At 39.5% G+C, this 71,143-nt stretch overlaps 5 protein-coding genes and 1 pseudogene across 7 annotated transcripts; all 6 read right to left on the bottom strand.

Annotated features, from left to right (window-relative positions):
• Positions 1-1,336: 1,336 nt before the first annotated feature.
• On the bottom strand, positions 1,337-8,479 carry LOC143878716 (tetraspanin-8 pseudogene; annotated as a pseudogene). Its single transcript, XR_013251086.1, has 2 exons — positions 8,081-8,479; positions 1,337-1,876 (listed from the first exon to the last, which is right to left on the bottom strand). The product of XR_013251086.1 is annotated as a tetraspanin-8 pseudogene (transcript).
• A 2,871-nt stretch (positions 8,480-11,350) lies between these two features.
• LOC143878341 (tetraspanin-8-like) lies at positions 11,351-14,790 on the bottom strand. Its single transcript, XM_077380639.1, has 2 exons — positions 14,262-14,790; positions 11,351-11,785 (listed from the first exon to the last, which is right to left on the bottom strand). Exons 1-2 carry the CDS (start codon positions 14,760-14,762, stop codon positions 11,483-11,485), a joined length of 804 nt encoding a protein of 267 aa, XP_077236754.1. The 5' UTR covers positions 14,763-14,790; the 3' UTR covers positions 11,351-11,482.
• Positions 14,791-18,484: 3,694 nt separating this feature from the next.
• LOC143878340 (tetraspanin-8-like) lies at positions 18,485-23,430 on the bottom strand. Its single transcript, XM_077380638.1, has 2 exons — positions 21,839-23,430; positions 18,485-19,045 (listed from the first exon to the last, which is right to left on the bottom strand). Exons 1-2 carry the CDS (start codon positions 22,325-22,327, stop codon positions 18,785-18,787), a joined length of 750 nt encoding a protein of 249 aa, XP_077236753.1. The 5' UTR covers positions 22,328-23,430; the 3' UTR covers positions 18,485-18,784.
• A 3,009-nt stretch (positions 23,431-26,439) lies between these two features.
• Positions 26,440-35,212, bottom strand: LOC143879632 (tetraspanin-8-like). Its single transcript, XM_077382114.1, has 2 exons — positions 34,619-35,212; positions 26,440-26,969 (listed from the first exon to the last, which is right to left on the bottom strand). The coding sequence occupies exons 1-2, from the start codon at positions 35,117-35,119 to the stop codon at positions 26,661-26,663; spliced, it is 810 nt and encodes a 269-aa protein (XP_077238229.1). The 5' UTR covers positions 35,120-35,212; the 3' UTR covers positions 26,440-26,660.
• An 11,048-nt stretch (positions 35,213-46,260) lies between these two features.
• On the bottom strand, positions 46,261-54,368 carry LOC143879631 (cytochrome c oxidase subunit 6b-2-like). The gene is made up of 4 exons (XM_077382113.1): positions 54,222-54,368; positions 51,261-51,349; positions 50,856-50,934; positions 46,261-46,496 (listed from the first exon to the last, which is right to left on the bottom strand). The coding sequence occupies exons 1-4, from the start codon at positions 54,228-54,230 to the stop codon at positions 46,443-46,445; spliced, it is 231 nt and encodes a 76-aa protein (XP_077238228.1). The 5' UTR covers positions 54,231-54,368; the 3' UTR covers positions 46,261-46,442.
• Positions 54,369-58,678: 4,310 nt separating this feature from the next.
• Positions 58,679-67,924, bottom strand: LOC143879630 (protein FLX-like 4). 2 transcript variants are annotated; one of them, XM_077382111.1, is made up of 4 exons: positions 67,769-67,924; positions 59,878-60,508; positions 59,408-59,547; positions 58,679-59,294 (listed from the first exon to the last, which is right to left on the bottom strand). In XM_077382111.1, the coding sequence occupies exons 2-4, from the start codon at positions 60,426-60,428 to the stop codon at positions 59,047-59,049; spliced, it is 939 nt and encodes a 312-aa protein (XP_077238226.1). In that variant the 5' UTR covers positions 60,429-60,508; positions 67,769-67,924; the 3' UTR covers positions 58,679-59,046. The 2 variants fall into 2 exon arrangements, with proteins under 2 accessions (XP_077238226.1, XP_077238227.1); XM_077382112.1 differs by having other exon boundaries at positions 59,878-60,513; positions 67,769-67,871.
• Between the last annotated feature and the right edge of the window lie 3,219 nt (positions 67,925-71,143).

Raw genomic sequence — 71,143 nt, 5'->3', positions numbered from 1 at the left:
TCCCATTTATGTTGATTAAGATGGGCTGGGGTAGCTCAAGTAAAATCCAATCTCAATGCTTAGGTCAATAGAATCTTAAGACTTGGCCTTGGTAGGTCAGGGAAGAATCATATATCACTGGTTTTTTCTTGAGGGACCATTTGGATACACGGATTTTAGAATCTTGGATTTCCTTAAAATTGTAGATGGGAGACGAGAGAAGAAAGAGACCAGCCGTCGTTTTCTGATTTCTTACCCTTCTTTTCGACAGCAAGAGGGCAGGAGATCGTCCCATGTTTCCAGGTTTTAGAAATCTTAAGATGGGGGAGAGATTTCTAAAACCTGGATTTCTTACTTGATATCCAACAGCTTGATCATGAACCATTTTACACTGTTTTCAAACTAAAACCAGGATTCTAATCTCTCTCTCTCTCTCTCACACACACACACAGGCAGGTAAACTGGAATTGAACCTGGGACCTCAAGGTTAAGATACAAAGCTCAAACAATTACAAAGCCTCAACCAATGAGTTAAGATACAAAGCTCAAACAATTACAAAGCCTCAACCAGTGGGCTACAGTCTCTCTCTCTCTCTCTCGATAAATTGAAAAGGAGTGATGCTATGGATACGATGGTGTGACCGAGCAGGGGAACCCATCAAATCTCTGCTCGCCACGTGATGTGTTTCATTCATTTTGAAAATCAGAAGGGTACTTCTAATAATCACCCTATTTTATCGGCAAAAGTAGATAGAACGATCAGGTTCTTCGGTTACTCTTTTCCATGCGTCATAATGTGGTAGGTTATAGAGCCGGTTCAATATCATTTTTCGTTGAAATATGCATGAGAACTGCTGATCTAATCTCACACATATGGACTTAAACGGGATGCATACCCTTCATTTAATAGGCCTTGTCACGGAGTTAGATGACCATAAAACAAAACTTATCAGATGATGCAACTGCTTTAACTTTTGATCAATATCGTAGTTTGCAAATAGCTTACGTGGAATTAATGAAGCCAACTGAGCCTGGGCCTACAAAGGAGTAGATGATGTCGGCCGAAGAATTCCTAAAGATGCCTCCAATACCTACCTTGCTTGGGTTGCCAAGAGCAATTTTATGACGTTTCTAGGAGGAGTTTCTGTCTCGTTGCCACTTTAGATTTGGGAACACCTCATCTGAATTATAGCCCAATTGACCAAGATTGTTGATATAGACCATAGAGATAGACCAGATACCAAGGATTAGAGCTAGCAGAGCTGCACCGCATTCCGTGACATTTTCAAAAGATCCTAACCAACCAACCACTTAGCTGAAACTGAAGGGAAGGCCTTGTGAACAATCACATGCTGAGTTCACGAGAAACACACTACATTAGAGCAATCTATAGCATCAATATAATATCTCTAACACTGTATGTAACTAATCCAAAGGATGATAGGTAGGTCCACTACAAAAATCATAAAAAGGAAACATCCCCAAATAAAAGTAAAAGAAATCCCGTGGCCAGAAGGAGATTGAGCATCAATGCAAAAGAGAAATAAGAAAACAAGAAATCATCCCTCTCTCTCTCTCTCTAAGTGTATTTCCTCTTCCATATAGAGAAGGCATTGTCTTCTCTGTCGTTCCTGAAAGGACAGCATTCGAATACGATAAGGCAGATGGTGCTGATGAAGATCAAAATGGCAGTATTCTTCCAGTCTGTCCTCTTGAGATTGAGATTGGCTAAGAAGCCCGCCTTGCACGTCTGGCAGTTGTAGCAAAGGGTGTTTTTATCATTGTCCCATGTGTTGCAATCTGCATCAGATAATGTGGTATTGGTCCCAGATTTTTGCCACACAGTTGCATTCACATAGGTGAAATCACAACTTGTAGGTGGCCTACAGCAACCAGACTGCCAAATGAGAAACCCAAAACATGAGATTGGAAATTTGAATAGGAAGCTCTTCTTAATTTTTTTCAAACTGCCAGAATAGGGAGGAAGTGATAATAACACAAAGGCAGAGAGATAATTAGAACAGGCATTCAATTTCGTAATGAAAAAAGATAGTCAAATGCAGATATCTATAAGATCTCAGCAATTGAGGAATAATCCCCAAAGCTCAATGTTTAATGAAAATCCAAACGCTGAGGATCCATAAAAGATCCAGAAAGTATAACAGTGGAGAATCAGAATTTCACAAGCTTTCTAAGAATTAAAGAAGAACCGTACAGGAAAAAATCTTCCAGAAAAAGAAGCGGTCTTGGATTCGCTAAGATACTGCCATGAAATTTATGACTAAATTCAAGAAATTTCAGAACTGAATTTTTTTTAATTAAAAAAAAACACTTGAAATATGCAGATATCTGAAGAATTGAAAACCTTCAGCAAGGGGAAGGAATTCATGCAATTTAATAAAAAAAAATACAGCAAAAACCAAACCCCCCAGTATCTAAAAGGGCGGCCCAGTGCACGAGGCTCCTGCCATTGCAGGGTCTGGGGAGGGCTAGATGTACGCAGCCTTACCCCGCTTTGCAAAGAGGCTGTAAACCCCGGTATCTAAAAAACTAGACTAAAACACACGAAACCCTATGGGCAAAAATAAAAAAAGAAATTCAGAGAATAACCAATAAAGGAAGAAGTAGATGTTAACTTACCACGTTCTCCAAAAGCTTAAGCTGTTAGAGAAAGGTGTTTTTAATCTTTTATACTTAACACTCCCCCCTCACGTGTGGGCCCTCTTTCTTGGGTCGGCCTACACGTGGCACATGTGGCCCCACTTTTGGGTTTGACCATTCCATGTGGAATTTTGCTATCTGGGAGGTTTGAACTCAGGACCTTTGCTCTGATACCATGTTAACTTACCACGTTCTCCAAAAGCTTAAGCTGTTAGAGAAAGGCGTTTTTAATCTTTTATACTTAACAGTAGAAACTTTACTAAATTCATAGAAAAACCAAGACAAGAAGTAGAAACTTGACTAAATTATGCAGCCTTAGGAAAAAGAACAAAAAGGCAAGTAAATTCTCATGCCTAAGAGAGAATTTATTTAATCAAACTATGCCTTGCCTCTCTTGGGAACAGCTCCTACTTTTATTGTACTCTTTCCTAGTAGGGAAAGACTCCATAGAATCCACCTGATAACTACAAACAGTGGATAACAACTGATTCCAACAAGACATCCCAACCCTAACAACTTCAAAGATAAAACCCTATCTAACCATGTGCCTACATACCCCACATGCTAGCAATGCAACCACAATTATCTTATTCTCTTGGCATGTTTATCATTTGAGTGTTCTATACAAACACTCCGTGTTCTTAATGCAATTCATCTAAGATTAGTGAAATTTTAAGAATTATCAGCTAGGAACATAACAGAGAACATGACCTTGGATAGGAGAGAATGGCAGAAAATGATCCATGTAGACGAACCCATCTAGTGTCAGGATTAGACTTAGTCAATTTGAGCCGGGTAGATTCTTTTACCTTCTTCATGAAAATTTTCTATAGGATTCATTAGCCGACCCCAACTAGTTTGGGACAAAAAGGTTTAGTTGAGTTGAGTTGAGAATACTATTTCAAAATTCAAGTAAATAAAAAATAGAGATTTCAAATCATCTTCATGTATATATTTCAAAATTTAAGTACATCAAAAAGTAGTAATTTCTAACCATCTTCATTTACGTGCCCTCCTTCACCTTGCCTTCTAAAGATGTCTCTGTGCTTGCTCCAATGAAGTACTTTGAAAAATTTGATGCAAGGAAGTTGATGATGGTGGGGTTGATGCGGTAACAGGAGTAGGTTGGGAGCCATGGGAGCGGTTTCTATCACTTCGAGTGTCATAGGAGCGGTTTCCTTCCTGAGGGTAACTTTGGATGCAATGTAAATGCCGGAATCAGTGTTTAAAAATACAGATGCGGATCAAAATGAGACCAACAAAAATCCTTGTCGACTCGACGCGGCCAAGTACTTGGTTGACGCGGTCATCACTTGGGAGAGTCAAACGAATTTTTATTGACTCTGTCGAGCAAAACATGGTGGTAAAACTCAAAACACGGCCAAGGGAAAAGGGAGTCGACTTGGAGGAGTCAACGATGACGCGAGGGAGTTTTAAAAGTATGGATGGAATAGGTAGAGTTCAGGAAGGAAATAGGAATTGAAAATCCGTGGGACTTACCTGTGGTACCCACTGTTTGTTTACGGGTAAAAGGGGGATGAGGAGAAGTAAAAAACGATAAAAAGTAAAAAGTAAAACATATTCTTAAATGAAATTCTAGTGTCCTCGTCCCCTTTTTTACAATTGGCTACAATAGCGCCTCATCTTCTTCCTTGTTTGGGCAGAGAGGCTAGGCGGAAGGGGATAGACTGGGCAACAGGGCTGAGTGGAAGGGGTTGGACTGGGCGGTGGAAGGTTTGATGGAAGGGGCTTGACTGGGTGATGGAAGGGACTCGGCTGGGCTGTGGAAGGGGCTGGACTCGGCGGTGGAAGGGAATGATTGTACGGTAGAGAGAGAGAGAGTGTCACTAACCTGTCGTTTACTGCAAAATTCCTTAGTTTTTTAAGAAAAGTTTGGGGATGCAACGGGGATGCCACATCACCCTACACACCCCCGACAATCCTCAAGCAAAATCCAACATGGTGCACAAAAATCCATAGAATATCCGCAAGCATGCCCAGTTTTGTGGCATCCAAACAGACCCCAAGGGGCGTCAAATCGCGGTTCTAGCATGGGAGTGGCACCCACTAATGCTTCTAAGTGTGCATTCATGATGAAAGTGGAGAAAACATTGCCATAGGAACCCCATCTTCTCCATTGACCGGGAACAATGTGCCTCTTGCCCTGTTCTCCAGCCCGAGTGATAAACTAATTTGTAGTCATAGCCCATCAGCTTGGTTAGCGTTTTTTTTTTGGGCTAAAGTAGTGATTCTTTGATCAAGAAGGCATTGGAGGCTGAGGTGGTCAGTTTTGATCTTAAAATGTCATCCACATAGACATGGTCGCCATTTGGTCACCACATACATCATCCCCAACATTTCTATTTCGTATGTGGAGGGTCCCAAGTTCTCTGTTGAAGCATTGCTAATGAAAACAATGGGTCATCCATCTTGCATTAATACTCCACTGATTCCTATGTCAGATGTGCCACACTCCACCACAAACTCCTTTGAGAAATTGGGAAATGTCAAGATGGGTGTTGTTGCCATAGCATTTTTTCATAGCATGGCTGCCAATGGTTAGATGCTTTTGCAGTAATCCCACTCAAACCATTTGTAGCAACAAGTGAAACCCAAAAGGCCAACACAGGGCCTTCAAGGTTTAGGGTCGTGGCCCACGTAGCATGCTCTCCACCTTGGCTAGATCAATCCCACAAGCTGATATGATGTGCCCAAGGTATTCTAGCTCTTGTTGTCCAAAATTGCACTTACTCTTAACATATAGACGGTGACTCAGTGCGTGCTTGATATCTCAAAAATAAGCTTCAAGGGCTACAAATGCTTATACCAACTCCTACCGTATACAAAAATATCGTCAAAAGATATAACAATAAATTTTCATATGTAACGGTGAAATACCTAATTCATCAAGCATTGGTTGATGGGGCATGGGCATTTGTCAACTCCAAGGGCATGACAAGGAACTCAGAATGACCCTTGTGAGTTCTGAAAGCTATTTTGTGAATTTCTGAAGGGTGCATCCAAATTTGGAGATAGCACTCAGGTCCAGTTTAGAGATGACCTGTGCACCATGGAACTCATCGAGCAACTTGTCCACGATCGGATGCACGTAGTTAGCATCTCACAAACAATTCATTCGATTTCATTCTTTTGGATGTGGGGATGATGATAGCACCTGATATTAGTTGGTTGGCTCCCTGGTTTAAAATATTAAATAATATCCAGTGATCATGTGCTCTTCGAGGGGTTATCCATTTTTTTTCAGCAAAGACATGAGAGAACGCCAACAATAGTTCGGTAAGATCAGGTACGATATCTTCCTCCCTTGGCTCAGCTCGTAGAGTGAACAATTGTGTCATTGTCCCGCGAAGTAGTTTCTTCCGTAATACATTATACATTTTTCAATATGGGTAAACACAAAGAAAAACTCGCAACAATACTCATCCCTTCGGGCCATCTCCATTGTTCCACAAAATATCAATCTTGGTATACTGGATTTGCATTGTCCACTTAAACGTTGAAGCACCTCCCTTGGAGAAACAGAATGATTCCGCCTGGTCGTTATTTGCACGGGTAACCTTGGTAACTAGTTGCTCATATTCGAGATTCATGGTTGTTATCAACAGTCGTAGCTTCGGCATTGCTTATGGCTGTTTGTCAGAGCTTTTTTGAAAGTGCTTGCTAGCCTCCTCAATGTGTCCTGCCTCCCGAGCTCTAATTCTTTCCGCCATGGGCACCCTTCCCATAAGACATTGGCTCTAATACAAGATGATTCATCCCAAGGAAGAAGAACACAAATGCAAGTAGATTCTTACATATGGGAAAACCTCACTTCATTTAATCAAAATATTTCATGCCTCTCCTGAGTCCTGACAATATCTCCAATTTTATTGGAATCTTTCCTACTAGCTAATGACTCTTCTTAGAATCCCATCTGATAGATACTAACATTGGATAATAACTGATTCCAGTAAGATATCCCAATATTTTCAAAAGAAAATAGCTTTTGAAAATGGGATTTTTCAAAGTGTGTTGTAGAAAGCTTGTGGGAAGACTAACGGTTGAGTCCTAAGTATTAGAAGAGTGTAAAGGGTTTATAAGGATACCTCCAGTCACGACAAAATGTTTTAAAACTGATGTCTTTTCTGACTTGCAAAATCCGACGGTGTTCGGGTCTGTTTATTTGTGCATAATGTCAACATACATCAGTATATTGATTGGGCTTCAATGTATCTTGGAGCCAAATTCGCAAAACCAAGTGCACATCAATGCATCAGTTGGTGGAAGCAAACCTTGTCTTAAGGAAAGCAACTGAAGTAACACGCCTTGAAGCAATGTTCTTTCTTCTCGTCATCAAATCTAGCATCCTCCATTTATTTTCGCCAACAAGCCCAACCCTAACATCTTCCCATGTGAGTCTGTCTCTTTAATTCAGCTATACGTCGCACTAGCAAATCGTTTGGGTTGTTTTGTCCTTTAGCTTGAAGCGGACAGTCTGTCGACCCTGAGAGTCGTTTGCGTTTTGCATGCATTGACCAATCGCAGGTCGTTCATGTTATGCACGTGTCGACGTTCACATTTTGCAAGTGTCGACATCCCTACATTTGCGTCGCGTTTGCACCTAAAAAGTCATTCCCGTCTGTGTAAAGGAAAAGGATCCCAAGGAAGAAGTGTCGTAACCCTCTTCTTCTCAATCGCTTTGTTAAGGTATAAAAAGATAAATAATGCCTTTCTCCAACAGCTTAAACTTTTGGAGAAGTTGGTAAGTTAACATGGTATCAAAGCCAAAGGTCTCGAGTTCAAACCTCCTGGATAGCAAAAATCCACATGCGATGATCGGCCCAAAGTGGGACCACATGTGCCACGTGTTTGCCAAGCGGGCCACACGTGCGGGGGAGTGTTAAAGTATAAAAAGATAAATAACGCCTTTCTCCAACAGCTTAAGCTTTTGGAGAAGTTGGTAAGTTAACACGCCTGAAATCCAATCTAAGGACATAAACGTTTTGGTCATCGAAAACCTCAAATTGAGTTTCCAATTTCTTGCCTCGAGAGGGGCTGGCACGCCTGCGCAATAATCACACACTCCACTCCATGCACACAGTTCCATCAACCAACTGAGCCGGAGCAGCTTTTAGACCGAACAATCAGGAACCAAGAGAAAATTCAAAGCCCTTAGAATTTGATAAACGGCATAATAATTAAAAATATAAACATGAAACCCACATCCCAAAAGTCAGGACCAAGAAATATCAAACAAAATCTAGAAAAGCAAGAACATCCCACTAATCAAATCATCAAGGCAAAAAGAAAATAAAAGATTAAAAAGAAAATTTTTAAAATCCCAACAACATTCCCTGTTACAAATTACAGGACCAAAAAAAAAAAAGAGAGAGAAAGGAAGAAGAAGCAAGAAGATAGGTTTACCAAAGATGATGTTCACCTGAATGGGAGATAGGTTTTCCACATAAAATTGAGCCTCCGTCAGATTTAAATCTTCAAGATTCTGGCAGAATTTGCTGAATTTGTTATTCTTCAGACAACTACTGATACTCCTCCAGTTCTTGTCACTACCCACCCTATTCTGCAACCAATTCGAATAATCTCCCAAACGGTATTCTTTAAAGCCTCTTCCTGAGACTACAACAACTACCTCTCCTGCCCCCTCATTGGTAATAACAAAGGCGAAGATGGTGAAGAAGAAGAGCAACCCAAAGAGGAGAAACACAAGAAGGGTACAAACCCTGATGAGCCAAGATAGACGGAAGGAAGTCTCAAAGAGGCCCGCGAAATAAGCCACTATGAGAAAACAGCAGAGGCGCTGAAGGGTCTGTCGAGAATTTCATCGCAGTCGGCAATCGGCCAAATCCTCAAAAGAGTGCCTGCCAAAGTGCGGATGAACCAGGGGGCTGTGAAGAGTTTGAGATTTTTACCCGGGCTAAAGATCTTCATTAGACCAGAGAGAGAGAGAGAGAGAGAGAGAGAGAGAGGGAATAGAATAGAAAAGGAGGGAGGAGGGATTCTGATTTCTGAATAGAGAGAGCAGGAAAGAGAGGAGTAAGAACGGACAGAAGAGCGCCAAATGAGTGTTTTTCGGTTTCAAAAGGGGTTTTTTCAGAAATGAGTACCCCACTATGAAATATTTGTAAATAGGGAATCCTACTTTTCTCTTTTGCAATATTTGCAAATAGGGTACCCACTATGCAATATTTGCAAATTGCGCCATGCTACCGAAACAGTGGCCCCACATGGGTTCCACTTTATGGGTGGGTTGGGAGAAGAAGTGGGTCCCACCTATCAAAACATCAAAATGATGGTTGATGGATCCCAACATGCTATAACAAGTTAACAACCCCCCACCACACACACACCGAAAAAAAGAGAAGCAAATTCTTGACTCCACGCTTGTTGGTACTAATGTCCTCTCAATTACCTTTAATCATAATTTTAGGCAATGTTTGGCTGCCATGAAAATTTATTCCATGGAATTTAAGTTTATAAAGTAGGGAGAGATGGCTAGGGAGGGCGGAAGGAGGAGAGACTAGAGAGGCCATGAATGAGGAGAGGGTGAGAAAAGACTGAAAACAAGGAAAATAAAATTTTAATCAAAATACAATTTATTTTTTCCTTTCTTTTTAGCCCTTTTCAACCCTCTCCTCATCTCGAGTCTCTTCATATCCCACACTCTCTAGTCCTCTCTCACCACTTGATATGAACTAATATTCCATGAAAAGAAAATTCATGGTTGCCAAACATTACCTTAATGGTTACACCGCCTTCCTTATTTGGGATCATGATAAGAAATATTGAATTAGGCCCTTGCTTAGCAGAGCTGATAAAAAAATAATTCATGGCAATGCCTTAATGGTTACACCACTTTCTTTATTTGGGATCATTATAAGAAATATTGAATTTGGCCCTTGCTTAGCTGAGCTCAACATGGAATTCTTCAAAAAGCATTAAAAGTTACTATTGCCTCCTAACATTCAAATTTAGACTTTCTCATCTGTTACTATTGAGGACTCTTCAACTCTGCATACTCTAATTATTTCCTATAGAATAACATATTTTTCACTACCACCAATTTCTACAGCAATGTCAATTCCACTACTTGATCTTTAATTTCAAGCACTTGAAGCTTCCTAAAGAGTTTATGATACCTGTTATCCTTGTGCTTCGAAGAGATCAAATTCTCAATTAAATTTGCAAATTTCAACGTTTTCAAGAAAGTATAATCAAATGTAAAGGGAAGCGGCCCTCTAGAAATGCAATATGACAGCAAATTTAGAAAGATTAGGCTCTCTATCTTGTCCGCTGGAAATAAGCCTCCTTAGTCCTAATACAAGAAATTGATCCAATAAAAAAGATCATGGGGTTTTATAGGATGTTGGAGCAAGTAAACGACTCGCAACCCATCAACAAGCCCATGAGTTTCTTTCACCCCAATTGCCTCTAGATTTCCAAAACAAAATACTCTTCTTCCATCTACTAAGTAGTGACCAATTCCACCCCAATTGCCTCTAGATTTCCAAAACAAAATACTCTTCTTCCATCTACTAAGTAGTGACCAATTCCACCCCAATTGCCTTCATAAAAATTTTTTGATAACAATGTTAATTAGAATAAAGGATCACAAGTGCACTTTGGGAGATAAGATTGCCCCACATGCAGTGAGACATTAGATGCTCCTGATTTGGCAAAGGAGTAGATGATATCGTCCAAAGAATTCCTAAAGATGCCTCCAGTACCTACCTAGTTTGTGGTGCCAAGAGAGCAACTTTATGACATTTCTAATAGGGGCTTCTATCTATCTTGCTACCTGGATTTGGGAACACCTCATTTAAATTCTAACCCAAACGACAAAGATTTTTTTTTTTTTTTTTAATTTGATAAAATATATTTATACTATGAGAATTAGATTGGGGACTAGAGGTCCCAACTTGTATTTACATAGTATAATTGGTCAAATGACGAAGATTGTTGATAGAGACAATAGAGATAGACCAGACATCAAGGATCTTTTTGGGAAGATCCTCAACAAACCAACTAGTCGACTGAAAAAGAAGGAAATGCCCTCTCTCTGAGTTAATAAATTCAAATTTAAAAATGTATTAGAGCAATCTATAGCATCAATATAATATCTCTAACACTGTATGTGATGGGGTGTAAAAATCCCAGCCTCTCACAGGCCACCACCTGTCCTGGAGTAGGTGAGCTCCAGCCTCTCACAGGCCACCACCTGTCCAGGAGTAGGTGAGCACCAGCCTCTCACAGGCCGCCACCTGTTCCAGAGTAGGTGAGCTGCAGCCTCTCACAGGCCGCCACCTGTTCCAGAGTAGGTGAGCTGCAGCCTCTCACAGGCCGCCACCTGTCCTGGACACCTCACCAGATTTTCCCTATAAATAGGGGATCAAAGCTCAGACCAATGGGTAATGAAAAATCCCTTCTCTCCCTAAAAACTCTTAGACATCTCCCCTTCACTCCTGCTCATACTGACTTGAGTGTCGAAGGGCCTGTCCGGAGTAAAACCCGGTCTGGTCTTCTGACCTCGCTTGCCTTGTGCAGGACTCGTTCTCGACCACCTCTCTCCTCGTTCACTCCGGTCCCTCAGGACTCAGCTCCCCTAGTCATCCAGCTCAGCTCTCACGCCACTGATGTACCTGTTACCGATTTTAGGTCTAACAGTATGCAACTAATCCAAAGGATGATAGGTCCACCATACAAAAAACCATGAAAAGTAAAAATACCCAAATAACAAAGTAAAAGAAAACCCGTGGCCAGAAGGAGATAGAGCATCAATGCAAAAGGAAAATAACATGCCAAAAAATCATCCCTTCCCCCCTCTCTAAGCATCTGTGGAAGGCATTGTCTTCTCTGTGTTCCTGAAAGCAGAGCATACCATGGAGCAGTACATGACAAGGAACCCGATGATGAAGAAGTAGAAAATGGCATCCATCTTCCAGTATCTCTTGAGCTTGGCTAAGACGCCCGCCTTGCACGACTGGCAGTTGTAGCAAAGGGTGTTTTTATCATTGTCCCATGTGTTGCAATCTGCATCAGAGAATGTCGTATTGGCCGCAGGTTTTTGCCACACAGTTGCATTCACATAAGTGAAACCACAACTTGTAGGTGGCTTACAGCAACCAGACTGCCAAAAGAGAGAGACCCAAAAAATGAGATTGGAAATTTGAATAGGAAGCTCTTCTTATTTTTATTTTTTTTAATGAAACTGCCAGAATAGGAAGTGATAATAACACAAAAGCAGAGTGATAATTAGAACAGGCTTTTTCAATTTCTTAATGAGAAAGAGAGTGAAATGCAGATATCTAATAGATCTCAGCAATTGAGGAATGATCCTCAAAAAACTCAATGCTTAATGAAAACCCAAATGCTGAGGATCCGTAAGTGTAGCAGTGGAGAATCACAATTTCACAAGCTTTCTTAGAATTAAAGAAGAACCGTACAACAAAAATCTTCCAGAAAATTGTTTGGTATTGGACTCGCTAAGATACTTTGTGAAACAGCCAATTACTCCAAAAGCATAAAAGTAACAAAAATTCATGTGTACTGCCAAACCCACGTGATTAAATAATACCAACTCTAACAGCTTAAACTTTTGGAGTAATTGGTTGTTTCACATAATATCAAATCTATTGCCTCGCGGCTGGTCTTGAGTTCAAAACCCAGCAAACTCCTTGATATCAAAAAAGGAGGGGCCACATGTGAGGGGAAGGTATTTAAGTATAAATGAATAAATAACACCTACTCTAACAGCTTAACCTTTTGGAGCAACTGGTTGTTTCACATGCTTCAATGAAATTTATGACCACATTGGAGAAAATCAAGGGATTACCATCTCTCAAAGACAGCCCGAGAAACAAAAAAACTACACAATCACTGAAGGTCAGAATTATTAGTAATGAAATTTGAAAAAAGCATCATTATTAGAACCAAGAAAAACAAAAGAATCTTAACATCAAGAGATGGTAGCCAATATCAGCGCTCCAATGTTTTTATATTCAAGCTCAAGTTTCTTGTCTTTTAGGATTTAAAGGGCTGTCAAAAGGTTATTACAGTTCCTAAAAAGCTCTCACAAGTCCTTTAAATACTAAAAGACAAGAAACTTGAGTGCCAACATCAAAGCAATGGAGAGCTGATATCATTTCCAAAAAAAAAAAACCGCTTGAAATATGCAAATATCTGGAGAATTGAAAACCTTCAGCAAGGAGAAGGAATTCATGCAAATAATTAAAAAAATCCAGCAAAAACCAAACCCCGGTATCTAAAAAGCAAAAGACAAAAACACACGAAACCCCATGGGCAGAAATAAACAAGAAATTGAGAGAAAACCCAAGACAAGAAGGACATGCGCATAGTCTATCAAGGTTTGGAGTTGGTGGTGAGAGATAGCCTTAATAATGTGATGGTAGAAGGAGTTTCATTGAATGTCATCCGTTGGTTCAATGAATCTCAGAAACGTCTAAGGTTTTATGAGATGTTTGATTGGGTGAGATCTTGTGTGTTTGTGTTTCAGCATGTTTGGCGCTCTGCTAATCAGGTGGCGGATAGTCTATAGCAAGAGATAACGTCTTCAAGGAATCCTTAGCACTTTATAACTCGCTCCGCCTTGAGTTCTTCTCTAATTTTAAGTTTCTGCTAGTTATTTATATCTTCTCTTCTTTTTCAGTGTATCGACCATCTTCTTGGTCTCCTTAGTTTTAATAAAATTGGCTACCATTTTTATTTAAAAGACAAGAAGAAGTAGAAACTTTACTAAATGCAGAGAATAACCAAGACAAATAGTAGTAGAAACTTTACAAAATGATGCAGCCAAAGGAAAAATAACAGAAAGGCAAGTAAAATCTCATGCCTAAGAGAGAATTTATTTAATCAAAATATGCCTCGCCTCTCTTGGGAATAGCTCCTACTTTATTGGACTATTTCCCAGTAGTGAAAGACTCCATAGAATCTACCTGATAACTAACAAAACTGGATAACAACTGATTCCAACAAGACACCCCAACCCTAACAACTTAACAACTTCAAAGATAAAACCCTATATAACCATGTCATAAAACCCTATATAACCATGTGCCTACGTCTACATGCAAGCAAGGCAACCACATACCCCACATATGGTAGGCATCACCCCTAACCCTTCAACCATGTGCCCATAAAAAAAAGGTCGGAAATGTGGAAACGTTCAACCAACGGCATAATTTAAAAAATAAACAGGAAACCCACATCCCAAAAGTCCCAAAAGTCAGGGCAAAGAAATAGCATACAAAAATTTAGAACATCCCATTAATCTAATCATCAAGCCATAAAGAAAATGAAACATTAAAAAGTACAATAAAACATCCCAACAAGATTCCCTGTTTCAGAGAAACATTACTGGACCAAAAAAAAAAAAAAAAACTGAGAAAGGAAGAATAACAATAAGATTTCCTTAAGGCAGAATTTAGGCCCTGTTTTGATTGAAAGAAGAAAAAAATTATTTCCACAGTTCAGAGAGAAATGGGTGAAAAAAGGTGAAAAGTTTAGAAATATTTTACCTTTCCAAAAATTTCTAGAAAATTAGTGCAGAGGAAAGGAGAAAAGAAAAAACCAAAGATGAATTTTACCTGAATGGGAGATAGTTTTTTCTCATAAAATTGGGCCTGCGTGAGGTTTGAATGTTGGAGAGTGTGGCAGACCTTGTTATACTTCAAACAACTACTGATCCTCCTACAGTTCTTAGTATCACTCACCCTCTTTTGAAGCCAATTCGAATAATCCCTCAAACGGCACTCTTTATAGCCTCGTCCTGAGACAACCTGTCCGGCCCCCTTGTTGGTAATAACAAGCGCGAAGATGCAGAAGCAGAAGACCAACACAAGGAGAAGAAAGATGACGAGGGAAGAAACACAGAAGATGCAAGGTTCACGAAAGTAAACCCCATAAACGGTGGCAATCCACATCATCAAGATAAAGAAGAGGACGAATACTGGACTATCGAAAATTTGGTCGCAGCTGTTTCTTGGGCTCGTAGTACTCAACCAAATCAGCACTGCCACAATCGTAATGAAGACAAGGAATGCGATGAATTTGAGAATGCCAATGACAATGTTACTCAGCCGAGACATCTTCACTCAACCACAGAGAGAGAGAGAGAGAGAGAGAGAGAGAGAGAGAGGACAGAGAGAACAGAGTAGAAAAGAAGGGAGTCCGAGACGAAACACAAAGAAAGAGTATAGCAACAGACTTACAGACAACTTAAATGAATTTAGTAATGCGGTTGAAAACGCTAATTGAAATTAGCAATAGATTAAAAAAATGCTAATTGAAATTAGCAACTAAAACAGAAATAATAGCAGCCATCTTCCTCTTTCCAAAAACGCGTATCCACAATTGCATACACACTTGTTCAAAACGATTTGATTTCGTCATTTTGGTAAGCCCGTATATTCCAGTACTTATGACCCACGCAGAGGATAATCCAAACCCTCCATTTGATGGGCCACCACGTAAACAGGTTGTGCCCAAAAAATCATCTCCATAAGGCTAGAATCATCGTATGAAAATGATTTTCTGGGCTCAAATGGACGGTTTGAATCATCCTATGGTGTGGGGTGTTAAATTTTAAAGTGTATTTTTTTGGGTAGCTTTATTTTATTTTTATTTTGAGTGTTGTAGTGAGGGCAAATATGTACTTTTGTGTCTATGGGCATGTTGGTCTTTTTGCCTAGCTTGCACATGTGTGAGCCACACATGTTTGCTCCATCTTTTCCCACTACCTACCTATTTCAAATTCAAACCTTTACTTGGAACTCCAAACCCACTACTTCCCTAAGCATTTAAGACACAACTTTCCCATACCCACTACCACTTACCTAAGCTATCTTCTCTTTACTTTTCTTGACCAAGCCTAACTCTCATTACTTCACTTTAGAGATTCTCCACTACCTAGCTCCATTGAAGCTCTCTTGTGTGCAAGCTTGGTTTTGAAGCTTTCTTCTTTTTTGTTCTTATTCTTGTCTTGTATTGTGTTCTTCCATCATATATATTGGATTACATCTTGTGGTGATTGTTCTTATTCTCTTTTGGTTATTGTTCTTGGGCTAGTGTAAACTTTGGTTTCACCATTTGAGAAGAGAATTGTCCGGTGTTGTGAAATCCGTCTTTCTCTGGCTGTGTTGTAGACTTGTAGTTCATTTTGAAAAAATATATATTGGACTATACGCCCTAACACGCGGATGAACCAGAGGACTGTGGTGAAGTTGAGATTTTTACCCGGGCAAAAGATCTTCATTAGACCAGACAGAGAGAGACAGAAGGGGAAAAAACTGAGTAGAAAAAGAGGGATTCTGAATAGAGCAGGAAATAGAAGAGTGAGAACGGAGAGAAGAGCAAAGCCGAGAAGTTACACGGACTTAGCAGTGCGGCAGATGAGTTTTTCGGTTTCAAAAGCGGTTTTTTAAAAAATGAGTACCTCACTATGCAATATTTGCAAATGGGGTACCTATGCTGTACTTTGCTATTTTGCAATATTTGCAAATAGGGTACCCGACTGTGCAATATTTGCAAATTGGAGGGGCTTGGAATTTATTAAATCACTAATAGGTGTTGCCTTCGGCAACCCTCTAGATGATCACTTGCGCCACTGTTTTAGGGTACAGAAGAGAATTCTAGGGCTGGGTTTTTTCAAGTTGACGCGTTGTAGAAAAAAACAAATCTTTTTTTTGAAAAAAAAACAAATCTTCACACCAAAAATCTCTAAATTTATGTAATCAAGCTATAAATTTAAGAAGGAAACTATATTTCCACATCACAAACATGATCACCTATTCACCTCAATGAAAACAATTATATCATTATATTGAAAAATAATTTGGTATGTTATTCAAGAGATAATTAAAAATGTCATAGTACACCTACATAAGTCAGGTCGGGTTTCGAGTTTTTTTTTCTTAAATCCGACCCCACCAAGATTGAGCCGGGTTTTTAAACTAAAACACGACCCTACCCAAGACTCATGATTTCTAAACCCGACCCATGCTATTTTCAGGTCAGGTCGATGCGGGTCTGGTAAAACCCGACCCAAGTTGCACTCCTAACTATGGCCATGTTATCTCCTCTTTCATCATGGATGTACGCTTACAAGCATGATTTTCCCTTAGGGGTGCCGCTCCCGCTCAGAACCGGAATTTGACCCTCCTTAGGAAGGAAACAAGCTATTTTGGATCTACAAAGAAATCTGGGACCGACGACTAATAAAGCTGAATAATCATGTTGTTCTCAAGTTCTAATCCAATCGTCCAACTCGGTGTGGGAGGATTTGCAACATACTGCTTGAATATTTCCACATTTCCGACCTTGAGGCCATGGTTGTTTTGAAGGGTGAGGGGTGATGCGTACAATCAGTGTTTAAAAACTCCTTGACACGACAAGGAACTCGCTGAGTCGGCAAGGATTTTTCTTGGTCGCGTTCCGCTTTTTGCCCTGTAGAGTCAATAAAAACTCCTCCGACTCTCCCAAGTTATGACCGAGTTGACCGTGCCAACTGCATTCTTGACCACGTCCGCACCGAGCTGACAAGGATTTTTCTTATCTGCGTTCTGTGTCATATCTGCATTTTTAAACACTGCGTACCATATGTGGGGTATGTGGCTGCATTGCTTGCATGTAGACATACGCACATGGTTAGATAGGATTTTATCTAATCACTTGCGCCACTTTTTTAGAGGTACAGAATGAAAAAATATGGGAGTCCTTAAAATTAGTTCATATCACTTCTTCCCTCCCTAGTCCCTACATTTGCCATCTTCTACCCCTCATTTCTTACTTTACTGATAATTTTAGTATGTTTTTCAAATCCAAGCTTTCCTCTCAAGAAGTACGCACTCGTGCCCCTTAAAACGTGAACAATGGGCCCTTATAACGTGAACAGTGGGCAACTTTAATGCTTTTTGAAGTCAAATCATGTTACGAGGGGGGTTGAAAATACCATCGCCCTTGACAAAATAATCGGTTTAAACTTTAGGCAATGTTTGGCTGCCATGAAAACTTATTCCATGGAATTTAAGTTTATAAAGTGGGGAGAAAGGGCTGGGGCGGGGGGGATACTAGAGAGGCAATGAATGAGGAGAGGGTTAGAAAAGAATGAAAACAAGGATACGCATGCGCCCCCCTTTTAACGTGATTTGACGTCAAAAAGCGTTAAAGTTGCACACTGTTCACATCAAGGGAAGCGCATGCGTAATGCCGGGGTGAAAATATCATCTCCCTAAGAAAAAAAACTAATCAAAAATACAATTTATTTTTTCCTTATTTTGTAGCCCCTTTTAACCCTCTCCTCATCTCAAGTCTCTTCATATCCCACCCGCGCTAGTCCTCTCTCACCACTTGATATGAACTGGTTACACCATCTTCCTTATCTGGGATCCTTATAAGAAGGGATTTGCTAGAAACCACGGCAGAAAGAATTTCGTGGATGGGCCGTTGCATGTGAGAGCAGCCACCTCACATGAATTTAATGACTAAGACAAAATCTGAGCCAGTGTGGCTGCTCTCACATGCAACAGCCCATCTGTGAACTGCCTTCTGGGATGGTCGCTAGCAAATCCTAAAGAGGGGTTTAGGAACTGCCTTCCAGTACGTACCTACCTTGCTTGGGTTGCCAAGAGAGCAATTTTATGACGTTTCTAAGAGGGGTTTCTATCTTGCTACCACTTTAGATTAGAGAACACCTCAACTAAATTCTAGCCCAAATGACCAAGATTGTTGATATAAACCACAGAGATGGACCAGATGTCAATGATCTTTTTCAAAAGATCCTTGACAACCAACCAGTCGATTGAAAGAGAAGTGAAGGCCCACTCTCTCTGAGTGGATAAATTCACATTAAAAATTATATTATAGCAATAGATAACATCAATATAATATCTCGAACACTGTATGTAACTAATCCAAAGGATGAAAGGCCCACTATACAAAAAACCATGAAAAGTAAACTACCCAAATAACAAAGTAGAAGAAACCCCGTTGCCAGAAGGAAATTGAACATCAGTTCAAAAGAGAAATAACATGGCAAGAAATCATCCCCCCCTCCTCTCTCTAATCATCCATCTAGGGAAGGCACTGTCTTCTCTGTGTTCCTGAAAACACATCATTCGATGATGCAGAATATGATATGGAGGCAGATGATGATGATGAAGTAGCCAATGGCATCCCTCTTATAGTCTTGCCTCTTGAAATTGGCCAAAATGCCTGCCTTGCACGACTGGCAGTTGTAGCAAAGGGTGTTTTTATCGTTGCCCCATGTGTTGCAATCTGCATCAGAGAATGTCGTATTGGCTCCAGGTTTTTGCCACACATTTGCATTCACATAGGTGAAACCACAACTTGTAGGTGGCTTACAGCAACCAGACTGTGCCAAAAGAGAGACCCAAAAAATGAGATTGGAAATTTGAATAGGAAGCTCTTCTTAATTTTTTTTATGAAACTGCCAGAATAGGAAGTGATTATAACACAAAAGCAGAGTGATAACTAGAACAGGCTTTTTCAATTTCGTAATGAGAAAGAGAGTCAAATGCAGATATCTAATAGATCTCAGCAATTGAGGAATGGCCCTCAAAACTCAATGCTTAATGAAAACCCAAATGCTGAGGATCCCTAAAAGATACAGGAAGTATAGCAGTGGAGAATCAGAATTTCACAAGCTTTCTTAGAATTAAAGAAAAACCATACAGAAAAAATCTTCGAGTAAAGGAAGTGGACTTGAACTCGCTAAGATGCTTAGTGAAACAACCAATTACTCGAAAAGCTTAAAAGTATAAATGATTAAATAACACCAACTCTAACAGCTTGAGTTTTCGGAGTAATTGGTGGTTTCACATGGTATCTGAGCTATTGCCTTGCGGCAGGTCTTGGGTTCAAAACCCAGCAACTCCTTGATATTAAAAATCCACGTGTGCGGCCAAACCGAAAAAAGAGGGGCCACATGTGAGGGGAGGTTTTGAAGTATAAATGATTAAACAACACCTACAGTAACAACTTAAGCTTTTGAAGTAATTGGTTGTTTCACATGTTTCCATGAAATTTATGGCCAATTGGAGAAAATCACTGGATTACCATCTCTCGAAGAAAGCCCGAGAAAAAAAAATTACACAATCACTGAAGTTCAGAATAATTAGTAATGAAATGTGAAAAATGCATCAGCGTCATAACTAAGAAAAACAAAAGAATCCTAATTTCAAGAATTTTCAGAACTCAATTTAAAAAAAAAAAAAACACTTGAAGTATGCTTATACTGTTGTGGGGACCACCCCCATAAAGTTGGCCCCACCTCACTCACGTCTCAAAAAAAAAAAAAAAAACTCGTGAGAGAGGGTTTCAACTAGTGAAAACAAAAAAAAGAAAAAAAAACGAAGAAAGAGAGAGGGACAAATAGAAATAAGAGAACATGTTTTTTCTCTTAGCCATCTAGGGTTTACTTTGGGTAAATTTTAAAGGGGTTTTTTGAAAGCCCTAATCTCCATTGAAGCTTGAAATCTTTGCTTGGGCAAGAAAGAAGAGGGAAAAAGAAGCCAAAACATAGGGTTTTGGAGTGGTTCTTGGAGAAGAAGAAGATCTCTCATGCTGGGAAAACATTATCTTGCAAGGGGTTTTTGAGGTAACCCATATTTCCTCCAAGATTTTATTGTTTATCTTTTATTCTTGGTGTATGCCTCAAGTTTTTGGAAAAACTTAAGAAGAAAGACTTTGTATTTCTCTTTTCATAGTGGATTTCTTTCGGAATTTGTCCCGTGGTTTTTCCCTTCACATCGGAGGGTTTTCCAAGTTAAAATCGTGTGTTCTTGATTTGTATGGTGGATTGCTATTTCTGCACTTTGTGTTTTCTTGTTCGTGGCTATTTTCTTGATTCGCAGATAAAAGGAAAAATTTATCCGTCACGGTGTATCCGTGTTTTCCCCAACAGTTACCTGGAGAATTGAATACCTTCAGCAAGGGGAAGGAATTCGTGCAATATGATAATAAAAAATCCAACAAAAACTAAACCCTAGTATCTAAAAACTATAGAAAAAAACACACAAAACCCCCATAGGCAGAAATAAACAAGAAATTCAGAGAATAACCAAGACAAGAAGAAGTAGAAACTTTACTAAATTCAGAGAATAACCCAGACAAGTAGTTATAGAAACTTTACTAAATGATGCAGCCCTAGGAAAACAACCAGAAAGGCAAGTAAATTCTCATGCCTAAGAGAGAATTTATTTAATCAAAATATGTCTTACCTCTCCTGGGAACAGGTCCTACTTTATTGAACTCTTTCCTAGTAGGGAAAGAATCCATAAAATCTACCTGATATGTGATAACAACTGATTCCATCAAGACATCCCAAAACCTTAACAACTTAAACAACTTCAAAGATAAAATCCTATCTAACCATGTGCCTATGTCTACATGCAAGCCATGCAGCCACATACCCCACATATCGTACGCATCACACCTAGGTGATAAATTATCCTGTAGTCAAGCTTGGTTATCTTGGAGACAACATGGCCATAGTAACCCCATCTTCTCCGCTGAATAGGAACAATGAGCCTGTTGCCCTGTTATTCAGCGTTCTAAAATCCGCGTAGCCTCTTAGGTTTTCACAAAAACCCAATACCCAAAGTTTCTAATTTTGCCTATTTGCCTTCCCACCCAAGAAACCCATGGTCAAATTAGAAATAGGAAACCGGTGGTGGGGGGAAATAAGGCAACCTTCTCAACAGATGGCTTAATTTAAAAAAAAAAATAAACACGAAAAACCCACACCCCAAAATTCAGTGCAAAGAAATATCATACAAAATCTAGAAAAGCAAGAACATCCCACTAATCTAATCATCAAGCCATAGAGAAAATAAAACAGTAAAAAAGAGTAAAAATTCCCAACAAGATTACCTGTTTCAGATTACAGGACCAAAAAAAAAGAGAAAGGAAGAATAAGCAAGAAGATTTCCCCTAAGCCAGAATTTAATTCCCTGTTTTGATTGCAGGAAAAACATTTGTTCTTGGGAAACTTTTTCTTTCCACAATAGAGAGAGAGAGAGAGAGAGAGAGAGACGAGTGAAAAAAAGGGTGAAAAGTATAGAAGTATTTTCCCTTTCCAAAATTTTCTACAAAATTACTGCAGAGGAAAGGAGAAAAGAAAAAAAAAATCAAACATCAAATTTACCTGAATGGGAGATAGGTTTTTCTCATAAAATTGGGCCTGCGTGAGGTTTGAATCTTGGAGACTGTGGCATACCTTGTTATCCTTCAAACAACTACTGATCATCTTCCAGTTGTTAGTATTACTCACTCTGTTTTGGAGCAAATTGGAATAATCCCCCAAACGATACTCTTTATAGCCTCGTCCTGACACAACCTCTCCGGCCCCATTGTTGGTAATAACAAACGCAAAGAGGGAGAACCACAAGAACAACACAAAGAGGTGATACGTGATGATGAAAGAAACGAAGAAGAGGGAAGGTACATCACAGCAACACCCAATAAGGGAGGTCATAGACATCACCCAGATAAAGACGCAGAGGAGCGTGATTGGTCTTTCGAGAATTTTCTCGCAGTGAGTACTTGGCCTCATAATCTCCCAAATCCCCCCTGCCATAATCGCAATGCAGAGAAGGATTGCAATGAATTTGAGAATGTTACTCAGCCCAGACATCTTCACTGAACCACACAGGAGAAAAACAGAGAGTCTGAGACGAAACACAAAGAAAGAGTATAGCAACAGACAACTTAAAATGGATTTTTTTCAGTTTGAAAAGTCGTTTTTGCAACAAAAAAAAAATCCCACTCTGCAGTATTGGCAAAAATATGATGGGATCACGCTCAGAGTAAAAACTTCTTTTCTTATTTCATTGAAACTATATTTAAGGTAATTCTCCAATTACAATAGATAAAAAAGAAATGCTGATTAAAATTAGCAGCTAAAACAGAAATAATTGCAGCTATCTCCCTCTTTCCAAAAACGCGCATCCACAATTGCATACACTCTCTTCAAAACGATCGTTTCCCGGATTTATTGCTATTAACTTCCTTACCCCAATCGTATCCCCCCACACTTTGGATCGCTAGAATCCGGCATGGGAATCGGTATTTGATACCAATCTAATCTAGGCGATTCACATGTTTGGTGGTTGAACTTGAATTTGCCAACTGGAATGGGAAAACAAATTTTGACTCCCGGCGGAATAAAGGGGGGAATTTTAGGCGCTTTTTTATACCCGCCTAAGGGGGTGGGGGTGGTATTCTGATTCCCGGAAAGGAGCCAAAAAAATATGCCCAAATCTTGACTCAATTTTAGATCTAACAATCCTCACAGGTTCTTCTCTCCACATATCGTCCACCAAATCATAAGAAATAGGTATGCAGCTCTCTCTCTCTCTCTCTCTCTCTCTCTCTCTCTCTCTCTCTCTCCCTGTTTTTTGGGCGATTCCCATAGATGGGTCTCTCTCTTTGTCTCTCTGTGTTGCTGAAACCAGCGCACTCTCTGATTCTTTGTTGAAACCCATCTCTCTCTCTAGCAGTATAAACCGTTTACTTTTAAAGCATTTGGAGCTAACGGTTGCACCTCCCCCACCATATAACCTAACGGTATCTGTTGGGGGAGTATCACTGCCCTTTGTTTTTCTTCTTTTTTAAATTTCTATGTCTCACTATCCATCACCCACTCCCAACTTTCTTCTCCTTTTTCTCTGCCTGTCTTGTACTCTTTTTCACGGCATTTTCTTGATTTTTTTTGGGAAATGAAATCAGCACAACCATGTTTTTATTTATAGTACTAAAAGACTAGATGCAATGTGAAAATATAGCATGGTTGTGCCTATATAATTTTCCCTGTTTTTTTGTAGAATATAATCATCTCAATTATGTGTGTTTTTTTTTTTTTTTTGCTTATATCGTTTCCCACCCTTTTCATAGTATTTCTGATGCATGCCAAATTTTATTTGATTTATTTAAAATTGTGGTTGTTTCAAGGAATCGAGGAATCATGGCTGATGTTATTTTTCTGATTTTTCTCCTTGTTCCTTATCTTTTGAGTTATGCTATTATCCATGTAACTGTAAAACGTAGGCTGTCGTTGCTCTATTTAAAGGGCATGTTTATCATTAATAAAAGAAGAGAATTTACAGGAAAATAGAGACTTTGTTTCTAGGAGAGTAATGGCTCCTCTCGAACCGAGCCGTAAGGAGGTCCCGGTTGCCTCGAATCAACCATCATCTTTCCTATTCTTCCTTTTTATTTTATTTATTTATGTTACGACCGATTGGGCACGTAACAATTTCCACTCCCCTTTTGTTTGTCTATTTTTGTAAAAATGATATCTTTTTCTTTCAATAAATAGAAAACCAAACGAAGGTAAATAATTAGTTATTTTGTGAGAAAGAAAAATAAAAGTGGTTTCAATGTAGAAAAGGGATGGTAAATATAATTTCCCATTTTATACATAGGCTACTGATATTTGCACTACTATGTAGCTTTAGTAATATAGATATATGTTTGGTTTTATATTTTATTAGAAAAAAAACAAGTATTATTGATTGAAATAATTATTGAAAATTTGATTCCATTCCGGCTTTGGTCTGGACAGTACCAAACACTAGAATGGGAATAACGATTGATTCCCTAGATAAATTCCATTGCTTACAAACACTAATTGGAATCATTATCTGTTTACAGGGGGAATTGGAATTGGATTGGAATGTGATACTGTTACCGATTCTTGATTCCGGCAATCCGTTTTCTTAGGAATTCCCTGAGAAAAGTACCTTAAGTGAGCCCATGTGGCTGCACTCTCATCCAACAGACGGCATGCAAAATGCCTTCTGGTCCCTAGCAAGTTGCAAATAGGGTAACCTTAATTTTAAATTTTAAAAGGGGTGGCATTTTGATCTTTCCACACACACCCTTGATTTTTAGAATTCTTATATACTTATGACCCATGTCATAGGATGATCCAAACCGTCCATTTTATGGGCCAACGCGTAAATAGGTTGTGCCCAAAAAAAAATCATTTCAATAGGATGATCCTTGCCTTATTTGGTTCATGGAAATGATTTTTCGGGCACAACCTATTTATGCGGTGGCCCATCAAATGGACTGTTTGGCTCATCCTCTGGCTTGGGCTGTGTAGTACATTTTGAAAAAATATTGGACTATACAGGTTTACACCTTATAAAAACTCTAGTTTTTTAATAAGCTCATCATTCCCCTGTTTTTACTTTTCCTTGGCATAGTGTATTCTTTTGTCACTTGACCACATTTCTTCTTCGCTTGCGAGATTAGGGGTGTAAACGGGTCGAATTAGGGGATTCTTCTACTCTGCAGAGTCTAATTATCTCTTATAAATAACATATTTCTTCACTACCACCCATTTCTAGAACAATGTCAATTCCACTACCAGATCTTAATTTCAAGCACTTAAACTTCCTAAAGTATTTATTTGCAAATTTCAATGTTTTCAAGAACAATGTTATGTGCATATAATTATGGTGTATATGGGTAGTTATAATCTGATTATTATCTAGTTGTGGGAATGTGTTTTTAGTGTTATGGGTGTTAGTTATGGTGTATGTGTTCAGGGTAGTGGGTGTTAGTTGTTGATGGTGTGGGGAAGTGGATGGGTGATGTGTAACTACTTTGTGTTAGTATTCAAGTAGTTGTATTATAATGAAATGAGGAAGAAGATGAATTTTAAAACAGCAAAGGCAACTTTGTTTTGGAGGGTCGTGACTCCTCTCGAATCGAGCCATTAGGAGGTCTGATTGTCTCGAATCAATCATTCCCTTCTCTATTTCTCTTTTATTTAGTTGATTTGTGTTACGGCCGATTAGACATGTAACAGTTTATCAAATGTAAACGTAAGTGGCCCTCTAATCAAGCATGCCTATAAGTTGTTTTTACCCCAATTGCCTCTAGATTTTTCTAACGAGAGGCCAAAACAAAATACTGTGCCTCTATCTACTAAGAAGTGTCCAATTCCATCCCAATATTTTTCTCCAAATTTTGTTCTGAAATTGATAACAATTTTATCATTCTTAAAATATTACCAGTGCACTTTCGGAGATAAAAGACTAAAGATCACCCCATATGCATAGGCAGTGAGACATGATTAGATGCTCTTGTATGGTTAGGCGATCGGCCATATCTTTAGCGCTTCTAAGAAAGAGAAAAAATGAAAAGACACTGCATCCACGGCACTTTAATCTCGTCCATGAGATTGGCAAGTCCCCCGTCACGTATCACTTTACCCAAGATATTATGCTAGAGTAATCACTTTCCACTTCCAAATTGCCCTCCGTCTTTGTGATGAAAATGATCAATTCCTTGTTAAAAAGCACAAACCTCAGCTTCTTTGGAATCGGTGATGCCAAATAGGCCCACAAAGGAGTAGATGGTGTCATCAAAAGAAATCCTAAAGATGCCTCCCAACACCTATACATTGCTTAGGTTGCCAAGAGAGCAGTTCTAGGACGTTACTAGGAAGGATTTCTGTCTCGCTACCCCTTTTAGCTTTGGAACACCTCATCTGCATTCTAGCCCAAATGACCAAGACTGTTGATATAGGCCACAGAGATAGACTAGATATCAAGGATCTTTTTCAAAATATAGTTGCCAACCAACCACTCAACTGAAAAAGAAAAGGCCTAGCAAAACGGACCAAGATTGTTGATATAGACTATAGAGATAGACTAGATATCAAGGATCAATTTTACACACACGCACGCACGCGCCTGCGTGCGCGCACACACCCACACAACACACAATATAATATCTCTAAAAAAACATATTAGACCAATTTATAGCATTAATATAATATCTAACACCATATGCAACTAAGCAACATATTCGACCAATCTATAGCATCAACATAATATCTCCAGAGTCTGATAAGTCCACTATACAAAAATCATAAAAACCAGTGGCCAGAAAGAGCTTGAGCATTAGTGCAAAAGACAAATAAGATGACAAGAAATCATCGATCCCTCCTTTCTCTAAGCATGTCCCCCCTTCCATCTAGGGAAGGCATTGTCTTCTTTGTTGTTCCTGAAGGCACAGCACCCGATGGAGTAGACAATGATAAGGAAGATGATGTTGACGATGGCATCCATCTTCCAGTCTTTCTTGAGATTAGCTAAGACGCCTGCCTTGCACGACTGGCAGTTGAAGCAAAGGGTGTTTTTATCGTTGTCCCATTTGTTGCAATCTGCATTAGAGAATGTTGTATTTGCCGCAGGTTTTTGCCACACAGTTGCATTCACGTAGGTGAAACCACAAATTGTAGGTGGCTTACAGCAACCCGACTACCAAAAGAGAAATACCCATAACAATGAGATTGGAAATTTGAATAGAAAACTCTTCTGGTTTTTCAAACTGCCAGAATAGGGGGAAATTGATAATAACACGAGCACAGTGATAATTTGAATAGGTTTTCAATCTTGTAATGAGACACAGACCACAAAATGCACAAACCTATTTAGATCTCAGTAAATGAGGAATGATCCTCAAAACCCAATGCTTAATGAAAACCCAGATGCACCATTAAGAAAAAGAAAACCCAGATGCCGAGGTCCCGTAAAAGATCCAAAAAGCATAGCTGTGGAGAATCACAATTTCACAAGCTTTCTTAGAATTAAAGAAGAACCAGATGGCAAAAATCTTCAGAGATTGGTGCGATCATGGACTCACTAAGATACTCCCATGAAATTGATGACTTAATTGGAGAAAATCCACGGGTTACCATCTCTCAAAGAGAGCCCGAGAGAAAACAAATTACATAATCGCCGACATTGAGAATTATTAGTAATGAAATGTCAAAAAATGCAACATCATCAGAACAAAGAAAAACTAAAAAGAAACCTAATTTCAAGAAATTTCAGAACTCAATTTTTTTTAAAAACACTTGAAATATGCAAATATATGAAGAATTGAATAACATTCAGCAAGGGATGATGGAATTCATGCGATTTAAAAAGAAATTCAGAGAATAATCAAGACAAGTAGTAGAAACTTTACTAACCGATGCGATCCTGGGGAGAACAGAAATGCAAGTAAATTCTAACGTCTACGGGAAATTCTAACGTCTACAGGAAAACATCACTTCATTTGATCAAAATACGGCATGCCTCTCCTGACAACATCTCCTGTTTTATTCTAATCTTTCCTAGCAGCTAAAGATTCTCCTTAGAATACTACCCGTTAGCTACTAACATTGGATAACTGATACCGGTAAGACATCCCAATATTTTCAAAATAAAATAGTGTTTTGATAATGGGATTTTTCAAAGTGAGTTGTAGAAAGCTTGTGGGAAGACTAAAAGTTTAGTCCCACGTGAAAAAAAAATTAGACGAGTGGAGAGGGGTTTATTAGGATACCTCCACTCACGACATTTGTGTTTTAAAACTCATGTCTTTTTCTGACTTGCAAAATCAGAACACCTTCGGATCTGTTTTTATTTGTGCAAATTGTGCATAATGTCAACACACATCAGTATATTGATTGGGCTTCATTGTATCTTTGCGGCAAATTCACGAAAACCTGGTGCACATCTATGCGCCAATTAGTGGAGGCAAACATTGTCTTGAGGAAAGCAATTGAAGTAACATGCCTTGAAGAACTGCTCTTTCATTTCTCGATCAAATCTACCATCCTCGATCTATTTTCCCCAAAAATCCCAACCCTAACAGCTTAACAACTTCGAAAAACACAACTTAAAGATAAACCCTATCTAACCATGCGCGCCCACATGCCCCTAATACATACCTAGATGGGTTCCACTTAGTGAAATAGATTAATTAGATATTTTAGTGAATAAGATCATATCTTGATATATTTAGTAGTTAGGTTAGATTAGGATAGTCTCTAATTAGCAATTTCTATTCTTATAATAAGATCTTTCTAGATCTTTCTATGTTTAATTTGGAGTGCTTTATATAAGCACATGCTATTGTAATGGAAATGAATGAAGAAACTAGTTTGAGAAATTGTGTCTTGTGCACATAGGAGGACTGATCCTTCCCTCGAAGTGGATCAAGAGGTTGATCTTCCCTCTAAGAAGATCAATCGTGTTGCGAACCGATTCAGGTTCGTAACAATTGGTATCAGAGCGGTCGATCCTATGTCATGGCCGTGTCTTCGGAGTTTTGGGAATTGATACGTGAAGATTTGCAGGAGATTAAAGCACTTGTTTTGGACATGATGGAAGGACATCGACGGTTTGCGAAAGACTTGAACAAAATCGGCACAACGATCGGAGAGGCTTGCACAATGAAAAGGAAACGGCAAAACAGAAAAAGAGGAGAAAAGAACAACAGAGAAAAAATCAGGTAGAAGAAAAGGCGAAGAAGCCACAAAAGAAAGTCGCTTTTGATTTTCAGTGTCGTCGAGTTCAACGAGTTCGTCTCCGGAAAATCCGCTATCCCTCTCAACATGTCCAACGCCATCGAGAAGATCCTCATCCAAGACTAGGGCTGCAACTCGGGTCGGGTTTTGGAGAACCCAACCCTACCCGAGAAATATCTCGGGTCGGGTCGGGTCGGGTTTTTTTTCGGAAAACCCACGATTCCCAAACCCGGCCCTACCCATGATAAATCTCGGGTCGGGTCGGGTTTTTTCACGTTGACGCAATTTTTTAAGGAAAATTCTTGTTTGGCAAGGCAACTCAACTCATAGAAGTAGAAATTACACTCACAGTGTACTTGAATCAAACAATGATGTAATTACACTCACATTACACTTGAATCAAACAATGTTGTAATCAAACAATGTTGTAATTACAATCAAACAATGCTTAATCAAACACTTGAATCAACTCAACTCATAGCAGCAGAAATTACACTCACATACAATAACAGTGGGTGCGTGGGTTTTCACTTTTAACTTTTAACTAACAATAAAAAAAATGTACATACCATAACTTATGTAACTCGGGTCGGGTCGGGTCAAGCCCCTTCAAACCCGGCTCGACCCGAGATTCATGCGGGCTTTTGAATGCCCAACCCGGCTCGACCCGAAACCCATGAAACCTGAACCCAACCCAAGCTATTTTCGAGTCGGGTCGATGCGGGTCGGGTAAAACCCGGCTCGAGTTGCAGCCCTATCCAAGACCATTCGCGCATCCAAATCTCAATTATTTCCAAAAAGCATGGCAAAAGAGCTTTGATGAACGACATGATGAGATTCATTTGAAGATGAAGCTGTCACGGCCCTTGATGACAACATGTGAAACAATGACTAATTACAAGACGAAGGGAGGAAGAAAGGGACACAAGATCTCATTTTTCTCCAACTAGTGCTTAATCTTCAACCTTGAGGACAAGGTTGATTTCAAGGCGGTGGAATGTTACGTACCTAGATGGGTCCCACTTAGTGGAATAGATTAATTAGATATTTTAGTGAATAAGATCATATCTTGATATATTTAGTAGTTAGGTTAGATTAGGATAGTCTCTAATTAGCTATTTCTATTCGTATAATAAGACCTTTCTAGATCTTTCTATGTTTATTTTGGAGTGCTTTATATAAGCACATGCTATTGTAATGGAAATGAATGAAGAAACTAGTATGAGAAATTGTGTCTTGTGCACATAGGAGAATTGATCCTTCCCTCGAAGTGGATCAAGAGGCTGATCTTCCCTCTAAGAAGATCAATTGCGTTGCGAACCGATTCGGGTTCGTAACAGCCCACATATGGTATGCACCACTAAAAGTGAAGAACGAGATCGTGAAATCAATCAGAAAATTCATGAATAAATTTAGTATAAATTCAAAATCCTGATAGTGAAACTCTAGATCCAGAAAGCTGAAAAACCTGATCGTGAAATATTTCATTGCTCATGAATTTGGAGTGGACCGTTCACCAAATCTTGAAATCATAAATCAAGAAATTACTACCAAATTGAACAGAAGAGTCTAATTTGAGCATTCTAAAACAAATTCTCTTAAAAATCAAAACCCTAATTTCACAAACATATAGAAACTGAACAGAAGCCCATGTTGTGAGATTTATTACACTTCCTAAGGAATGTATCAGCGTTTCAAAACGCAGATGCAGGTCAAAACGTAGTAAAAGAAAATCCTAGTTGACTAGGCACGACATGGTCGAGTACTCAATTGACGCGGCAGAGCACTTGGTTGACGCGGTCATAACTCGGGAGAGCTAAAGGTGTTTTTATTGACTCGGTTGGGCAAAATGCGGAATGCAGCCAAAGGAGAAGGGAGTCGAATCGGGGAAGTCCACAATGACGCGGGGGAGTTCTAAAACTATGGATTATACATCCTAGGAAAGAAAAATCCAGTACGTCAAAGTTCAACAAACTTAAGGATGAATAACTGATTTTGCAAAATTTATCAGAAATCCAGATAAAATTCAAAGCCCTAAGAAGTTGAGGGATGACATAATAAAAAATCTAAACACGAAACCCACATCGCAAAAGTCAGGATCAAGAAATATCATACAAAATCTAAAAAAGAGAACATCTCACTAATCTAATCACCAAGCCATAAAGAAAATAAAACTCTTGGGAAAGTTGCCTTATTTCCCACGGTCGGTAGTGGGAGACAACAATAGAAACATATTTTTTAGGCTTTTTAGAAAACCTATGAATAAAGTCTTACTCTTGAACAAAACGGTAAGTGGCGTCACGAGGAGGGTTGGGCGAGAGAGAGGGGGGGGTGTTTCATCTTGGGGATTTTCCTCTTGGGTTTTTCGCAGGTCTTCTCAAATACAGTCTTGGTTGAAAGGGCAAGGAAAGGGTTGCAGGTTTGTGGGTTTAGGTTAATTCCATTGTACTCCTTGTATATTGTTTATCTCATTGAAGAAGATCGTGTTCTCGCATGCAGAGCCAGGCATCTTGAATGAACCAAGTAAAATCTTGGTGTTCACCTTGTGGCTTGTTTTTATTTTTCTAGTTTTTTGTTTACTTGTGCACAACCGGATTGGATTTGCCCGACGGATTTTCTCAACTAGTCATATATGAGCTCAGGTTGGAGCAATCGTCGTTGGCCTGCAGTTGGAGTGATTGTGGGTGGTGTGATTGGATCACAGTTACAGTGATCGTCAAAGGGTAGAAAGAGTATCTGATAAATTCTCGTTTGAGGTGGAGCCCTACAATGAGAACTGTGGAGTGTCTGAAATGGCAGTAAAATCGAGTCCTACCTAGTTCAACATCGGGAAGTACGACGGAAAGGGCAGTTCCACCCTTTGGCAGATGAGAGTGAAGGATATCCTTGTTCAACAGGACCTCGCTAAGGCGTTAAAATGAAAGGATGGGAAGCCGGAGGAGATGACAGATGCCAAGTGAGAAGACATGGAGTTGATGGCGTCAACACAATTCGACAATGTCTACCCAATAATGTTTTATTTACCGTTATAGAATAAGAATCAACACTTAAGTTGGAAAATCTTTACATGTCCAAAAGCTTAGTCAACCGATTGTATATGAAGTGGAAATTGAACAGGCTGAAAATGCATAAAGGCGAAGATCTTCTAAAACACATTACTGTGTTCAACTGACTTGTGGAACGGCTCTACAAGGTTGATGAAAAGTTGGAGAAGTCGCGTCGGATTTGTATGAAAACTTGGTGACGACTTTATTATATGGCAAGGATACGGTGAAGTTAGAAGAAGTCGTGTCGACACTCTTATCAAATGAGATGCGGAAGAAACATGTTCTTGATGGGAGTCAAGAGCATGGGCTGATTGCTCATAAAGGGAATTAGGTAGAGGGAATAAGGGCACTCCTCGATGGTCTGAGACTGTGCAGCATTTGTCCTGAAAAATATCATTGTTGAGGCTGACAAAAAGATTCTTCTAGAGATGACCAAAGGGAAAGGCAAGATTTCATGATCTATCAAATACATTTGGCCAAATGATTCTAAGCTTCTTAGCCATACTTCAACAACTACCCAACATCAATTCCGAGAGGGCAACACAGTGCGGACACCCTTGCAAACTCATGTTTCTATTCCAAGGAAAATCAGTTCTATAAAGAATGGTTAGAAATGCCGCTCGAAGCCAGCGGTGCTGCAAGATGCGACGCTCTCGGTTTCCCTAATCTTCACCCTAGCTCCTGATGCCCGCATGGGCGCTTCTTTGCTTGGGGTTCTTCCACGATTGTTCTATATTTAGGTTAAGGGTATACGCTCCCTTGTTCCCTTTTATATATTCATAAATTTTGAGGTCCACCCGGAGCCGCAACCCTTTCTGAGATAAAAATAACAATTAAGGCTGTCTGACAGGGGATCAGGAAAATACAGGTTAAGATCCAGGGTCAGCAGAAAGGGCGTGCAATGATACCGTTGCAAGGAATACGACCACATCAAGCGGGATTGTCCAAAGCGAGCTAACCAGTCAAACATCGATTGTACAAATACGGTGGTGCCGTAACGAATGAGCAGAATGAAGAGGTTGTAGACGTTCTCTCAGTCTCCACAAGTAGTCACACTTCTCTTCATGATGAGTGGATTCAAGATTCAGGGCGCTATGTTCATGTATACTCTATGAAGGAATATTTTGATACGTTCCAGGAGAAAATGGAAGGTGTAGTGTCCTTGGGTTATGGGTCTACTTTTGACGTCACAAAAGTTGAAATGGTGAATATCAATATGTTCGATGGAGTAATTTGTACTTTGGGTGGTGTGCCATATGTCCTAAAGATATGGAAGAATCTAAAGTCGCTTGGCTCTACGAGTTGCAGGTATTCATATGCAGGTGGAGTCATGAAAATCACACGCAGATGTATCGTTCTGATGAAAGGAGAGAAGTGTGGAGGATTATATGTCTTGTTGGGACACGGTGGCTGGTGTTCCAAAGATCATGATGGCTAATTGGAGACAGAGATGTAGCATGTGCACGCATAGGGCCTCTTTCGCAATTGGTGCAAAGATGGGTTTGCATGTTGTAGGCGATGGTGAGAAGATGATGGTACCTACGTCGGGGAGGATGGATCGAGATCTCTATCCACGGTTGAATAGGTGAGTCAACAGGTTGGCAGCTACAGATGCGCATTGGCTGTGTTGATCGAGTCGAGGAGTGAGAACCAAGTTGATTCGATGGTGTGTAGCTGATATTTCAGAAGGCTAATAGTGGTTTGCGGTGACAGAGTATCAGTAGCGACATCAACAGAAAATCTTCAAGTGGCTAGGAAATAAGCCAAAGTGGAAATTGTTGGGAAAGTTGCCTTATTTTCCACAGTTGGTAGTGAGAGTCAGAAATAGAAACATGATTTTTAGGCTTTTTAGAAAACCCAAGCAAAAAGTCTACTCTTGAACGAAACAGTAAGTGGCATCAAGAGGAGACTTGCGTTTGAGAGAGAGAGAGAGAGAGAGAGAGAAGAAGAAGGGTGTTTCTTCTTTGTGGGATTTGGTTAAATCCATTGTAATCCATGTATATTGTTTATCTCTTAGTGGAAGATTGTGTTCTCACTAGTGAACGTAGGCATCTTGTCCGAATAGGGGTGCAACTCGGGTCGGGTTTGGTCGGGTTGAGGCCAACACGTACCCGACTCGAGTTCCAACCCGACGAGCCCTTTTTTTCAATCCGCCCGAGTTCAACCCGAATTTTTAAGCTTACTAAAATAAAAATGATAAAAAAAATGTCAGGTTTCACTTGGGGTGGGTTGCCAAGCCCTCAACCCGAACCCGAGAGATACCCCCGACCCGAGTTGCACCTGTGTCGGAATCATGTAAAATCTCGGTGTTCATCTTTGTCGTTTGTTTTTATTTTCTACTTTATCGTTTACTTGTGCACGATCGGATCGGATTTGCGTAGTGGATTTTCTCAACAAAAACATTAAAATGTAAAATAAATAAATCTCACCAAGATTCCCAGTTTCAGTCTACACAAGAGAGAGAGAGAGAGTGTGTGTGTGTGTGAGAGAGAGAGAGAGAGAGGGCCATAAGCCAGAATTTAAGAAGGAAAGGTGAAAAGAAAAAACCAAAGACCATTTTTACCTGAATGGGAGATAATTTTTTCTCATAAAATTGAGCCTGCGGCAGGTTTGAATCCTCAAGGCTCTCACAGGCCTTGCCATCCTTCAAACAACTACTGATAGTCCTCCAGTCCTTACCATCACTCACCCTCTTTTGCAGCCAATTCGAATAATCCCCCAAACGATACTCTTTATAGCCTCGTCCTGACACAACCTCTCCAGCCCCCTTGTTAGAAACAACAAAGGTGAAGATGGTGGAGCAAAAGAGCAACACAATGAGGAGAAACATGAAGAGAAGATAAACCCAAAGGAGCCAAGTTACACGGCAGCAAGCCCCAATAAGGCCAGCTAGAGATACCAACAAGAGAAAGGCCCCAAGTACTATTAAGGGTCCGTCAAGAATTTTCTCACAGTCGGTACTTGCCCTCGTACTCAGCCAAATCCCACCTCCCAAAATTGGGATTGAGAAGAGAAATGTGATGAAGTTGAGAATGCCTATTAGATTGTTACTCAGACGAAACATCTTTGCTGGAATAGACAGTCAGAATTGGAGGAAAAAATAGAGACTAGAAAAAGAGGGATTCTCAGAGGGAAGAATAGAGGGAAGAGTAAAGAACCAACGTTAAATACATGTCACTTTCCCACCATTTGACCGGTCTCTCTCTCTCTCTCTCCACACACACACACACAACAGGAATTGTGGGCCCAACAGAAACCGTTGGTGGAATGGTGGGCCCATCTTTGAACAACGTAGGCCCCGCCCATACCACGCCATAGGATAATCCAAACCGTCCATTTGATGGGCCATAAACGTAAATAGGTTGCGTCCCAGAATATCATTTCCATAGGCTGATCCTAGCCATCTGATCTAAATAGAAAATACATCTTATGCAACCTTTATAGATTGTAGGGTTGTGATCATCCTATGGAAATGATTTTTGGGGCACAACCTATACATTGTGGCCCATCAAATGAATGGTTTGGATCATTCTATGGAGTTGGTCGTAAAGTAACATTAAGGCCCGTCCACAACATAGGATAATCCAAGCCGTCAATGGTTTGGATAATCCTATGGAGTTGGTCGTATAGTAACATTAAGGCCCAATCGTAGGCCCCACCGATATTTTTTCAAATTGAAGCGTACCGTCCACAACATAGGATGATCCATGCCGTCCATGGTTTGGATCATCCTATGGTGTGGTTCGTACAGTAACATTAAGGCCCAATTTAGGCCCCACCCATATTTTTGAAAATGAAGTGTACCGTCCAGACCATAGGATGATCCGAGTCGTCCATTTGATGGGCCATAACGTAATGGGTTGTGCCCCCAAAAGGGTTGGCCCATCAAATGAATGGTTTGGATCATCTTGTGGTCGTACAGTAACATTAAGGCCCGTCCACAACATAGGATGATTCAAGCCGTCCATGGTTTGGATAATCCTATCGAGTTGGTCGTACACTAACATTAAGGCCCAATCGTAGGCCCCACCAATATTTTTCAAATTAAAGCGTACCGTCCACAACATAGGATGATCCAAGCCGTCCATGGTTTGGATCATCCTATGGTGTGGTGGTTCGTACCAATTTAGGCCCCACCCATATTTTTGAAAATGAAGTGTACCGTCCAGACCATAGGATGATCCGAGCCGTCCATTTGATGGCCCACAATGTAAATAGGTTGTGCCCCAAATATCATTTCCGTAGGATGATCAGAACCCTACAATCTATAGAGGTTGCATAAGATGTAGTTTCTATTTAGATCGGAGGGCTAGGGTCAGCCTATGGAAATAATATTTTGGGACGCAAGCTATTAACATTTATGGCTCATCAAATGGACAGTTTGGATTATCCTATGGTGTGGTATGGGCGGGGCCTACGTTGTTCAAAGTTGGGCCCACCATTCCACCAACGGTTTCTGTTGGGCCCACCAACTGTTCCTGTTGTGTGTGTGTGGGGGGGGGGGGAGGTCAAATGGTGGGAAAACGTTAGCCAGCCTACGGAAAAAGTTGGGCCCACCATTCCACCAAGAGATGTGTGCTGCATCAGTCGCTTTCATCTTCTGTTTTTTCCAAATGGGATTCTCGTTTTGCTGGGGAAATGAAAGGTAGCGAATGCATAGTGCGAGGGGTGAAAATATCATCTCGCTTGAAGATTTGTAAAACAGTTTTTACAGCCCTCGAAGAGCACTCACAAGCCATTTAAGAAAGAAAATATAAGCAAAGACACCCCCCGCCCACGCCTTAATGGTATCTGAGGTTAAATTCACCCCCTTTAATGTTTTTCTTTGCCTTTAAAACTTGGGTTTTTAGGGCACCTGTTAACAGAGGCGGAGGCACATAGAGCTTGAGGGGGGCCATGCCCCCCCCCCCCCCCCTGACTTGCTAAATTCTTTTATATGGTGCATGGCTATGCATGCATGCCAAGCTAGTTTAGTAGCCATGGCCCCCCCAATGACCAATGAAGACAAGTGTAAATTAATCCGCCCCCCCCCCCCCCCCCCAACTGTAAATTCCTGGCTCCACCCTTGCCCGTTAAGGTGCATTGGAAATGATTTTTTACAATCATTTTTACACACTGTCTGATAAAAATACTCATATTGTGTGAATTTATTATTAAAAGATGTGTAAAATATCATTTCCAGCAAAACCCTTAAAACCTAACGAATAATGTTAAAGGTGGGATTTTATCCGTCAGAGGGGGGAATATCATTCCCCTTGTTAAAACATGGTTGTGTTCATTTCATTACAAGTAATACAAATAAACAGCAAAGAGGGCTGTTAGCAAAAAGGGATTTCGTTTGAGTCCTTTAACGTGACACGCGCAATAAGACAAGAAAGTGAGCTCTCACCCTTCCAAAGTAGGTAAATCTGTGGTTGCTACTCTAGAGGATGGCAAGTTACAAATTCTGTGTGTCAGTGGGATGTGAATTTCTATTACTGTGAAATTAATAAATGAATAAGTTGATGATACAATACAAAGAAAGTGATGGTACATTTTTGGACCCACGAAAGAGAATAATTTGGCTCTAAGAAGATTATGCCAATTCATTCTTAGGTCCAATTCATACATCGTACGTCGAATCCAATGCATGACATGCAAAAAATCACGTGAAAAGGACAAAATCCTCGGTCATTTTCTGCCAATTCATTCCTAGGTTCAATTGATAGAGTGAATGCATGATATGCAAAAAAAAATCTTGAAAAAGACAAAATCATCACTCATTTTCACCATTATCTTTATTCTCTAAATGGGATCACCTTTTATAAGTGTTTCCGATATGAAAAAAAGTAATTCTCTAAATGGGATCTCCTTTTAGGAGTGTTTCCAACAGGAAAAAAATAAAAGAGTTACAACGGCAACATCTACGGAGAAGAGAATTTCATTATCTTCATTATCTGGGTTAAACTTTTTTTTTTTTTTTTCTATCTTTTCTTTGAGTAAAAATATTACATATCCCCCGACTCTAAATCCTAATACATGTCACATACTATTAGGGGTAAAAACGACACGTGGTACTTCCGAGTAATTAGAAACCGACCTACGGGATAAGGGAATGAGATCTTATCCTCTCCCTATAAATAGCAACGTTCATAATTGGGAAACTGCCCCTTAAAGAGGCAATATGCTCTAAGGCTGTAATTTTTCAAATATAAGAGTCCCATTGTTAGTAACTTACTGATATAGGGAAATAAGATATCTATTAAAATATATATGAACTTATCTCCCGTGAAAGTCGACCAATAAGGAAAGACTCCTAAAACAGTAAAATTCTAATCATCATGGACTATATTCTCTATAAAAAGAGACCCTCACCTTCATAATGGAACTACGTTAGACTTGATCCTCAATAAAGGGGTACGTAGGCAGCCTGGAAAGACCAAGTTCAGTCAAATCATCTCCCACCTCTTCTTCGTTGGTAATACTTCTGAACTTCATCTCCTTCCCTTCAATTTACCTGTGATTCTGATTTCTAGCTTAAATATTGAAGTATCATAATTCCGGTACTACTAACATCTTTCTGTGAGTGCAAGTTGCTTATAGGAATAACTCTATCACTACTAGATCGTATAGAGCAGATTTCGGCATCATCACATATATTAGTCCCATTCAAGTAATAAATTATAGCCAGAATATAAAACATCTACACAACATCTTTCATTCGTAGATCTCTGGTATTATTCATTACTTTGTTTCCCACATAATTTTACCATGAAAAAAAAAATGGGAAATGATATTCCACCCCCCACTCCCCACACACAAAAAAAGATCCCCCTCGTCCCTTCCTCCCTTAACGGCTTCTGTGAGTGGTTCACTGATTGAGGATAAATTCACCCGCTTTAACATTTTTCTTTGCCTTTAAAACTTAACGTTAAAGGGGGGAATTTTATCCGTTAGAGGGGGATATCATTCCCCAAAAATAAATCATCCACCAGACGTTTTAGGGAAGTGATATATTCACCCACTTTTCTTACTTAGAACGGCCCCCTCTATTGTATTTATGACTCCTCTTTTACCCTAGAGTGGGGCAGTCACAAGTAAGAAAAAGGAGTGAATATATCATTTCCCAAACCTTATCTTTAAACATGTAGGAACAAACCATATAGTGAAATGCCAATAATTGTGGGACAACCAAATGATTCTCAAAACCCCTGAAATTTGAATTGGTCCGGTCCATTCACACACTATATCATTTCTAACTAGAGAGTTGAAAGTAATGATTTTTCCAAACTATGCTTGTTTGGCATAGTGGTGTTCCTTGCACAATTACAATTATTTTGAAATAATGTACAGATATCTGTGACATATCCAGGAATCCAGACCAACCATTTGGATTAGATGATCTTCGGGCCTCTTCGGATGCCCGTCCTTATGTACCAAAAAACATTGTTTTAAATTAATCTTATTTAAGAATGAGAAAATAAGGCCTCTTTGGAAGTCTTCATCATATGCTTCAACGATCAAACCCACATCTTATCTGTTTTCCCTTGTGAACGTTGTACTGCTTGTTTCCTTCTTTTCTTCAAGCAAAATAAACTTTTTCATAGCTCATTCTTGTCATACTGATCTCTTATCTTTCTTCTTTTTATATATTAATGGTTGGTTATGCTTCTGGTTTCATAAACACTTATTCTTTTAAACTAAAAAAGGTTTCACCTGTGATGACAAAAGGGTCAAATTATGGTACTATAGGATTTGAAGGCACAAATATCTAATGGCCAGGTAAATACTATCTTAGAAGATTCATCGTCAAATTTATGGCACGGATATCTTAGTCATAAAAGTGAGAAAGGGATGTCAATATTTCTACAGAAACAGCTCTTTTCCAGTATAAATACATCATAAATGCATTCATGTGCTACGAAAAGTAAAGGTGAAATTTTCAAAAACTTTGGAGCCCATTTGGATACCTCATATATTGTATTTGGATTTGGAATTGAGTTTTGAATACAAAATAAATAGATCCGGTAGCTCATGTTGAGGGAGAGAGAGCTGGAAGGGGTACTTCCTACTGGAGGGAGAGGTTGAAGAGCAAAGAGGGTGAAGGAAACTGCCAGATTTGTGAATTTCCAATTTCTTATTTGCACAGCATATTTGAAAATCTGAATTTTTTCACGGTCAGTTGCTGAATTGGAAATCCAAGAATTTGATCCGGATCCAAATTACAATGCAAAAAGAGCTGCAAATGTGAGAAATCCAAATCAAAATCTTCTCTGCATCCAAACGGGCCCTCAAGAAATTTAATGCTATTTTTGGAAGAAGATAAAAAACCTATCAAGTGTTTGCGAACAAATAGTGGTGATAAGTACAAATTTAGAGAGTTTAAAAGGTACTATGTAGAGCATGATATCGGGCATAGGAAGATCGTTCCATATACCCCTAAACTTGATGGCATGGTAGTTAGAATAAACCAAACTATTGTTGAAAGGATCAAGAGCAAGCTATCATGGCTAAAGTTAATAAAACCTTTTTGCACTGCATATTAATTGTTTAATTTGTCAAGGGGCAATCTTATAGAATGAGATGTTCCACTTCCACAAAGAGTATAAACTATATCTTACTCAAGTTGGTCTTAGGCTACAAGGCCTACCTGCACTTACCAAGATAATTAGAGTCAAGTTGGATGTTAAGGGAATACGTTGCACCTTCTTAAGCCATGGAGATAATAGGGTTGGGTTACAGGACTTTGAGATCCTAAAAAGAAGAGAATTCCTAGAACCAGAACTGCGATCTTTAAAATGGTCAAACCATTGAAGATTTTGATAATCCTGCAGTCACAAAGCAATTTGTAGATGGGTTACCAGAAGTGGCTATTGTTCTTCACAAGTGCAGCATCATCTCATGATGCTAAGGAAGATGTTGAAGAAAACTCAGGGGAGAGCATAGTGAGAGAGTGGTCTCTCGATAGAAGACAACAATGAAATCCTTGGAGGCATATGTTGGCATTTTTGGTGTGGCCCACATTGTTGGGACCCACCTCAAGTAGAAACGTTAGTTTCCTTCTCCACTTTGTATCCTATTCACAGAGAGTCTTCTAGATAAATCCCAAAGTGTTTTTAATTTATAAAACACTAAAGTGTTTGAGTTGTGGTGGGATGCAAATACGTGCACTCCCAAACTCAATAAATGTGTGGGTGTTTGATGGGAATAAACACATACGTCTAAATAAAGTTCCATCTAAAGAAAGGGTCCCTAATCTGAGAGGAAAGAGTGCCTGCGATTCCATCGATCGAGCCTAAGGTCTTCTCAAGATTAGAAGACCTATCTTCTCTTGTTCGTGTGCGTAGCGGAGATAGTGTTCGTGGTTCGTCGAGATTCGAGGGAGTCATGATCTTCGATTCTAATCGCCATGGCCGCAGATAAGTTCCACATTAATTTGGTTTAATAAAATCTTACAGCATATTCCCAAAGAAAAGCCATCAATACCTCAATTGAAAAGGTCTTGTAGGATATGATTTTCTTTAACAAAATATCATCCGCAAGTTATTTTGGTTAATGAGAATGGTGAACCTGAATGCAGGGCGTGCAGGCAGAAGTCCCGTGGCTTCCTCCTATGACATTCTGCGAGCACATCTCCACCTGATATCCTTAATCGCCTATTGATCCCGTGGTCATGCTTAATCAGGTTAAAAGAATTAGCCTAAAAAGAAATCCAAGAAAGTGCCAAGATTTAACACAGTGCCTTGATAGGTGATCAAACCTCTCCCAAAATGTTAGCCTCATCGATTTAAGGTTTCTAATGATACCGCCCTAGAATTAAAATTAGTGAAAAGTGGACAGGATAATGTCAGGATAAACTTAGGGAGAAGATATTTTCACCCCCTGCATTACGCCCTTATAACATGATTTTGACGTCCAGTTGCGCACTTTTCACGTCAAATCATGTTATAAGGGGAGCGCGCGCATAATGCAGAGGGAGTGAAAATATCATCTCCCTAAACTTATCCAAGCAAGATAGTCAACCTCACGAACAGTGTATCCAAGGATTTCTATCCCAAGGATCCTCTCGATCCACTTTTGACACAGCCACAAAAAAATAAAACGTCAAAAAGTTGCCCCAGGTGGTGGGGGATATTCATCTCTCAACTTTCACGTGAAAAATGTTCCCTTGTCTACGTAACTATTGCGTAGATGTGTGACCTTAGTCTTAGTTAGTGTATATAAGATCTGACCATTGGATCAAGTGTGTTAGAGTAGGAGATTAAGGAGTTAGGATTAGGATTAAGATGATCTTCTTCAGATCTTTTCTATCACTTCCAATGTTTATCTCCAAGTGCTTTATATAAGCACATGTTGGTGTTAATGGAAGAAAAGTGAAATTCATAGAAATCTATGTAATTATATAGGCTTGATTAGCTGCATGTTCTTTGTTTTCTTACTAAATCACTGCCAAAAGTTTGCTGTATGTGAAAACTTATTTGGGATTTGGTGGCCATGTGATCTATGACAGCCACACATGTTACTCTTTTGGCAGAGGTTGTCTTATTCAATTAATTCATCTGACATGGCTGTCTTCACTTGCAAAAGAGCTGCCGAAATGGCTAGCGACTTGTTCTTTGTTTTCTTACCAAGCCACTTCTAAAAGTTTGCTGTATGTGAAGTTCTTACTTATTTTGAATAAGATAGATATCAAACTAGAGGGTGTCTTTCTATGCGCATTTTTTAATGCTCGTAGTTTCTAAAACAACAGTTTTGAGGAATTGATTGTGGATGGAGAGAAATGGAAACAAATAAATAAATGCAAGGATCTTTTTCTGTAATTTGATTGTGTTGGGGTTCTACACAAAAACAAATAGTCCCACGTCGGATAAGTGAAATGGATGGGGATGTGTTAAAAGGGAATGAGCACGCTCCCTCTAATGACTAGCTTTTAGGGGTGAGTTCTACCCGGTTAGATTCCCTGCAAATTGGATGCAACGCAGATAGTCCCAAACATTTTTGGGAAGGAAATGATATTTACACCCTCTTGTTTCAATGATGGCACTCCTCCCTAAAGTTGACACTTTAATTAATATTTAAAATTGTCTAAAGTTATGCTGCCACCGTAAAAAGGGAAAATTCTCAAAAAAATTGTGAGTTTTATCTAAAAATCTCAAAAAAGGGTAGAGTTGGCTAATTTCTCGAAAAGAGGTGAAACGCATCCCAAGGAGTGTTTTAGGACAAAAAATGCCCTTATGTTGCCTTTCCCTCCAAGAAAGTAAGCAACAAATCCCAATGCATTTCACCTACTAATTTGACTTTTTTACCTTCTTCTTCCCACGCAAAATCAAACTCCATTGGCTGTTGTAAAAATCCCAAACGAAATTCCATTGCAGAGAGGTGAAACTCCCCTCTCCTAAAATGTAGATTTTATTGCATCTTTTATTTTTCTTTGGCTTTCAAACCTAAGCCTCTCAAGTAGGTCTATTGTGATACATTTGCATACATTTAACATGTTCCTTACACTGCTATGGTGTATTGTCATCATCCTGTTGCAAGTGAGAGCAGCCACACAGGCTCGTTTTCAGCAGGTTTTGTCTTCATTCATGAGGTGGCTGCTCTCATCACATGCAACAGGCCATCCACGAAATGCCTGTGTGGAACGATTATTTGCAGTAATATTTTTTAGCTATCTTATCGATTTATTGGTATTGAAGGAGGGTATATACCAAATTACCAATGTACCAATATGAAAAATGCTAAAATGTGGTGGTAGTTAAGCAGGCTTCCTCCTTAATTATACACTCTTTGTGCTTCACTTGTGCCGAGTCTATGTGATCGAATCCATTAATTAGTCCGATCGGCAACCACAATTCAGTCCAACGTCATATGGCTCATCTCATCATGTTATAGAAGATCAATTGAACATGCATGTCCCTATCTTGGACCCCTAGAATTGATCGCCACAGCTAATCTTGACAGTACTATCTCACCCACTGTTCTCTTTTGACATTATTAGCCAATGCATCACAAAATTTTAAACAGTACCCACCAAATATAAATAAATAAACAGTGTAGGAAAACAATTTTTGTTGATTTTGAGAAACAGTGCACCACCTTTTTTCATTGATGGAAACCAGGGTCCCACCATTGAAATAATGGGAAAGGCATGTGTTTTTGCTTTGCATTGCTTGGCTTCCTTCCACTTCCACATTTGTCTTTCTTTTCTGAAGGGGGGTCCGTTTTAAAGGGTTTTCTTTTTCGGACGGGAAATGATACCCCCAACCTAACGGTTTCTGTGAGAATGGTTCACTGCATGACGATAAATTCACCACCTTTAACCATTTTTTTGCCTTTAAAACTTAACTCATAACGTTTGGGAGGGGGGGGGGGGGGGGGGGGGGGGGGGGAGGGGATGGGATTTTATCCGTTAGAGGGGGGGAATATCATTCCCCTTTCAGAAAAGTTTTCCTCTTCCTGAAATTTCCTACAAGGCCTAAGTGGTAAGTTAGTAGGTCACACCATTAAATTACTTTGATGAACACCAGCAATCGTGCCTCCTCAGTGCATTGACATGACTGATCTCCACTCTGCGTGTTCTGACAAAAATGTCCATCTCGTTATGCAATGATATCACCCATGACCTCATTATGTCAGCACACACATAACCACATAAAAATCTATCTATTCTTTCACTTCATTTCCACCGTTTCTCCATTTCATCAAACACATTTCATCAAACAGATATCACTTAAAACAGATATCACTTAGGTGTTATGAACCCAAATTGATTGATCTTCTCAGAGGGAAGATCAGCCTCTCCACCCGCTTCGAGAGAAGAGTCAGTCCTCAAAATACAATTTTTATTTTGAAAAAGACTAGTTGCATGTTATGTATAGAAAACCCACTTGACCACTTCACCAAAAGCTCCAACCCAAGCCAATCTATAACCCTAATCATAGATCAATGCAAGCCAAAGCAAATTCTAAGGTGGCAGCATTAAGATTTTTTTAATATTAATTCGGTGGGTCATAGTTCTTTAGGATTTACTATATCCCAACTAGAGAAGTGTGAAATGAAGAGAGGACTGTAGGGCTGCAAATGAGCCGAGATGAGCCGAGCTTTGGGGTGTTCGGGCTCGGCTCATTTGGTTTTTATGAAGGCTCGTGTTCGGTTCGGCTCGGCTCGTTTAGTTTTTGAAAAAAGCTTGGCTTGGCTCGGCTCATGAAATATCCGAGAAAGCTCGGCTCGGCTCAACTCGTTAAGTGGAACGAACCGAGCTTAAGCTCGGCTCGGCTCAAGAATGTTAAAAACATACAATTGTGAGATTTGAACCCAAGACCCTTTTGATAAACAACCCACATTCTTTTATTTTATATATAAAAAACAAACATAATCCAAGCTTTAAAGCTCGGCTCGTTTATGAACCGAGCCTAAAAAGCTCGCAAGCTTTTCCAAGCCGAACTATACAAAGCTCAAGTTTGGCTCGTTTATTTGGCGAGCCTAATTTTTGGGCTCGGATTCGGCTCGTTTAGTAAACGAACGAGCCCAAACCGAGCTTTTACCGAGCCGAACCCAAACATGTTCCCGAGCCGGCTCGGTTCATTTGCAGCCCTAGAGAGGAGTACCATCATTGAAACCAGGGGGGTGTAAATGCTAGTTACTATCAGCATTGCATCCAATCAAATCACAGAAAAAGATCCTTGCATTTATTTATCCGTCTCATTGATTTCCTCAAAAATGTTGTTTGTAAAGAAATTTCAAGCATTGTTTATAAAATTCACATCAAGGACACCCTTTAGTTCTCGATCTACCTATTAAAATAATGTTTGTGATAGAACAAGTTTGATTCACTAATGCACCGGTAGAGGATCCAACCTTAGACTAAGCTCACAAGGCAGTTGGCTGTTGATAGCTTGTTGAGAAAACCTTAGATAGAGGGGAGTGCAGATATCACCTGTTTATTCAAAACTTTAGGGCCAAAAGTTTCTGTTGATTTTCCAAACCAACCAAACTGTACCTTAATGTGATTCATCCTGCCAGCTAAGAGGGAAAAAACTGCCTCACTAGTGTCCTTGAAAATAGGCAAAAATAGGCATTGCTCACATGCCATGGATGTGTACTAAAAAGGAACAGATGGGTCAGCCCACATACAGTAAGAGAAAAAAAATGGAACAATAAAAGCGTAGGACTAGACACCAAACATCCCAGTGCCAAATGAGATGCAGCAAAAAAAAAAAAAAAAAATTGAAAGTGAAATGAGATGCAGTAAATTATTATTATATCATTTGCTCAAAAACCACACCAACAAAAAAGTCTTGTCTGAAATCAATCTCAACATGAGTCTGAATGGATAATTGCATCCAAATTTCACACTCCTCCACCCAAAGCAGAAGGTGGAGAAGTAAATGAGCCAACCAATCTATAGATTAGAGAGGACCAGGAAAAGTTCCATTGTCTCGCTGCTCATTCCATCTCTCAACCTGTGGCAATTGGAAGAAAACAACGGCTTAAATGGAAATATATCGACAAAACCTGAAAATGAACCCTTTAATTACTAGTAGATTATAATTGCAAGAAATTAAGACGAGAAAAAAAGTATGTGGTCCGGTACTTGAGCACCTTGAGCAAGCTGTGAGACAGGATCTAAATCACTAGCCCAAAAAACACAAGCATCATCATAGACAATCAGAAAACCTTTTAACACTTTCTTCATATGAGACTACCAAATAAAGAATAGTGCATCAGTATCAGAAACAGTTACAAAAAGAGAGAGTACATGCAAGACTAGGTTCTGGTTAGTCGATTCTAGCTTTCTGCTATTAATGATCACTTAATCCAGAGAACGTTCACTAATAGTTGATGATCATGCAATCGTGACATGTAGCCTCCTAGCCTAGGTTACTTGTATACTTCTGCTTTATGGACTTTTGTTATGCCAATATTTGTGTGCACTTGGACACTCCACAGGGCATTACACTCCAGGACATGTATGGGTAAAATGCCTCAGTAACGCCATCAAAAGTGCCACTTATTCAATGCTTAATGGGGCATCCTAACATACTTATTCAGACGTCGCATTGTTGTCCTAGCAAATGCATTTGAGGAATCAACCTCCACTAATAGTTTACCGGAGAAGATGTTATGAAAAACCCAGAAACTGATAAGAACAGCTTGAGACAGCTTCATTATAATGTCTCATTATACCAATTTACAAGCATGCTTGCACGTGTGCAAGCATGCACACGCACATCTCTCCCTCCCTCCCTCCCTCCCTCCCGGAGATGTTATGAAAAACCTACTGGTAAGAAAAGCTTGAGACGGCTTCATTACAATCTCTGATTATACCAATTTACAAGCATGCGCACGCCAATGCACGCACATCCCACCCTCCCCCTCTCTATCTCTCTATCTTTTCCGTCTCTGTCTGTAACTCACTAGAGGATCGGAAACAAAGAGAAGATGTGTACAAACGAGATATCCAGCAACAAGAAGGAAAAGGATTGAATAGAGGGTACGTGGGGTGGGGGGATTTGCTAGGGACTATCTCATAAGGCATTTCGCGGACCGGCTGTTGCATGAGGGAGCAACCACATATCATTTAATTCATCTGAGGTGGCTAGTCTCTCTCATGCAACAGCCGGTCCGCGAAATGCCTTATGCGATGGTCCCTAGCAAATCCCCCCCCCCCCCCCCCCCCCCCCCCCCCCCCCCCACACACACACACACATATATATGAGAGAGAGAGAGAGAAGTTATCTACACGGTTTCTACACACTTGTGTAGATAAGTTATCTACACACTAGCTTAAAAACCAGTGGAGGCCCACATTGTTTGGGTGATCCAAACCATTCATTTTTAAGGCCCTCACATAGATAGGGTGTCCACAAAAAATCAGATCCATAGGATCATCCTAACGATTCGAACTGTGGAGGCAAAAAATGGACTAATTGGTGAAGGTTTAAAGACGTCCATTTTACCTCCACAAATCGTAGGGTTGGGATGATCCTATGGATCTGATTTTTTGAGGACACCCTATCTATGTGAGGGCCTTTAACATGAATGGCTTGGATCACCCAAACAATGTGGCCCCTGTATTTTAAGCTAGTGTGCAGATAAGTTATCTACACGTGTGTAGGAACCGTTCTCTCTCTCTCTCTCTCTCTCTCTCTCTCTCTCTCTCTCTATATATATATATATATATATATATATATATATATATATATATATATGAGAAAAGGGTTCCTGACTTCCTGCGCTCGAGAGCAGATAGCTTATCTAAGCTCGAGTGCTGGAAACAGGGGGGAGGGGGCATTGGGGGGGTGATCCAAACCATTCATTTGGAAGGCCCCATCATGGATGGGGGGCCTACCAAAAATCAGCTCTATTGGATCACCATAGGGTGTCCATTTGTGGGGCCAAAAATGGACAGATACTGTTTGTCCACAAATCTGTCCATTTTTTGCCCCACAAATGGACACCCTAAGGTGATCCAATGGAGCTGATTTTTGGTAGACACCCTATGCATGAAAGGGCCAATCAAATGAATGCTTTGGATCCCATCAAAAATGTGGCCCCACCCTGTTTCTGTGCTCGAGCGCAGATAAGCTTATCTGCGCTCGAGCGCAAAAACCATTTCCTATATATATATATATATATATATATATATATATATATATATATATATGAGAGAACATTTCCTACACACTTGTGTAGGTAAGTTACCTACACACTACCTTAAAATACAGTGGGGGCCCACATTGTTTGGGTGATCCAAACCATTCATTTGAATGATCCTCACATAGATAGGGTGTCCACAAAAAATCAGATCCATAGGATCATCCTAACCATTCAAACTATGGAGGCAAAAAATGGACTAATTTGTGAAGGTTTATACACGTCCATTTTACCTCCACAAATCGTAGGGTTGGGATGATCCTATGGATCTGATTTTTTGTGGACACCCTATCTATGTGAGGATCATTCAAATGAATTGTTTGGATCACCCAAACAATGTGGGCCCCCACTGTATTTTAAGGTAGTGTGTAGGTAACTTACCTACACAAGTGTGTAGGAAATGTTCTCTCTCTCTCTCTCTCTCTCTCTCTCTCTCTCTCTCTCTCTCTCTCTCTCTCTCTCTATATATATATATATATATATATATATATATATATATATATATATATATAGGAAATGTGCTCGAATGTGTTTCTGTGCTCAAACGTGTTTAAAAACTCGTTGAGACGACAAGGAACTTGCCCGAGTCGACAAGGATTTTTCTGGGCCGTGTTCAACGTTGCACCACATCCGCATTCCGCATTTTGCCCTACGGAGTCAATAAAAACACCATTGACTCTCCCGAGTTATAACCACGCCAACCGCATTCTTGGCCGCGTCCGCGCCAAGTCGACAAGGATTCTTCTTGGCCGCGTTCCGCATCCCATCCGCGTTTTTAAACACTGATATATATATATATATATATATATATATATATATATATGAGAAAACGGTTCCTACACATGTGTAGAGAGTTCTCTACACACTAGCTTAAAATACAGTGGGGGCTCACATTGTTTGGGTATTCCAAGCCATCCATTTTAAAGGCCCTCACATAGATAGGGTGTCTACAAAAAATTAGATCCATATGATCATCCCAACCCTACGATCTGTGGAGGTAAAATGGATGTCTTTAAACCTTCACAAATTAGTCCATTTTTTGCCTCCACAGTTCGAATGGTTAGGATGATCCTATGGATCTGATTTTTTGTGGACACCCTATCTATGTGAGGGCCTTAAAAATGAATGGTTTGGATCACCCAAATAATGTGGCCCCCACTGTATTTTAAGCTAGTGTGTAGATAACTTATTTACACATATGTGTAGGAACCGTTTTCTCTCTCTCTCTCTCTCTCTCTCTCTCTCTCTCTATATATATATATATATATATATATATATATATATATATATATATATATATATATATATATATATATATAGAGAGAGAGAGAGAGAGAGAGGAATGTGTTCGTGTGCTTGAGCTCTAACATCAAATGGTGCGCTTGCGTGCACCAATCACATGGGTCCCACAATTTCTGTGAGGATTCAAACCATTCATTTGCAAGGCCCTATCATAGATAGGGTGTGTACCACAAATCAGCTCCATTGAATCATCCTAACCCCTCCAAAAGTGGAGGGCAAAAATGGGCAGATTTGTAGTCTGTCCATTTTGACCTCCACAAATGGATGGGTTAGGATGATCCTATGGAGCTGATTTTTTGTATACACCCTATCTATGTAAGGGCCTTTCAAATGAATGCTTTGGATCATCCTAACAATGTGGGCCACATGGGTTTGAGAGCTCAAGCGCACCATTTGATTGGAACGCTCAAGCTCACAATCCTTTTCCTCATATATATATGGTGTGTGTGTGTGTGTGTGTGTGTGTGTGTAGAGACAGAGACAAAGACAGAGACAGAGACAGACCCACACACCAAGCTTGCCTTCAGTTTGAGTAAAACCACACTTTGAGTATAACCACACCGACAGGTCTGCTCGGCTCAGTTTTCAGTTGAGAAGTGTGTGACCTTTTTCCATTTTTCTTCTCTAAGAAGCCAGATGAAAGCAAATTGGGTCGAGTTCTCTAGTGAAACAACACTTGTGATCAAAGGAAACACAACCATCATGCTTGCAATCCATCTCTAATAAAAAAATTATGGATAGGAGAGCTTGGCCTAACGGCAGTTCAAAAACCAACAAGAAAGAAAAGCAAGAGAGAGAGAGAGAGAGATAGAGAGAGAAAGATAGAGAGAGAAGCAAAAAATGAGCACAGCATTGGATCTCACCCATTCGCCTGGGCAGAGAGAACGATAGTACTTCGCAAATTTATGGCATTCACTTTCATCGTCTTTTGCTGCCATACATCTGCATTCGTAATTGAATTCCTTGTCAATTATTCAGTTCCATCACAAATTCTTGGCAAATAAGATCAAATCATTATCTTAAGGGATTTCCTAGGCAATTTCGTGGACAGCCATTCCTTAGTTCACTTTTGCAGGAGAGAACAGTCATCTCAGATAAATTAAATGAATCAGGCAAAATTTGCCAAAAAAGTGAGCCTGTGTGGCCGTTCACTCCTGCAAAAGTGAGCCACAAAATGGCTTTCTGCAAAATTGCCTAGCAAATACCTAATTTGAAGGATCAGCATAAAGTTACAATACATGTACCCACGCAAGATGAACAAATTGTACCTGTGATACTCAATGTAGCGAGTAAAACAATGTCTGGTTTGGTTTGTCGTGGGGAAACGGAAATCAGCTGGGGCTGTTTTTATTTCAATCTAGTAGACAAACCCATGAAAACACCCCAAAAAAAAAATTGTGTGAGCTCCTACACACTCAAGAAACAATGAAATCCTACGAAGTAGAATGTGATGTTTGCAGAAAAGGCTCAAGCATAAGATTTGGAATTTGAATGTTAGAAACAATAGAATCAATGAAGTATCTACTTGTTAAGGACACTACAGATTATCCAACAATGCCATGGATTACAGGGAAGTAATAAGTAGTAACACACCCTGATCATACGCTAAAAAGTGACTGTGGAGTTCTTTCAGGTCCCCCACCGCCTGTCAGCTAAAAGAATAAATCCACGAAAATAATCGGATACCTGCCTAAGGTCCTAATGACATCTCACCTACTCAAAGAATAATTCATCCATTCAAGAAAGTAAATGAAAAACGCAAGTGCTAGTAGCATGTGTAATGTCGTGATCTTATACAAAACAGGAAAGAAAATGATTTTTAGTATTAACACCAGTCGCAAGTTTTTAGCAGTGAAACAACAAACAAATTTGCAAGTAGCAATATAATTTGTGACTGTTTACCATTAAGGCCACAAGATTTAGATTTGGATTTCTCACATTTGCAGTTGAGATTTGGAACTGGAAAAAAATCCGATTTGCAGATCTGTTCTGCAAGAAATTAATTGGAAATCAATATTTGTGGCAACTGCCTTCTCCTCGACCTTGCTGCTGACATCCCTCCCTCCCTCTCTCTATCTCGTACAACACAAATCCAAATCCAAATACAAAAACATGAGGTATCCAAACGTAGCCTAAATGTCTTCTGGATAATAGATATAACAGCTTTCTGGTTAAATGCAAATTAAGCATCAATAGAAAATCAGAGAATCTACTGATCCACCAAAGAAAAATTTCTTTATCAACCCCCAAAATTTGAACAAAAAATTCTCTATCCCCCCCCCCCCCCCCCCCCCCGCCCCCCCGCGGCGTGGCCACATGTCTTTAGAAATCACTGCCACTTAACCGGTTGCCATCAGGACACAATTCGAGGATGCGACTGTCAATGGGAGATTTTTATTTTATTTTTTTTGAAAATTGAATGTCAATGAGAAAATTGACACCACAGATTTCTAGCAATCTAGCCAAATGCAAGTCAATCTTCAATGTAGAACCTATGTCCTTACTCATCCCCCAAACACCACGTACTAGTCTTTCCTGATATGATCATACGAATATTAGATTATTAGGGAATAAGTAGAACAACTTACCCTATTTCACCATCCAAGTGTTCTACCATCGTAAAAACCCATCAAGTAGTCCAACAGATGCCCCTATCTCCGCTACGCCTGCCCCCACCAAAAGCACGCAAAGATCGTTATCAGAAACCGAAGCCCTGAAACCAGTTTGCCACTACCATGAGACGGACGGGAGTTCCAGGTGCCGTGGTCGCAAGGAGCTTGAAAGAAATGCAAATTGGGACCTTTAACAGCCAAACAGTAGGGACCCAATGCACCCAGTTCAAGTATAACATAATCATTGGAATAAATGATCAAAACTAAGACTAGGAAAAGAACTCATCAAAAGACATTAAAAGACTCAGCCATGTCTTTGGCTCAGCCATGTCAATCATTGATCCTCGAGAGTTGAACGAGTCAATGACTTCCCCTCCCAGTAGATTTTATGCATATGAGAGAGATTTAAATTTCCTTCACTTCCATTCTTAGAAGAAAAAAAGGAGGGAGATATTGGCAAAATACTAGAAGGGAGATAAAAGAGAATCGCCATTTCATCTCAGAAAATAGTTCAATTTAACCTACTAAAAATTCTCCCTCAATCTCCTTCAATTCCTTTGCCACATCCTTCTTGATAGTAAGAGCTATAAAATTTGCACTTAGATTCTTTCAAACTGCACCCTCGTGAAATTTCTTGAAGTTTGCAAATACATCCTCCTTAAAGAGTGGAAAACAGCCACACAAAATATCCCTTCCCCAATTGTATATCTCATTTCATCTCAAAAGACACTTTAATTTCTTCCACTAAAAATTCTCCCTCAATCTCCGCACAGCTCCAATAATCTATATTATATAAGTCTATACCATTCGAACTTGGTTCATTTCTCATGCTTGTTGGGCAAATGAGACAATTTAATAGGTTACAACCGCAGGATCTTTCAATTTCACGTCACCCACCATCAAGCTTTTGATTTGGATATGCATTCGCAATAGTGTGGGAGAAAGATGTATTCTTATCACCTCTTTTAAGCTAACAATTGCTCGTTCTCACCACTTGATTTCTTCTAGCATTGTTCTTTCCTTTGATGTTCATTCTCATTTAGAATTGCATACTCCTTCCCTATCAATCAATTTTAGCTTGGCCGACACTGACACTGAGAGACGAAAGCTAGGGGAGAAAGGGGGTGGCGGCTCACAGCCATGAGCAAATGTGTGTGTGTGTGTGTGTGTGTGTGTGTGTGTGTGTGTGTGTGTGTGAGAGAGAGAGAGAGAGAGAGAGAGAGAGAGAGAGAGAGAGAGAAATGGCTTTCTGTGAAATTGCCTAACAAATCCCATAAAAAATCCTTTCTGTGAAATTGCCTAACAAATCCCATAAAAATCCCACCCCTCTCTCCGTTCTACGATGATTTCTTCAACATTAGCTGATTTCCCCAAAACCCTAATTTCTAAATTAAAGAACATACGATTTCTAGATTTCTTCGAAACAGGCTGAATAAGAATTCCACGCCTCTCTAGGTTCGACGATGAATTAGAAAATAAACAGATTTCTAACATAAGATCAAGGACAGAAATCCAGAAAAAAAATAAGATGTGGAAGAGGAAAGAGACAGATATATGGATCGAAATAAAAGAAGAAAAAAAAAGAGCTATGGAGATTTTGTCTTTGTGTGGCCATACCTCCGCCATTTGCAGAACGATCAAGAGAGGAACTTCTTGAAAAGCAAGAGGAGAGAACGCATTCTAAGGAAGAAAAACTATGAGAGGCTTTTAGTTATATAGAGTCGGAAATGCAGGGCTTCTTGGCTTTTTCTTCCTTTGAAGGTTAATATTGCCACCCCCTGTTTTTAAGCGGACACACTTTTTCCTTTGAAGTTTGATATTACCACCTCTTGTTTTTAATCGGAAACACACCCCCTATTTAACTCATCTCATCTCAGGTGGGTGGAATACTGGAATCTCATGCAACTACCGTTCTGCCAACTGCCTTTTGGGATTGTCCCTAGCAAAATCTCCTAGATTATACGGTATGAAACCTTTTTTCTTTCTTTCTTTGTTTTTTTTGGACGTAGGATGTGGTAGGACTAGTCCCTATGGATACACGCAACGACCCCCTCACCACGGGTATCAGGTAAGTCGGGGGCGGGATTCCAACGCTCGTCAGTAGGGAGCAAACCCATGACTTTATGCCCAAGAGCCAACGCCTCGGTGGGTTAACGGTATGACACCTGGATTGTACATTTTTCAGGATTGTGAAATCCATGCTTTAGCTTATAAAATCCATGCATCCAATTCCAAACACATCTCTTTGAATATCTGTCTCTATAGGCTTTTTCCAATCTGTTTAGTGGTTCTATGTATCTCTCGGATAATTATTTAGTGCCAAGAAAGAAAGAAAAATTGAGTGGAATTAAACACTGATAAGTAGGGAAATATTAACACGTGCACAATCATCAAATCTAATGACTCCAATTTATGCGACACTTCTACTATCGTATTTGAGTCATGATTCACCTCCATTTCACCTTATCAATATCATGGTTTGCCACTGATGGCGTGGATTTGAGCCATTCATGATCAAATCGTTGATATAAGAGGGTTGCTAGTAAAACGGGATCCCGTGCGGAAAAAAAAAACACAGGGTCGTCTATGGTGACATGTGCGCATAAAATAAGAGAGTGTGAGAGAGGCAAGTCGAGAAATGCACAAAAACACATTAAATTTGCCAAATTCATTGGCCATTGTTACCTCTTCTCAACGGATCCACTTCATATCAGATCCACCTATGTCTTAGTCACGATCCATTCAGATTTCTTATTTGTCGGATCAAAGTGAGAGTGTTCTTCAATTCTACTTCCAACTTCTCAGTCATGATCCATTTCAAATCAGACCGTCCATTGGAGTATCCTAGTGGGTCCTACTTACATTTTTAAAGAGGGCAAATGCAAACGTGACCCGTACATGAGCCGTAGCAGCGGCAACGTAGTGGGCTAGGGACTTAGCTAAGGTCAATGGTTAGAGAAGGAAGAAAAGAGGGTGACTTGACACTAGAGAGAGATGAATGAAAAAAATCGTTCGAAAAAATGCACATGGCTTTTTTACTAAAATACCCCTAAAATAATACTTAAAGTTATAAAAATAAAGGGTATCTTCATAAAATCGTATACTAAAATCAGATTTAGGACTGTCCAGCGGGCTTTTGTTGGTTGTCAGGATTTGATCTGTAATAATTTTGGATTTTATGATGGGGCCTCGAAATGTGTCCATGGATCCTAGTCCTATCCGTTTAAGTTCGGATTCGGATAGTCCATCGGACTGTCTGGGTCCATTGACTCTCACACAATTAGGCCACGCAGATGAAGATAGAAGTCTTTGATTTGTTTATTTTTGTTGGAAAATGATGATAATGAGAATGTGCCATGTGTGCAAAAAAACATTTTTTTGGTGATTTTCCTAAACGGAAGGGCTGATTGTAAGTCACTTGTGATGGGGTGACAACAACCCATCTGTTCGATTTTCATTCCCATAGGATGATCCCCCAACCCTCTGATCTATATAGATTTCCTTAATATGCAATTCCTCTATAAATCGGAGGGTTTGGGGATCATCTTATCGAAATGTTTTTTGGGGCATAACCTACAAACATTGTGGTCTATCAAATGGACTGTTTGGATCATCGTATGGTGTGGCTGTATAGTACTTTTTGAAAAATACTGGACTATAAGGGCTTATATCCTATAAAAACTCATACCAAATACACATTCGGGAGAGGGAGATTGAGGGACACAAAAATAGAGGGAAGGGGAAAGCGCATTCTTTGTGTTTGAAATCAAGAGTCTAAGATCATCCAATCAAGATGGGACCAATAATAATGGAGATGAAAGGAAAGCTATTCTACCATGTGTTTGAATGTCACCATCCTTTGTTAAGAGCTTGTTTGGATGTCATGCTTGATTGAACGGTCTTATACTCTTGAGTGGATGATCTTATACTCTTGATTTTAGTAGAGTGTAATGCTTTGTCCAATTGACATGTGAGCATGACCATGTGAGGCGCCTTGTAATCGCCCACTAGATCAACAGTTCAGATTAAACGCTCATGTATCGTGTGAGACCGATGATGATCTTTAGGATTCAACCCTTAGGGCAATACGATCAGCGCTGTCCATTTTTATATAATGTTTAGCATTAAACAACATGTTGCTATGTGATAGGCCATTATTTTTGCAAATGATCGAATGGCTCGGATCACTCCATCTCAAGGCATATGGGTTTCGGCCCATCATCCCAAGGGTCACAAAATGGTTTCCACATGTACGTTGTAGATGACTACCCTAAATGCATTCCACAGGTATATAGTATAGTACATTATCAATCTTTATAACTAATAATCTTATTCATTTAATTCATCTAATGTGGCTGTTCTCTACTGCAAAAAGTCAGCCGCGAAGTGGCTTTCAACAAAATTGCTCTCTGACCTTGTTGGGAATTTAACTAGATAGAACTCACCCATAAAAGCTAGCCATTAGAGGGAGGGTGCCCAATCCCTTATAACCCATCCCCATCCATTTCACTTATCCAATGTGGGACTATTTGCTTTTTCGTGAAACCCCAGCAAGCTTTTCATGTCAGCAATTTGGAAACAATGGATGGAACCGAGAGTTTCTGCCTTGATGAGCAGAATTCTATTCCTTTATGAATGTTAGGGAGGCTTGAATAATTTTCATTCCAGACCCTTTTAAGTCTTGTGAATAAATGCTTGTTGACACATGCCTCAAAGCCTTTTGGAGCTGAACGTAGAAATTGCTTTAGAAGATGGGATGATAGGCTTTTTAGAAGAGGGTCACTTGACTTGGTCGATTTTACTTCCACACCATGGGGGTGGTAGTTAAAATGCCACCCTCTAGTCCAAAACGACTAAGACTCTATGAAATATATTAAATCTATTGAGTCAAAAAATAGAGTTTGTTGACCATTTTACTTGCATTTTTGTAAATTGGTAAAGCTTGTACGTGATGGGTGACAATGGCAACACTCAAGAAGCAAATGAAGCTCGAAAGCTTCGAAAAATGGCAACTAAGGTAGATAAAATTATCGGTCCCTTAGCCATATTCTGTTACCTTCTCTCTCTTCCGGTGCTTGCGGCCGGAATATCATTAATGTTCATGAGGGACTATGATTGCGAAGATCTTCTGAAGATGCAGAGGCTCCGAATTATGGTCGGAGTCGGCTTGATCATCATCTTTTTCATTAGCAATCATCTTTAGAACACTGGCATTTACCTTTTATGAATTCAACAGGCACAAGCTAACGCGAATAAAGGTAACGTCTTAATATTTCTTAAATTTTTATTTACATTTTGGTCCAACCATGATCAGTGCTTGTTAGAAAGATCCATTATCAATTCTTTTTTAGCAGCTAGTTTTGTAAAATAATCGCAGAAAGTCATTTCACAGCTCTCTTTTTCATGAGAGAACAGCCACCCAGCCGCAGATTTTGTCTTATTCATTTAATTCATTTGACGTGGCTGTTCCCTCTGGAAAAAGTGAACCGCGAAATAGCTTTTTGTGAAATTGCCTAGCAATTCCCTCTCATAATATTATCAATAATAATGACGAATTTCATCTTATTTTTTAATTTATATTTATAAGCCTAATTGTACCCATTAAAATTAAAATGTTCTTGTATAGCATCCTCAGATTTTCATCATCTAAAATTATGTAATTATTTTTCCGAATCAAAGAATCTAGTTATAGTGTAAAACTATTCCACCCTTCAAGGAAAGAATTGCTACGCACTTTCGCAGAAATTTTCATTTTTCTAATTAGTTGTTAACAATTTTCAAGTTGCTATAACAGCCAATTAGAAAAGTGCTTAAAAATTGAGGAGTGTCAAGGTAGTGCATAGATCATTTTCTTTTCTTTACATGTTTCTACTGTACTAGCCCCTTTCTAAATTGACTAAGATACCCTCAATATTACTTTACATTTGATGCTAATCATACTACCGGTGTAACGGAATCCGCAGGCAAACCTACCGAGACCATGGGTGCTTGCATGACTAATATCAAACAGATTCATTGTCAACAAATTCATCTAATAACATTATTAGATAAATATTAGCATCTGGAATTCTACATTGGTCAACAATTCATCTAATACCATTATTATAAATTTATAATAGCACAGATAACTCGGTTTAATGTAGCATATTGCTGACAGAAAATTCTAGCAACTGATAATTCAAAGTATGGATATAAACATGTCCTAATCTTAGTGATATTCAATCGAGTTGTGGTTTACAACCACAGGTTTCAGGCATAGGTCCCAGACTTGACATAAGATCAACATGGGTAACCTTGATTATATCAACACCCGAGCAAAGAAAGAGTTCTCATTGCCACCTCACAAGATCATAATTCACATGCTTGCTTAAGCAATGAAACCTAAACACAAAGATTAGGGTAGAAATCTTGGACACCCAATATGAGAAGACATTCTCCACCTTTACCTCCTTGGTAGCGGCCGGGCTCCTCTCACAGCATCATATGACCCTCCCCATGCAACACCACCAGCTCCACCAGCAACACCACTACCGGCAAAACCAACACCGCCACCATATGTATTCATTACCTCCCCTCCTGGCCCTCCATTCATCTGAACCTGAGGCCTTCCATAACCATCTACATAGCTAATGCCTTGCCCAACTGCTGGATATGGAGGATCAGGGCTACTGTACACATACGGATTTGGCGCTGCATATAAGGTACTAATAGTATGAGTTAAGCCAGAGAGAGAGAGAGAGAGAGAGAGAGAGAGAGAGAGAGAAAGAGAGAGAGAGAGAAGGTTAAAAGAATAAATGCATTACCATGAGCTCTCTTCTCCGCGGTCGACACCTCGGCACGTAATTTCTCCACCTCTCTTGCCATTGACACCAGGTTGTTCTCCATTGCCTGCATCTGCTCCACTTGTTGCATATTCAAACCCTTTTCATACTCAAAAGCAGCCCTTCTCAAACAGAAAATGAGGATTGCTTCATAAGATAGGTAATTAAAAAATCTAACGGATAAAGAATCAGTTCTCGGAATTTGAACACAGATCTATGGAAGGCTAAGGCCCTGTTTGTTTCAGATTGTGGCAATCAATTGCCACCCTCCCAATCCGATTATTGGACCCAGAATTACATTAATTTTGGGTCCAATAATCAGATTGGGGGGCGACAATCAGTTGTCATAATCCCAAACGAACAGGGCATAAGAGTAATCCACCACAAAACAAAAAAAAAAAATAGAGTAACCCACCACAAAAGAATTCAGCAGAAAAAAGTCCTTTGCTTACCGTAGTCTCTGATGCTCTTGTCTCAAACCATCAAGCTCAGAGCACAGTTCTGGTAACTTTTCCAAGTCACCATGCACCTTCTGAAATTCCTGAGTGGTCTGTTGGATTTGAACTGTTAGATCCTGTCTAGCCGTGACTAGGCTCTTTGCCTCCGCATGTGCCTGCTGGAGGTCCAATTTTACACTCTCGCCAGCCCTAAGATTGGCCTCCATTTTCACAATCTTATCCAATAATCCTCTAATTTGAATATCACTTTCCGTTTGGATACTCCCAACATGCGCCTGCAGTCTCTGCATTTCCTGCTGAGCAGCAACAAGGTCTTGCCTCAGGGCCACATGGGTGATGGCCAATCTCTGATTTTCCCTTGCCAATCGCTCCATCTCAGTGGCATGAACCACCATTTTGTTTTCCAGAAGGTCAGGAGGAGGAATATGCTCCAAAGGGCGGTGAACTGCACGGCCCAACCCTGGAAATGGACCATGGCGCATCATCCCTGGAGCTTGGACATTACGGCCCTCAAATGCTGATGGTATGTGTCCTCTTGCAGCCATGTGTCTCCAAGTCTTGATGGATATTTCACAAATGAAACTTGACTGAAGTAAGAGCTACCTTACCCAAGGTAGACAACAACCTGCACTTAAATCATGAAAGGAACTGCTAAAACAGAGGCAGAAAAGGTGCAATACAATGAGAAAGAAGAGGATAGTATGCTTATAAACATGTATTATATACTTAGATATCTTAACCAATGGAAAAAGAACATGTATTATATACTTATCTTAACCCATGGAAAAAAGAAAAACATAGTGCACACTGTACAAAATCCCAAAGGGCCTAATCAGATCGGACCACATATCATCGAATCATCTTGGTCCGGACTCCATCCGACTCGATAAAACATGACCAATGTACATGTGGAGCGGTCCTGAGTCAAAACTTATTTAGTCAACCACAGAGAGAGACCTTGATCTGTCCTCTCCAACTCATCATCCTTAATCTTCTTCGACTTGTCAGTCTCTTCAACAACTTCACACTGATTGGCATCTTAGGAGTATCAACCAGCGGTCCACCCACCAACCATCGCACCGATCGCATAACCCCAACACAAGTCAAGACCCTGATCACCAACTTTGACGTTGATCACAGAAGCAACCTGACAATCTCAAAAAATCCAGCTAAAACTCGAGTGTCGATGGCTTTTCGAACCCAGCCGATCGTTTGGCTAGCGTCCATCTGCAGCGATCAAAACCACTGATCATAAACGATACGCCGATTGACACTCTCTCCGTACCCATTTTCTAGATATCCCTAAGCAAGAACCGTATCTAAATCGCCTCGAACCAATTGGAACCTCCACCAAATCACCTCCTCTCGTTTCTAAACACCAAAACAAAGAGAAAAACGCCCCGCCTGTGATCAAACTCCACCTCTAGATCATATCTTCGAAAAAAAATATGCTTTTCTTCTTCTCCACTAACCAACCAAAATCTACACGAACGAAATGAAAGTCACATGGAATAACATTTTTTTACAGGATTTTGCCAAATTTTTTGAAATTTCCTTTTTAACAAGATTTCCACTGAAATTTCCAGTGAAATTTTAGAGAAACAGAAATTTTTCCACAAAATGTACAAGATTTCGGCTGAAATTTCCATCAAAACAGAAATATTTCGATTTCCATTGTGGCAAAAACCGAAACTAAAACCAAAATTTAAAACTTTGCCTACGTCCACGGGACAGAAACCATCTTCCACTATGACCAACAAGCCCAAGAGATTATCACCAATCTCTTAACATGATCCTTACACTCGCAATGCTTACAACCTGAAAGCGCTCTCTCGGATATAGCAAGAGAAATCCCAAAATCTCATCTCTCTTTGTTTCTTAGTCAATCAAGGAAAAATACAAGGGAAAGTCAACTCCTAGACTAACTAGGATGGGTCCACTAATATCTCATGGGAAATGAAACATAACCCCAACACACACACAACTAGTTAATGTGTAACACAGTTAAACTAAACATATAAACTGATAAAGTAAATAACTTAATAACTAAGAAATTTGCCAGTAATTATATCCTCTTTTCCATAGTAAGAATACTGATTCCAAGTCCACATGATTTTATTTTATTTTGAATGGTTCTAAGCCCACATAAATAGGCATTAAAAGTGAGAAAAATCCTTCTGTATCACCCAAAATACTATAGAAAGAAGAAAAGCATAAAGTATTCATGAAAAAGGAAAGAATTAATGTAGGTGAGGATATGCCTGTTCTTTTTCCGTCCAACATAAAAATCATCTACAAGTAAATTTTCAGTACGTATATCCTAAAATACATATAAACTTATAAACTGAGGAAATAACAGAGACTTAGAATTATCTATGAAACTTCAAATAAACAAATAAACATCTGTCAATTTTCTTCATTTAAACAGGATCTATATACAGGAGATGCTACTGCTACCCCCTTCTTTTGTCATTCCTACCTTCTCTGTCTATTCCAACTGCCCAGTATTTAAAGACTCAGGACTCCAAGCATAACTTCACCAAGGTAAAAAGCATTCGATTGGGCAAGACAATAATTGAGAGAGTCAACTTTTCACTAACTCCGGCGAGTCGAAGGAGTTTTTCATTGACTTGGATGGGAAAAACTTGTAATCAGATGATTTACATCACGTATTCGGTTGATCTTCAACCTATTGCATTAGATCTTCTTCTTGCTTACTTTCATTTTTAGCTTGTAGTTTTAGTGTTTAGTCTTTTCTTCTCGTTTGTATTATGTTGTAATCAGATCTCTAGGCTTTGCTTCTTAAAATTTCAAGTTAGAAAGACATAAAACCAGCAAATCCTTGTGATCCAATGATTTCTTTTGTTTTGGTTTATCTTATGGATCAAATAAGAAATCAAAATTTCGGTTTTAAGCGGTCAGAATTTTCAATTTCATTATGTAAAAACTGTAAGAGAAATAGGAAAGAAAAGGTAATAGATCAGTTTGTTTTCTTCTATGATCATTTGAAAGATAAAAATCAGTTTCAGGTTAAGGTTAAGGAAGCTTGTATTCTCATTTATTCAATCTTCAATTACATTTTCTTATAAACTGGTTTAGATATTTTTAACATCTATAAAATTTTCTGCACAGCTATGATTTAGCAAACACTTTGAATTTATTGATGACACACGTTTCCGCCCATGTCAACACTCCTTTGGACACTTTTAAATGTACTGCTATAAGTGTTAAACTTAATGTGGGTGTGGACACGTTTTTGTGCTGTCAAGTGTGACATTCTGTTTTATTATTGCATATTTTGTTTACCTCTTTTATTATAAACTCTTTTTAAGCTCTTCTTTAACTAATATTTGATGTTGGATCATATATACTTTCTATTTTAGCCGTGCCCCGTTGCTAAATTTTGGGGGTTTGCCGTGTCCGACACTCCGTGTCCGTGTCGACATGTGACACTCGTGTCTGTGTCCACAAATCATAGCTCCATAGAAGATCCATACCATACATAACTTCTTTGCAGAAATGAAATGAAGACGAATGCCGAAATAGAAATTTCAGAAAATAACAAAACCAGAAAATAATCATTGCAGAAAAATAAATCAAACAAGAAAATGCGACTCCCATTCGTGGGAATCGCGATTCCCACAGTTCGGAAACATGATTCCCAAGAAAGTGGGAATAGCTTCGTTTCCCTCTTCAGAAACGTGATTCCCATGAATTGCAATTCCCACTCAGCCTGGGTGTTTCCTGCAACATTGGGCATTACCCATCTCCATTGAGGTTACATCATGTAGGTACCCTGTTAGGGTTCTTGAAAGCAGGTGAACCTTGCTCAGCCAGCCCTGATCAAACCAGTGATTGGATTTCAAAGCTACTACGTCATGCCTACAACTAGTAAATTTACTAGTTTCTTGCTTTTGTTAGAATGGGCAATTTGCACTAAGGTAAAGTAAAAATCACCATAAATGGAGGTTTAAATCTATGATTTGTGAACACGAACACGAGTGTCGTGTCTCGACACGGGCACGGGATGTCGGACACAGCAAACTCCCAAAATTTAGAAACGGGGACACGGTTAAAATAGAAAGTACATATACTCATGATTTGTGGACACGGATACGTGTGCCGAGTTTCGGCCAAGTTTTGACTCGGATCCGAGGTATCTAACATGGAATCCTCTAAAAACTAGAAATAGTGTCACACTCATACACATGCATACATATAAAGTTGCCAACAGTTCTAGCAATAATCTAAAAAGTGTCTAAAGGAGTGTCGACACATGTGGACACAGGTGTGCGTCGGACACGACACGACACGTGTGTTGGCAATAAATTCGAAGTGTCGACCAAATCATAGGTTTAAATCCATTTTAAATACAAGAAAAACAGTTAGCTCGTCCTCTCTCACAAATTAATTGAGTCGCAATCTATCTCCGTTCACATCTCCATGTTTTAAGATTCCCATGTCTCATTTTTCAATGAACTTGAGTGGCTCTTTTTTTCTGAAAACCAAATTCCAAAAGTTGTCTGGCTACATTATTCACCAACAATTATCTAATTTCAAACGATTCCAACACTGATGAATTTCTATGTTTTCATTACCCCTGTTCAGTTTATTCTTGCCCTTCCATGCCTTCTGGTTTAAGCGTCTTTTCTTTAGTAGCATACTCTCCCACTGAGATGTCTTTCAAAGCGCCCACTAGTGGTGGTGAGGCTAGAAATTTTTCAATTCAAGTTGGAAATATAGTTTCTCCACAATTTGAATGAAAAAAAAGTGTACAGTGTGGATGTCATGTGAATATGTTACTAGTAGGGTGACCTATTGATGCAGCCTACCTTCTAAAATTAAGCCACAAATGGCTCTTAGAAAGACTACCTATTGGGGATATTATGTTTCCTAAATGTTATCCCTTTGCTTTACTATTTAGAGGTTTAGAAAGTTCGAAAGCTTACTTTTATTACAAGTTCAAAAGAAGTATATTTCTATTTTTAGGAAGAGTAGTTTTAGAAAGTTTCATGACTCTTAGTTTCCTTTTTTGTCGGTAAACAGTATCAAGATGATCAATGGTGTGAAGTGGTGTACAATCAGAATCCAAATAGTCCATTGGTTTTGGATTGTTTCAGTGGAAATGCTAATAATATAGCCGAATATATCCAAAAATTGCATGAATGGGTTTGAGAGAAGCTTGAGGAGAGCAATAAAAATTACAAAGGATTAGCCGATAAGCTAGGAAGCATGTGAAAATTAAAGGAGCCCTTGTTTGGATCAACATGGAGAGAGAGATTTTCAAGGGGCAAACATGGCAAGTTGCAAGATCGAGCTTATGGACTAATTTGTGTGCTCAAGCGTACTGGTGAGAATGCTTTTATGATTGATTAACCTGGCGACACGGGAGTTTCTGCAATTTTTAATGTAGCTGATTTCGAGGTGTATCATGAAGATGATGGTGATGAGCATTTGGACTCAAGGACGAGTCATTCTCAACCAGGGGAGTCTGATCCAGCCGTACCTTCTAAAATTAAGCCACAAATGACTCTTAGATATGTTTCCTAAATTTTCTTCCTTTGCTTTACTTTAGCAAGTAGGATACAACTATTTAGAAGTTTAGAAAGTTGGAAAGCTTACTTTTATTAGAAGTAGGGGTGGCAAAATCATCCGAACCGAACCGAACCAAAAATTCGGTAACCAAGCCGATTCAAATTGCGGTTCAGTTTTGGTTTCGGTTTGGTTTCGGTTTGGACAATGATAAATGCGCCCCTTTTCATAGGAAAATGATAAATGCGCCCCTTTTCATCGGTTTGGTTCAGTTTCGGTTTCGTTTTGGAGTTAAGCATGTTTTGTTTCATTTCGGTTCGGGTCGGTTCGGTTTGGTTGTAAGCATGTCGGTTCGGTTCGGTTCGGTTCGGTTTGGGGGTCAAACCAAACCTAAACCGAATCATTGCCACCCCTAATTAAAAATCGAACAGAAATATATTTCTATTTTTTTAGGAAGAGTAGTTTTAGAAAGTTTCATTGATATCTTCTTTTTATAAAGCAAATCGACTTCGATTCATAGAATTAATAGGGGGAGAACAGAAATGGAACTGTGGGTCTAGGGCAGGCTGTTCAAGAGCATACAAGATAGTAAATGAAATACTAACTGGGATTAAAAAAATATGGATAGTTAAAAATAATTGTATTACTTATTATTACTCTATTGATTGCAGCGAAATCTTTCATAATTGGATTTCGAGCTATCATTTAGCAGCTTCTATTTATTTTTCCTTCTTTTTATATTCTTCGATTCAGATTGAAAAAAGAAGACTTGAGTGAATCCACTAGAAGAAGAAATCGCAAAGCCGAACACAAATTTACAAAAAGAACATATTCAAGAAGAAGTTCCAAGTCTCTTGCACAAAAACGTAAGAAATTCTTTATTCCATCAAAAAGCTCCTTCCCTAAGTAAGATATAGTTATTTACATAACCAAACTAAGAGTCATGAAACTTTCTAAAACTACTCTTCCTAAAAGAAAGAAATATACTTCTTTTGGACTTCTATAGTTTTAAAACTCCCCCGTGTCTGCATCGACTTCCCTGAGTTGACTCCCTTTTACCTTGGTCGTGTTCCGTGTTGCGCCGCATCTGCATTTTGTACTAAAGAGTCAATAAAAACTCCTTTAACTCTCCTGAATTATGACCGCGTCAACCAAGTACACAGCTGCATCAACAACGCTCTTGACCACGTCCACGCCGAGTCAACTAGGATTTTCTTTGGCCGCATTCCGCGCCGCATCCGTGTTTTTAAACACCGCTTCTAATAAAAGTAAGCTTTCCAACTTTCTAAACCTCTAAATACTAGTATCATACTTGCTAAAGTAAAGCAGAGGAAGAAAATTTAGGAAACATAATATCCCAAACAGGTAGACTTTCTAAGAGCAATTTGTGTCTTAATTTTAGAAGGTACGGCTGCATCACCTATTAGCAAGAACACAGCAAAACTGTTGTGAAAAAAAAAAAACGCAACTTTCATTACGGGACTTGTGTCAAGACTGGAAAAGAAACCAAGAATATTGAAAAACATAAAAATGAGAGAGAGAGAGAGAGAGAGAGAGAGAGAGAGAGAGAGAGAGAGATAACATGTAATAATGCTTAAAAGTGGTCTTCATTTGATATCACTTCTCTATTCACTTGTTATTTTTACACATTGATGATTGGTGTTAATTCACTCAATACTTAGATATCTCTACCTCGATCTTCATTTATTCTACAGTATATAAACTATAAAGTGTTCCCACAATCGCTACAATTTTCAATTAACTTGTCTTCTAAAAAATTTCTTCAACACTGTATAAAGTATTCGCTCAATCGCCACAGTTTTCAATCAACTCGTCTTCTAAAGTATTCCCACAATCGCTACAATTTTTCCTGTTTTTGCCCTCTGTTGGGAGCTGCAATATGGAAAACTAATGATCCTAATCCCAATGAATTTTGTGGGATTCGAGAGTCAAAATTCAAAACTAATCATACAAATTCATCTCATGATCCTAATCCCACAAAACTAGTTCTACATTCGAATTCCAGGCCTAAGAAGTGTGTCTCGGTTGGAAAATGATTTTTGACAAACTTCATCAATATGGAAATCTGCTATCGAAGAAAATCCAGAAAGAAAATGAAGAAATTTTATGGCAGCAAGAAACCCTACTCCTATTGAAAACCCAAACCCTGACCCTATTAAAAATCAAGATAAGAGAATCAGAAATTAGAGATACCCTAACCCTGCCCCAAAAATCTACAGAGCCCAGGGTTAGGATCACCCCCCTAACCCTATTAAACTCAAAATAGAGAGAGGGCGAGAGAGATATAGAGTGAGAAAGAGAGAGGTTGGGAGAGAGAGAGAGAGAGAGATACCTGGAGAGAAGACGAAAGATGAAGCTTTTAGGGTTCTGTATTCCTGTTGTGTTTTTGTGGGGGTTCGGGCCGGGTTGTAAATTCAGCGGGTTAGTAATATGTGACCCGGACCCGTAAATTACGGCTAGGTCGGGTGGACCTGCGGGTCCGAGGCCCAAAATTCAGCGCCTTGTACGAACTGGGGACGGTACCTAAGTGTGCGTGGGCCCAAAAATCAAATTGATCAGCCATCTACCTACGGTATTGATATATTCGCCCCGTTTTTTCCCTGAGCCACCCCACTCTAGTGTATATATGACTACGCTTTACACTAAGGTGGAAGTCCCACCTCGGGGTGATAAGCAAAAAACCGCGCTCATTGGATCCTCCATTTGATGATGAACTTCTTCAAATTGTACGGGTTTTCTTAATTCATCTTCGTGCCTGCTTTCTCATGCAACACCCAGTCCGCTAAATGCCTTCTGCAAGGGTGCCCCATTGGTCCTTCTATGTTTGTCTGCACCATTTTTTATAGTTTTATGTGGCCATATAAATGCACTTTGTTGCAATGGACCAATGGGGCGCCATTGTAACTGGCTTTTGCAAGGGTGCCCTTCATTTTATCATTCCTCCCGATTTTTAGACCAATATTCAGTTTTGGGCTCAAATTCATGGTGGCGAGCACGGTGGGAGTTGCCACGCACTGAGCGCACACACAACTTGGAGAAGGACATTCTTTGAGGCACAAGAGGGAAAGGGGAAAAAACCTTGAGCTTTGAAGGTCAGGATCATGCCGTGGAAATGATTCAAGGGGTGCAGCCTATTGACGCAGTGACCCGACAAATGAACGGTTTGTATCATTCTTTAAAGTGGGAGTTGGGACATTTGTAGAATCATCCCTAAAAGCTAGCCGCTAAGGGGAGGGTGCCCAAGCCATTGTAAGCCCATTCGCATCTCTTCAGTTTTACAATGTGAGAACTTTGCTTTTCGTGGAACCCCAACAATTTATCCCTCCACACGCATAGAAAAAACATGGTAACTACGAGACCCAATGAATTTTCTCCGCCCTCTAGAGTACACAAGGGATACCACAACTTGGCTAGCTGATAGAACTTACTTGTTGGGACCTGGGTAGAACTCACCCGTAAAAGCCAGCCGTTAAGGGGAAGGTACCCAATCCTTTATAAACCCATCCGCATCTCTTTACTTCTCCAATGTGGGATCTTTGCTTTTGTGTGGAACCCTAACATTGGCCCCACAGTATATGAATTCTCATTAACCTAGTTAAGAAAGAGCACAAAAGAGGTAAATACAAGGATGGAAAATAGCCTTTGCTACATCTAGTGTTGTCCTTTAGAGAGACCCTCCAATTTCACATTTCTATCATTAATTAGGATTTGCCATTTTTGGGGATTAGAAAAAACTGTCAATTATTCTATTTTTAAAAAGGGAAATGATATTTACGCCCCTTTTATCACCAGGGACACCCATTTGCCAGTGTACTTTGCAATCCAAACCACTGGATTTTTCTGACATAAAGTACATTAGGTCCCTTTTTGCCATTGATACACTGACGCTGGGTGTCCCTAGTGATGAAAAGGGGTGTAAATATCACTTCCCTTTTAAAAATCATGTTTCTATCTTTAACACACCTTAAATTTTCCAATCTACGGTCTAATTTCTTCGTATTAATATTAGCCTTTCACTCTTTTGTGAAATGTTAAAATTATATATGGCTGATGTGATCCTACAAAAACAGTTGGATTTTTATAGGAAGAAGTTAGTCGCGAGAGAGGTTGAATCAGTCATCTTTTTCAAGTCCTGAGGGAGGTGGATTTCCTGTCCTTGTCCTTAAACTAGGACGTCAAAATTTGCATATAGAAAAATTTTCCCATGTAGAAAAATACATGTGTTGAGGGTAAAATTGGTTCCATACTCTACGATTTCGACACGTGGCACAATCCGATCCAACGACTAAAAATAAATCATTTATCGCTCTCCGGTTATAAAAGATCGTATGATTCCCTCGAGCCACGTCAGCAAAAGCCGTTACAGATCTGATCCCACGATCACTTGACAGCGACAGGTGGCTTTATTCCGAATATACGCTAAGAATGGTCTATATGAAGGTGCCTAACTAAGGATGTATGATCTCTTCTACTATAAAAGGGAATGCTCCCATTCATTCAAGGGGGAACATTCACTCAAGAGAAAAACCCTATCTTCCTCAACAAGCTTTCTGATCTAAGATCTGAGGATGGAGAGATATGAACTCAGCTTAGTTTCTCTTCGTAAGCTTTAGATCATTTTTGCTTTGAATCTCGAATGTAATCTTTAAATTCTTGCTCTATCAATAAGATCATTTTGTGCTTGAGATCTTAGTTATTTCGTAGATCTCTGTTGCAACTTTCTTGAACCGCGCGTTCCATCTATAAGCGAGAATTTAACGACAAGAACATATGCACGTTATTGGATGTTAGATTGTAATTTTGCACTACTTTTTAGGCCATAGGGGATCCAAAGCATAGTCAAATCAATATGGAAGGTTTCACACCCCACTTTCTACATGGGCAATACAAGCAGAATCAGGACATGTCCAATTTCACAGCTAATATTGAAGCTCCAGTAAGTAGGGTTTCATGCCTGTCTTTGGGTGTGTCTGCGTTTGAATTTCTTTTGCAAGTCGAGAATAAATAACACTCCATTTTCCTACGTGAAGCTCGTGTGGGACATTTTAGTTTGCACTTTATAGATTACCAGTTTCGTGTTGTTTCCTTTTTTGTCTGGAATTGTTCAGTTAAATGCATTAGACACATCGTGCAGTTTGCGAGGATATTTGTGGAAAAGAAAGGAATGGTGAGTTGAGTGTTTGTATAGATTAGAAAGCATAGATTATAGGGAAATGATATCCGCACTGCAACGTTATAATAACATGCGTGAAGTATGTTGCCATTTGATATTTAAAGGGCTTGAAAGAGCTTTTTGAGAACTATAATATCCTTCTGACAGCCCTTTAAATACTAAACGATAAGATGCGCCCAGCTTATCAAAACGTTGGGGGTGTTGATATCATTTCCCTAATATTATTTGCCATAGTTTCATTTTCATCCAAATCATCTATATGTCTACAAACATACTATAAGGATACAATGTATTATTCCTGTATAATGCCTCCTTTGTGCCAATCGGACAGTATTTGGAGTTGATCCATATGTGAAACAACCATTCACTCCAAAAGCTTAAGCTGTTAGAGTTGGTGTTATTTAATCATTTATACTTCATCACCTTAGAGAAGTAACCAAGCTCAGTGGCACAGTTTTTAATTTTTACTTATTGCCATAGTCCCACTCTCATTGAGTGATCCTAGTCCCGTTATGTTAGCCCCTGTTTTCTTTT

This window comes from Tasmannia lanceolata, unplaced genomic scaffold (genome assembly GCF_043159265.1).
Source record: "Tasmannia lanceolata isolate RefF3 unplaced genomic scaffold, GAP_Taslan_0.1 ptg000006l, whole genome shotgun sequence".
Taxonomy (NCBI): Eukaryota; Viridiplantae; Streptophyta; class Magnoliopsida; order Canellales; family Winteraceae; genus Tasmannia; species Tasmannia lanceolata.
Note: the sequence above shows the minus strand (reverse complement) of the source record. Positions and strands in the feature narration are given on the sequence as shown.

What these genes read in the sequence shown, in the direction of transcription:
- LOC143878341 (XM_077380639.1), bottom strand. Translation starts at nt 14,762, where the DNA reads ATGTCTCGGCTGAGTAACATTGTCATTGGCATTCTCAAATTCATCGCA. An exon ending in AAAAACTATCTCCCATTCAG is followed by an intron (nt 11,786 to 14,261) that starts GTAAAATTCATC and finishes CTCTTTTGGCAG; the next exon opens with TCTGGTTGCTGTAAGCCACC.
- LOC143878340 (XM_077380638.1), bottom strand. Translation starts at nt 22,327, where the DNA reads ATGTCTGGGCTGAGTAACATTCTCAAATTCATTGCAATCCTTCTCTGC. An exon ending in AAAACCTATCTCCCATTCAG is followed by an intron (nt 19,046 to 21,838) that starts GTAAATTTGATG and finishes CTTTTGGCACAG; the next exon opens with TCTGGTTGCTGTAAGCCACC.
- LOC143879632 (XM_077382114.1), bottom strand. Translation starts at nt 35,119, where the DNA reads ATGTTTCGTCTGAGTAACAATCTAATAGGCATTCTCAACTTCATCACA. An exon ending in AAAAATTATCTCCCATTCAG is followed by an intron (nt 26,970 to 34,618) that starts GTAAAAATGGTC and finishes CTCTTTTGGTAG; the next exon opens with TCGGGTTGCTGTAAGCCACC.
- LOC143879631 (XM_077382113.1), bottom strand. An exon ending in CGCTACATTGAGTATCACAG is followed by an intron (nt 50,935 to 51,260) that starts GTACAATTTGTT and finishes TTACGAATGCAG; the next exon opens with ATGTATGGCAGCAAAAGACG. An exon ending in CTCTCTGCCCAGGCGAATGG is followed by an intron (nt 46,497 to 50,855) that starts GTGAGATCCAAT and finishes CAATTGCCACAG; the next exon opens with GTTGAGAGATGGAATGAGCA.
- LOC143879630 (XM_077382111.1), bottom strand. Translation starts at nt 60,428, where the DNA reads ATGGCTGCAAGAGGACACATACCATCAGCATTTGAGGGCCGTAATGTC. An exon ending in CAAGAGCATCAGAGACTACG is followed by an intron (nt 59,548 to 59,877) that starts GTAAGCAAAGGA and finishes CTGTTTGAGAAG; the next exon opens with GGCTGCTTTTGAGTATGAAA. An exon ending in CGCGGAGAAGAGAGCTCATG is followed by an intron (nt 59,295 to 59,407) that starts GTAATGCATTTA and finishes CCTTATATGCAG; the next exon opens with CGCCAAATCCGTATGTGTAC.